Source organism: Chelonia mydas, unplaced genomic scaffold, assembly GCF_015237465.2.
Source record: "Chelonia mydas isolate rCheMyd1 unplaced genomic scaffold, rCheMyd1.pri.v2 scaffold_83_arrow_ctg1, whole genome shotgun sequence".
Lineage (NCBI taxonomy): Eukaryota > Metazoa > Chordata > Testudines > Cheloniidae > Chelonia > Chelonia mydas.
Window position 1 is genome coordinate 1 of NW_025111285.1, and position 67,239 is coordinate 67,239.

General features: G+C 65.0%; 3 protein-coding genes across 7 annotated transcripts in view; all 3 read left to right on the top strand.

Moving 5' to 3' along the window:
- The first annotated feature begins 342 nt into the window (after positions 1-342).
- On the top strand, positions 343-12,078 carry LOC119565044 (liprin-alpha-3). Of its 4 annotated transcripts, XM_037888864.2 has the most exons (19): positions 343-446; positions 665-744; positions 3,364-3,490; positions 3,860-4,059; positions 4,607-4,829; positions 5,226-5,389; positions 5,632-5,777; positions 6,075-6,168; positions 6,261-6,342; positions 6,973-7,173; positions 7,664-7,726; positions 7,869-7,895; positions 9,607-9,782; positions 10,112-10,209; positions 10,414-10,589; positions 10,887-10,955; positions 11,201-11,363; positions 11,821-11,885; positions 11,982-12,078. In XM_037888864.2, exons 1-18 carry the CDS (start codon positions 411-413, stop codon positions 11,877-11,879), a joined length of 2,184 nt encoding a protein of 727 aa, XP_037744792.1. In that variant the 5' UTR covers positions 343-410; the 3' UTR covers positions 11,880-11,885; positions 11,982-12,078. The 4 variants fall into 4 exon arrangements, with proteins under 4 accessions (XP_037744792.1, XP_037744793.1, XP_037744794.1 ...); XM_037888865.2 differs by lacking the exon at positions 7,869-7,895; XM_037888866.2 differs by lacking the exons at positions 11,821-11,885; positions 11,982-12,078 and having other exon boundaries at positions 6,973-7,234; positions 11,201-11,342.
- Positions 12,079-27,386: 15,308 nt separating this feature from the next.
- On the top strand, positions 27,387-52,483 carry TRPM4 (transient receptor potential cation channel subfamily M member 4). Its single transcript, XM_037888869.2, has 25 exons — positions 27,387-27,760; positions 28,065-28,132; positions 28,552-28,729; positions 28,853-29,033; positions 30,111-30,277; positions 30,534-30,711; positions 31,450-31,514; positions 31,709-31,891; positions 33,155-33,254; positions 33,762-33,877; positions 34,192-34,521; positions 34,956-35,084; positions 35,339-35,468; positions 39,807-39,952; positions 40,333-40,445; positions 40,789-40,881; positions 43,211-43,570; positions 47,192-47,324; positions 48,035-48,209; positions 48,885-49,041; positions 49,653-49,831; positions 50,086-50,218; positions 50,473-50,545; positions 50,870-50,966; positions 51,419-52,483. The coding sequence occupies exons 1-25, from the start codon at positions 27,734-27,736 to the stop codon at positions 51,421-51,423; spliced, it is 3,516 nt and encodes a 1,171-aa protein (XP_037744797.1). The 5' UTR covers positions 27,387-27,733; the 3' UTR covers positions 51,424-52,483.
- An 8,365-nt stretch (positions 52,484-60,848) lies between these two features.
- The window catches only part of LOC119565045 (polynucleotide kinase 3'-phosphatase), a gene marked incomplete at its 3' end in the record, with an annotated part of 7,072 nt that continues 681 nt past the window's right edge, over positions 60,849-67,239 (top strand). The window contains 9 exon segments of one of the 2 annotated variants that reach the window (XM_043537673.1): positions 60,849-60,953; positions 63,799-63,936; positions 64,108-64,154; positions 64,414-64,860; positions 65,182-65,261; positions 65,961-66,018; positions 66,107-66,214; positions 66,485-66,556; positions 67,177-67,225. In XM_043537673.1, the coding sequence (XP_043393608.1) occupies positions 63,810-63,936; positions 64,108-64,154; positions 64,414-64,860; positions 65,182-65,261; positions 65,961-66,018; positions 66,107-66,214; positions 66,485-66,556; positions 67,177-67,225 (988 nt within the window). 2 annotated transcript variants of the gene reach the window in all.

Below are 67,239 nucleotides of genomic sequence, written 5' to 3' on the forward strand. Positions count from 1 at the left end.
GGGCTGCGGGTCGGGAGTGAGGGGCACCAGCGGAGCTGAGGGGGGGGTCAGGGCTGGGCTGGCAGGGGGCTGCGGGTCGGGAGTGGGGGGCTGCGGGGCGGGAGTGAGGGGCACCGCAGGGCTGTGGGGGGTCAGAGCTGGGCTGGCAGGGGGCTGCGGGTCGGGAGTGAGGGGCGCCGGCGGGGCTGTGGGGGGTCAGGGCTGGGCTGGCAGGGGGCTGCGGGCCGGGAGTGAGGGGCACCGGCGGAGCTGAGGGGGGGGTCAGGGCTGGGCTGGCAGGTGGCTGCGGGTCGGGAATGAGGGGCACCGGCAGGGCGGGGGGGTCTGGGACCTGCGGGGGGGGTTGTGTAGGGGTCCGTGGTCTCACCCCGTCTGCCCCCCAGAACACGCTGAGCGAGGAAATCGCGGACATGAAGAAGCTGCAGGACGAGCTGCTCTCGAACAAGGTATGGGGGGGGGGGCGTGCTGCCTGGGGGTGCAGCTCGGGGGGGGGGCGCGTGCTGCCTGTGGGTGGAGCTCGGGGTGGGGGCTGGGCACAGCGGGCTGTGCTGGGGGGGCAGGGGGGTGCTTGGGGTGTAGGCAGAGCGGGGATCCCAGGCTGGGGGGTTCAGGGGATGGGGATCTCTGCTGCTCTGACCGTGTCCCCGCCCCCACAATCCCCTAGGATCAGCTGCTGGCCGAGATGGAACGGATGCAGATGGAAATCGACCAGCTGCGGGGCCGACCCGTCTCCTCCTACTCCAGGTAACGGACTGATACCGTGTCGGCCCCCCGGCTCCCTGGCAGACCCGGGGCGGGGGGTTACTGGGTGGGTTAAAGTGGAGGAGGGGGCATCTGAGGGCGATGGGAGGGAAGAGAGGGGCTCTTGGGGGGCGTCTCCCCAGGGGGGTTTGGTTTCCTGAGTGGGGGAGGGCGAGGTGGAGAAAAACGGATGATTTAGAAAAGAAACCAAATCCAGGTTCATCGTTGTAAAAACCAGTTCTGGTTGGAACGATAGAAACGAACGAAAACCGCAGAGCGGGACGTTCGCGGCCGAGTTTGGCCGGAAGCCGGAGCGGAGTTTGGAGAGGGGTTAAAGCCGGCTGGGGGCGAAAATTCCCCTCGGTTCAGTTTTTTTGGCTAGGTCCCGTCAACGCCCAGCTCAGCCAAGGTTCAGAAACCGATGGGGGTTTGGAAAAGGAGAGTTGGTTTTCCTCTTCCCATCTCTGCCTGGAAACCCAGAGAGGGAATGAGATCCGCTCACTCCAAACACGGGACAGGCACTGGGACTGCAAACACCCGGTTCAATTCACCCGTCGCGGCTTACTAATTAATAAATGTTCAACTCAGCCCGTTTCACAAGCAAAATGGGTCTCGCGCGCAGTTTTATTTAGCTAATTTAAAAAAAAATAAAAATGCTGGTTTGGTGCATTTTTAATTGAATTTTAATTTCAAATCTAGCTTGACACAAATCTCAAGGTTTAAAAAAAAATCTGGTAAAGAGGGAACACGTCGTTCACCGTTTTCTAAGGTCGGACGAGATGGAAAAACGACGAATCTAACTATATCTGTGTAATTGCTTAAAACCCTGCCTAGCTACAGCCTGGGACATTTTGTGTAAAAATTTTCAGGAAATTGATTTGTGTTTGCTACAAAAATTAAAAATGCAGGGTGCAAATCAGTTTTCAGAGTAAGTATCAGGGAGCTGCTCTTGGGGGAATTCTGTGCCAAAAAATTAAAAGTTCTGTGCACAATAGTTTCAAATTCTGCAAATTTTGTCAAAATAACACAATATAATCACAGCAGTTTCAATTATTCTTGGTCATTTATTTTAGAATCTCTGTCAGCAAGTACGTCTGTAACAATACAGACAACAAAAAAGATTCAGAAAATGTTTTTTGATAAATAGATTTCTTACTAGGCATATTAATACTGAACTCGGAGCAGCAATAATTCATTTAAACTACAAGACAGAACCATATTTCCCGCACCACCGAGAAGCCGTGCCAAGACTGGGGGAGTCAGGGGTAATGGAGAAGCTGAGGGAGAGGGAAGTAATTTCTGGGAAGGAGCCTGGGTGTGAACAGTATGGAACAGGTTATTTTGGGGGGTGGGGAGGGATTGTTCGGGAGCTTCCCCCATGCAGACCCTGGCTGACCCCTAGCCTCTCCCATTCAGTCAGGCAATGTGTCCCTCCACCTCCACTCAGGCACCCACTCCCCACATCCCTATGTAGCCCTGCAACCCACCCCCATCTGGCCCTGTACCTCCCTCCCCACTGTGGCCCTGTGCCTCCACTCCCATTCATCCCCTGCCCCAGTCTGTCCTAGCCCTTATGAGCCCCTGTCTGACCTCGCAACAGCCCACACTGTCTGTCTCCCCATAGCCCCTGTCTCCTGACCTGGCCCGACAGGCTCTACGAAGAAGGCTCTGCAGGCTCTTTCTCTTCCCTAGCTTGCTGGGAGCTGCTGCTTTGTTCTATTACCACAGTGCCCTCCGGTGGGCAAAAGGTGGAACTGCAGCAACTTTCAGCCGAAGCTTTTTTGAGCAAAAAAACTAAAACTATGCGCAGCTCATTCGTTCTGCGCACGCAGGAGTGAAGAGAAAAGTGAAAGCTGCGAAAAGCAGTTTTACGCTGTACGTTAGCTGTACGCGCACATCGACGCATCTGTGTCTTCCACTCCAGCACCGTATGCTAACAGAGAGTCTCGCAGTTACCAACCTTACTGTTCACGGGCTTTTCCTAACAGAATCAGTATTGTCCCACGCACTCAAGCGGTTGAAAATTCAGGGGAAAATCCATTAAAATCGCCCTTGAATAATAGCTCTTGAGAAAGCGCCGGGATTTTTCCTTAACCCCTGAAGAGACAGGGCCTCGGCCGTCACTGGGCTTGGCGGGGTCGGGTTTTTAATTTGTTTTTAAATGTGGAATTCACGGTGAACCGAGACGGAAATTCACCGCGCAGCGACAGAAGGGGAGGTCGGGTGGCCAACGTGTTGCTTGGGCTGGAGGATTTTTCCCCGACGTGCGATGGGGGACAACTGGCGTCCGAAACGGTTTTAATTGTCTCCTGTTCGTTGCCTGACTTTCCCGCCCCTTAACCACCCATCTTTTCCCGTAGCTGTGAAAATGGGAATCGATCCAGATTGGGGAAAAAAATGCTTCAAACCTATCACCCCATCCCCACCCCCCCCCAAATTTTGCGCAACTGAGAAAATAGGGTGATGAAAATTGGGGTGTTACCCGTTGCAGCAAACTCCTCCCACGTCTGCTCCCCAGCCCCCATTGTGTCCCCTGCCTCAACCCCTGGCCAGGCGGCTCATGCAGCAGGTGGGGAAACTGAGGCAACAGCCACTGTCCTGAACACAGTACTGTTCCCCCAGGTCGCTGCCGGGCAGTGCCCTGGAGCTGCGCTATTCCCAGGCCCCCGCCCTGCCCGCGGACCCCTACGCCGGCGCCCCCCGCAGGCACAAGAAGGGGCGCTGGGCCGTCAAGGATGAAGCCACTAAGGTGATGGGGCGGTGGGGTTAGGGGGCGGGGGACTGGCTGGGTGGGGGCAGGTTTCTGGCTGCTACTAACTGTGTCCTTTATCTCCCCCGCCCCGGATCTGCCCCCACCCCCGGTGAGTACTTCGCCATCTCCTGCTATCGGGATGGAGGGCAGGGCTGGAGGGGTGCTGGGGGGCAGGGTTGAGATCACTTCCCACCCCTGGTGGCCCCCAGGAATTGGGGGTGGGGCCCTGTGCTGCGGGGCGGGGTGCTTTGGGGGTGGGCGGGGGCCTGTGCTTCAGGGGTGGGGAGGGACTGTTGTGGGGTGGGGCCTGTGCTGCAGGGCAGTTGTGGGGTCTCCCCCCATCTCCTCCTCCCCATCTCCTCGCAGGCCGCCCAGGAGTGGGAGCGGGCACAGCAGGCGGGGGGGCTGGCCCAGCCTTTCGAGGGGGGGCTGGATGGGTCGGACGAGGAGGAGCGCGACCCCCTCTTCGGCTCAGCCGACCTGCTCTCGCCCAGCGGGCAGACGGACGTGCAGACACTGGCCATAATGCTGCAGGAGCAGCTCGAGGCCATCAACAAGGAGATCAAGTGAGACCCCAGCCCCACCCCCCCAAACCCCTGGGACCCACCTACCGCTCTCGGGACCCCCCCGCTGTGCGGGGACCCCATCTGAACCTCTATGGGACTGCTGCCCCCAGGGACCCCCCTGAGTGCCCCCATGAACCTCCCGGGGACCCCCTCTGAACCTCTATGGGACCGCCACCCCCTAGGACCCACTTATCGCCCCTGGGGCTCCCTGAGTGCCCCCCCCCGAACCCGCACCCCCTGGGAACCCCACATCGCCTCAGGGACCCCATCTGAGCCCCCAGGGACCCACCTACCATCCTGAGGAAACCCCTTTGAAACTCCCAGGACCCACCTAATGCCCCGGGGATGCCCTCTGAACCTCCTTGGGACCCCCACATTGCCCTGGGAACCCCACTCCCTGGGACTCACCTGCCATCCTCGGGGACCTGCTCACATCATCCCTGGGGACCCCTTCAGTGGCTTCTCCACCCCCCATAACCACCCCACAGCCAAGGGATCCCCCTGGGGCCCCTGCGGCTGGCCCCCCCGTCACGGCTGTGCCCCCCAGGCTGATCCAGGAGGAGAAGGAGTGCACGGAGCTGCGGGCCGAGGAGATCGAGAGCCGGGTCAGCGGCTCAGCGCTGGACGGGTCCCTGGGCCGGTACCGGGCTGGCGCCTCCATCCCCCCGTCCGTCACCAGCTCCACCCTGGCCAGCCCCTCGCCCCCCAGCAGCGGGCACTCCACCCCCCGCCTGACGCCCCACAGCCCTGCCCGCGAGGGGGACAGGATGGTGAGTATCAGTCCCCCCCCCCAGGCACTGCCAGCTCCCCCACAGTGGGGTGTCCTCCTCCCACCCCCCAGGCAGATCCCCATCCCGCCCCACCCCCGGCGGCTGCGAGCTCCCCCCCGCCAGCAGGGTGTGTCCCTCCTCGGGCAGCTCCCCCTCCCCAGCAGGGTGTCTCCCCCCTGGGCACTGCCAGCTCTCCCCCCAGCAGGGTGTTGTCCCCCCCCGCAGCGGGGTGTCGTTGTCCCCCACCACCAGCGGGTTTCCTTCCCACAGAGCAGGGTGTGTCCCCCCCACCAGCACCGTGAACTTCCCTACAGCAGGCCCATCCCCGCCACGGACAGGACCCCGGTGCTGCGTGCTTCCCTAAGGCAGTGCCCTGTGCTTTCCCCCCCCTCACAGAACCACGTGCCCAAAGAGGAGGGGCGTGGGGCGGAGGAGAAGGCCCTGGTGCCCTGTGAGGCGCTGCCCCCCGCCACCCCCCGCACGGCCCGGCTGGAGCGGGTGAGCCAGGCCCTGGCGCTGCAGGCCGGAGCCCTGGAGGACGGCCGGGACCTGAGGGCAGGGTGAGCCGGGGAGTTCTGGGATGGGGAAGTTGGGGAGAAGTGACCCGGAGGGGAGGGGGGGTTCTGGGATGGGGAAGTTGGGGGGCAGAGACCCGGCGGGGGGGGGCAGGTTTGGGGGTGGATCAGGGGGGTTCTGTCATTCACCCGGGGCAGGGACCCAGGGTGGGGCTGGGGGTTGTCAGGGGGGTGAATTATTGGGGAGCAGGGACACGGTTAGCCTGTATTGTCCCCCCCCACCCCAGGCTGCTTCCCGATGGGGCCAACAGCAGCCAGGACTCACTGCACAAATCCACCAAGAAGAAAAGCATCAAGTCGTCCATCGGGCGCCTCTTTGGGAAGAAGGAGAAGGGGCGGCTGGGCCCCCCAGGCCGCGACTCACCCTCCCTGCGTAGGTGTCCGTCCGTCTCCCGCCCCTCGCGGGACCCAGGTGTCCGGTCCCCGGGATCCCCTCCCCCAACACACACACCCTGCTGCGACCCACTCGCCCCTCCCAGAGCTGGGGGGAGAACCCAGGAGTCCTGACTCCCAGCCCCCCCTGCTCTAACCCACCCAAACGCCGCTCCCCTCCCAGAGCCGGGGAGAGAACCCAGGCATCCAGGCTCCCTGGCTGGGTGCGGGGGGGTTGGGCTGGCCAGCAGTTGGGGTGCGGAGGGAGACGCTCACTTTTTCTCTCCCCTGCAACAAGCCGGGACCCCGTCGGACGAGACGTCCCCTGCGGACCCCCTGGGTCTCTCCAAGCTGGCTGGGCCGGTGGACAAGGACCGACGGAATAAGAAGAAGTGAGTGGGGGGAGGGGCAGGGGGCTATGGGCAGGGGATGGAGGGCGGGGGGGGGTCCCCTCAGTCTCACCCCCCCACTCCTGCCCCCTTAGGCACGAGCTGCTGGAGGAGGCCTGTCGCCAGGGCCTTCCCTTCGCCGCCTGGGACGGACCCACCGTCGTGTCCTGGCTGGAGGTGATGGTGGCACGAGGGGGCTGGGGGAGGGGCAGCGCGCTGGGACCCAGGCATCCGGGGGAGAAGTGAGGTGGGGGACGCGAGGCTGGGACCCAGGCGTCCGGGGAAGAAGTGTTGGGCGGGGGGGGCAGCAGGCTGGGACCCAGGCGTCCGGGGAAGAAGTGTCGGGGGGGGGGCAGCGGGCTGGAACCCAGGCGTCCGGGGGAGAAGTGATGGGGGGGGCGCGAGGCTGGAACCCAGGCGTCCGGGGGAGACGTGATGGGGGGGGCGCGAGGCTGGAACCCAGGCGTCCGGGGGAGACGTGATGGGGGGGGTGCGAGGCTGGAACCCAGGCGTCCGGGGGAGAAGTGATGGGGGGGCGCGAGGCTGGAACCCAGGCATCCGGGGGAGACATGATGGGGGGGGGGCGCGAGGCTGGAACCCAGGCGTCCGGGGGAGACGTGATGGGGGGGGGCGCGAGGCTGGAACCCAGGCGTCCGGGGGAGAAGTGATGTGGGGGGGCGCGAGGCTGGAACTCAGGCGTCCGGGGAAGGGGGGAACAAGGTTGGAACCCAGGCGTCCGGGGGGAGTGAGTGGGGGGGCTCCGGGCACCCCCAGGCGCTCTAACCCCCCCCCCCCCCGCCCCGGCAGCTGTGGGTGGGGATGCCGGCCTGGTACGTGGCCGCCTGCCGGGCCAATGTGAAGAGCGGGGCCATCATGGCCAACCTGTCGGACACGGAGATCCAGCGGGAGATCGGCATCAGCAACCCGCTGCACCGGCTCAAGCTACGCCTGGCCATCCAGGAGATGGTGTCACTCACCAGCCCCTCGGCGCCCGCCAGCACCCGCACGGTATGGCCCCCCCGAGAGCCCCCGGCGCCCTCCTCAGCTTCCATCTGCCAGCATCTGCACGGTACAGCCCCCCCCAGCACCCCGCTTGCCCCCCTTCCACCCGCCAGCACCTGCAGGGTATGGCACCCCCCAGCACCCTGGTCCCATCAGCTTCCACCCGCCAGCACCCACACAGTACGCCCCCCCCCCGAGGGTCCCCAGACCGGTTCCCCCCAGCGCCCCGCTCCCATCAGCTTCCACCTGCCAGCTCCAGGCCCCCCTCGGGTCCCCACAGTGCCCACCCCACTTGGCTCCTGCCTGGTGCAGCCCCCCATGGCCCCACCGCCATGGTGCCCACTGGCTCCTGCTTGGTGCAGGCCTGCGGGTGCTCCTGCCCCACTCCCCACAGCGCCTGGAAGGCTGGGACTGTCCCCTCCTAAAGCGATTTAATGGTGAAATCTCTCTCTCGCCCACCCCGTGTCCTGCGCCCTCGTGACCCGACCCCCCCCAGTCCACGAGCAACGTGTGGATGACGCACGAGGAGGTGGAGTCGCTCACGGCCACAACGAAGCTGGTGAGTGAGAGTTGTGCACAAGGGGACACGGAGGCGAGGGAGGGGCGTTGCTGACCCTCGGGGGCTGGAGGCGCCCAGCTCTGGGGTGCGCGGCCGGGCACTAACCGCTCTCTCCACCTTCCTTCCCACTGCGCCCGCCCAGGAGAGCAAGGAGATCAGCTGGGAGCAGGTAGGGGGACGGGGCCGCTGGGCAGGAATATGGACTGTGAGGGCGTGGCCTAGGCTGGGGTGGGCGTGGCCATAGGTTTACCACATTTCAAATCTGCCCTGGGTTTCCTGTAGCCAGTTGTCCCGGAGCGGGCCGGTTCTGACGCGAACGTTTGGCCTTTGCGGGGGAACGGGGGGTATTGCGATTGCTCGCCCCGTCGCCCTGACCTCCCGTTCTTTTATATACGCCTCGCACGTCTCCTCGCTCTCGTGCGATGACGCCCCCCCCCCCCCCCCCCGCACGCACGTGGCGTGCACACATGGGGTGGGCGGACAGCTGCTGTATTTCCGACCCTTGTGAGCTGCGTATGCGGGAACGTGGCTGGGGGCGGGGCCTAGGCAGGGCAGGGGCGGGGCCAGGGGCGGGGCGTGGATATGTGAGGATGTAGCCCAGCGCTAGGCGTGGCCTACCCAGTGTGTGGGCGGAGGCTGGGCGGGGCCTAGGCAGGATGTGGGCGTGGCTGGGAGCTGGGCAGGGCCGCACGTGTGTTCTATGTCACTCATGTTTCTAGGTCAGTCCTTGGTTTTCCTACCCAGCCAATCGCAGCTCTCTGAGCCATGGGGCATCCCACTGTCCCTGTGTCATGGGGGGAGAAAGGAGGGATGGACTGTCCCATTGTCCCTGTTTTGAGGGGGAGGGATGGACTGTTCCACTGTCCTTGTTGGCGAGAGGGGGGGAAAGAGGGATGGACTGTCCCATTGTCCCTGATTTTGGGGGGGAGGGATGGACTGTTCCACTGTCCCTGTTGGCGGGAGGGGGAAGGAAAGAGGAATGGACTGTCCCATTGCCCCAGTTTCGGGGAGGAGGGATAGACTGTTCCACTGTCCCTGTTGGCGGGAGGGGGGAGGAAAGAGGGATGGACTGTCCCATTGTCCCTGTTTTGGGGGGGGAGGGATGGACTGTTCCACTGTCCCTGTTGGCGGGAGGGGGGAGGAAAGAGGGATGGACTGTCCCATTGCCCCAGTTTCGGGGACGAGGACAGGGCGGGGGGGGAGGAGGGCTACATTGTCCCACTGTCAGGGGGGTGGTCTTTTTGGCAGTACCCTGCACATTAGCCCTCCCTGCAATCTGTGTTGGTATCTGTGATGTTGGCAGTGAATTGTGGGTTTTGGCTTAGTCCCCCTGCGGTGGGGGGGGTTGGGAGGACACAGGGGTCAGAGGGTGTACAGCAGGGTCATGGGGCAGGGACGGCTGTGGGTTGCTGGGCAGCAGGCTCAGAGGTCAGGGATGTTCGGAGGTTGGGGGAGTGGTGGGGAAAGGTCCTGGGTCCCAGAGCAGGGAGAGGTCAGGGGTCAAAGGGTGAAGAGGTCGGGGGCTAGGAGGCCATGAGGGATGTTAGGGCAGGGTGAGAGGTCATAGGGCAGGTCGCAGTCTCAATAAGGGGTTGCAGGTCATAGGATGTGGAGGTCATGGGGTGGGCAAAAGGTCAGGGGTCGCAGGGCAGGTAAGAGGTCAAAAGGATGGGGTCAAAGGGCAGGGAGGGCACAGAGTGGGTGAGAGATGGGGCAGGGAGGTCATAGTGCAGGTCAGGGGTCAAAGGGCAGGGAGGTCACCATGTGGGGTCAGGGGTCAAAGGGCAGTGGGGTCGCGGGGTCACCTCCGGGGTCAAAGGGCAGGGGGCGAGCGAGAAGTCAGGCGCTGACGTGTCCGCCCCCCCCCCCCCCCCCGGCAGATCCTGGCCTACGGCGACATGAACCACGAGTGGGTGGGGAACGACTGGCTGCCCAGCCTGGGCCTGCCCCAGTATCGCAGCTACTTCATGGAGTCGCTGGTGGACGCCCGCATGCTCGACCACCTCAACAAGAAGGAGCTGCGGGGCCAGCTCAAGATGGTCGACAGCTTCCACCGGTGAGAGACGGGGGCTTCCCCCGGGCCCCCGCTGCCCCTCCCCCCCCCACTGTCCCCACGCTGCCCCTCCCCCCGCTTCTCCTTCTGACCCTCCGCCAGTGAGAGACGGGGCCCTTGTTCTTCCCCCCACATGCTGAACTCAGCTCCAGCCCCCTAAACGGCTGATCTACACCCCACTTCCCCAGGGCCTCCCCAATCTCTGAACCCGTGGGGGTGGGGCTGTCAGTAGCTGCCGGCAGCCCCATGGGATTGCAGGGAAGGTGGGGGGCTCCCTACCTCTAACTTCCCTTTCCTGTCCCCCCCCATCCCTCCCCCCGCCCCACCCCCAGGGTGAGTCTCCACTACGGCATCATGTGCTTGAAACGTCTCAACTACGACCGCAAGGAGCTGGAGCAGCGACGGGAGGAAAGTCAGAACCAGCTCAAAGGTATCGCGCCCCCCACCCCCACGGACAGCAGGGGGCTGTGGGTCGGGAGCGAGGGGCACTGGCAAGGCTGCGGGGAGCCCAGGGATGGGCTAGCAGGGGGCTGTGGGTCGGGAGCGAGGGGCACCGGCAGGGCTGGGGGGAAGGCAGCGGGCTGCGGGTCCGGACTGAGGGGCCCCATGTGACCCTGCCCCCCCTGCCCCCCAGACGTGATGGTCTGGTCCAACGAGCGGGTGATGTGCTGGGTCCAGCTGATTGGGCTGAAGGAATTCGCCAACAACCTGGCGGAGAGCGGGGTGCACGGGGCGCTGCTGGCCCTGGACGACGCCTTCGACTGCAGCGACCTGGCCCTGCTCCTGCAGATCCCCACGCAGAACACCCAGGTCAGTCCTGGGGGGGCAGAGGAGCAGAGCTGGGGTGGGGCAGGAAGTGGGGGGGAGGGATAGGGGGAGGGGAAGGGGGCCGGGGAGCAGAGGGGCGCGGGAGCTGGGTGGGAAGGGAGGGGGGAGCTGGGGGCAGGGCAGGAAGAGGGTCTGGGGGGTGCCTGTTTTCAAGGGGAGCCCAGGCTTTGATCTGGGGGTTCAGAGGGGGTGCAAGGCCTGATGGGGTATTGGGGGGAGGGGGCCCCAATGGCACCTGATCCTCTGTCTCCCCCCGCCCCCCTTCTCTCTGGGCTCCAGGCGCGGCAAATCCTGGAGAAGGAATTTGGGAATCTCATCGCTATGGGAACGGACCGGCGGCTGGATGAGGTCAGAACTCCCCCCCCCCCCCCCACCTATGCCTCCCCCCTTGAAACCTCCTCCCCGGGTGCTGGCTCCCTCCCCGACTCTGTCATCCCTGACTCCACAGAACAGGCCCTCCACACAATGCCCCCACCGGGCCATGGGCCCCCCAGGAATCATCCCCTCCCCCCGCCCAGTCCACGTTGTGTTTCAGGGCTGGGAGAGGGGTGCCCAGGCCCCGCCCAGCTCTGTGATCTCTGACCCCCCCCCAGGACAGTGCCAAGACCTTCAGCCGCTCCCCATCATGGCGGAAGATGTTCCGAGAGAAGGACCTGCGGGGGGTGAGCCCCGACTCAGCCGAGATGCTGCCCCCCACCTTCCGCGCCACCACCATGGCACCCCCCAGCGTGCAGCTCCGCAAGGTGCAGCCCGAAGGTACGGGCACGGCACTGCCCTGGGGGTGTTCGCAGCCTCCGGGTGTGGGAGAGGGCCCTGGCGGGGGACGCTGCTGTGGGGAAGCTCGCAGCGCTGTGTGGGAGGGGGGCGTGTCCTGGCTGGGGGCGGGGGGGGGTTGCCCTAGCTGGGGGCATGGCTGTGGAGAAGCTCACAGTGCTGGGGGGGGAGGGGGTGTGTCCTGGCTGGGGGCACTGCTGTGGAGAAGCTCGCAGCACTGGGGGGGAGGGGGGTGTGGCCTGGCTGGGGACACTGCTGTGGAGAAGCTCGCAGCACTGGGGGGGAGGGGGCATGTCCTGGCTGGGGGCACTGCTGTGGGGAAGCTCGCAGCACTGGCTTAGTTCTACCCTAGGATTTCCGGTGCCTTTACCCTGACGATCCCAGCTGGGGGGGGGGGCTGTTGTGTGATCTCTGACCCCTCCTTGTCCCCCTCCCCCAGGAAATTCCCTGGCCAGCCAGCGGGGAGACGGTGTCTCGGTGCGAACCTATTCCTGCTAGCACCGGGTGAGTGCGGCCGGGGGAGGGGGGGGAGATACCCTGTCCCAGGGGCTGCTGGGGGCGGGGGGGAATCCAGTCTCATTCTCTACTTTCCCCCCACAGGTGCCAGGGACCCACAGACGGATGCTGCTGCTGGAGGGGGGGGTTCCGCCCCCCCTCCCAACAACGAGGGGAGGGGCCTACATCTGTTCCCTCCCCCCAAAAACCACTCCTGCCCCAGCCTGCAGGGAGCGTTGCTGCTGCTGTGGGTGGGGGACACCCCCGGACCTGTGGACACTGAGGAGGGACCGGGGGGCCGAGCCCCCCCCGGGAAGGGGGAATCCGGGGCATGACCCCCCCCACCTGTCTGTTTGGAGTTTATTTGTTATTGTTCTGTCAAGGGGGGGGAAGAATGTGAATGGGGTTAAAGGCCCCCCCAGCCTTGTAGCCCCCCCTCCATGCCTGGCCTAGAGCCCCCCAGCCTGAGCCCTCCCCCTCATGAATCCCCCCCCTCTGGATTTGTAGCCCCCAAGTCTGGTATCTCCCCACCCCCCATGGTGGCATCCTGTATCCCCTCCTCACCCCAGGCCCTCAAAGGGTTAACTCTGTGCTGCTAAAAGTGGGGGGGCCCCCATTGGCCCCCCTGAACCCCATCCCCCTGTGGGCTGCTTCCTGCCCCCCTATGCTGGGCCACCCCCTGCTTTCCCTGGGTGGGGGCTTGCCCTCCACTCCCGAAAGGCCAAACAACCCCCCCCCCTACAGTGGGGGGGGGGAACATCACCCCTTGGGGGGCAGCAGCCTGAAACAAAGGCTACTCTGTTGGGGGGGGGGGATCCTCATCCCCCCCCCAGACTGCCACAGAGGGGGCTGGGCTCGGGGGGGGGGAGGGAGAGTCAAACCCTGGAGAGAGGGGGGCACTGCGGGTGCTAGCCTGGGGGGCCGGGCCCGGGGGGCTCTGGCCTGGCGGGGGGCCGGCCTGGGGGGGTTCCTGGCCCTGGGGGGCCGGCCCGGGCGCTGTACCATAAGAGTTGTATTTTCTGTGCATATCTGTGGCGTGGCTGCTGGTGGAAATGACTTTTGCTGCCGTTTAACGAACCTTCGTTTAAGGCCCCCCCCCCAGTTAATTTAAGTTTATTTTTGGGGCCCTGTTTTTATTTGGGGGGGGTCAGGGGGGGTTTTGCATGAGGGGAAAAAACGGAGGAAAAACTTTACAAAAAAAATGCTGTTGCGGGGGGGGGGGCCGTGACAGCCGGTCCCCCCCGCCGGGGGCCGGAAAACATTTAAAAAAGAAAAATGTTTATGAAAAAAACCTGCTTCATTTGTCCAGCGCCGGGCGGGGGGGCCCCAAAACCCAGCGCTGCCCCCCCACCCCCGGTGTCCATGTCCCAGTGCCGGGTGGGGGGGGGCAGGAACACCCAACCTCCCCCCAACGGGTGCTGCGGGTCCGCCCTTGCAAGGGATCCATATACCCAGCCCCGTGCCCCACCCCAGAGCTACCCGGCTGGGGGGGGGTGCTATAACTCCCCCCCCAAAAAAATCTCAGGTGGGGGGAAGGGGGCCAGTTTTATTCACAGGGAACCAATCACCAAAGAACAAAACGTACAACTTGGGGGGGGGGGCGGCACTGGGGGGGAGCAGGGCAGTGTCGGGGGGGATGAGATGGGGGCATCAAAGAAGGTAAGTGGGGGAGCAAAGTAGCACAGTGCCTGGCCGGGGGGGGTGCTATAGGTCTGGCTCCCCCCCCCACTGCCCTTTGAGCAGGGCTGTGACCCCCCCCCCCCCGGGCCTTGTTGGCACTGGGGGGGGGGGTGACATGGGGCAGCGCAGTGAGCGGTGCGGGGCTCGTGTACCCCACTCACACACCACCCCCTCCCCTGGCAGGGCCACCTGCTCCTTAGCCCCCTTTAACCCCTAAGAGTCAGAGGTCAGCCAGCTCCCCCCCCCCCCCCAATATTCTCCCCACGAGCCTTTCACTGATCCTGATGTTCGAAGATGGACGAGAGCGACCTGGGGAGGAGAGGAAAGGGTTAAACTCCTGGTGGACCCTCCCCAGCCCCCTGGAACTGGGATCCTGGCGCCCACAAAGGCTTAAACTCCTGGTGACCCCCCTGGAACTAGGGTCCTGCCCCCCCAAAGGGTTAAACTGGTGACCCCCCCTGGAACTGGGGTCCTGCCCCCCCCAAAGGGATAAACTGGTGATCCCCCTCCCCCTGGAACTAGGGTCTTGCCCCCCCCCAAGGGATAAACTGGTGACTCCACCAGAAGTGGGGGGGGTCACGTCCCTCACCCCCCAGCCCAGGCCTCTTCCCAAGCTGAACCCCAGCAGCTTGTGCCCACCCTCCAGCAGGGGGCGCCCTGGCCTCTGAGGGGTAGGGGTCTCACTTACTGGACCAAGGCCCCAGAGAGCTGGTCCATGATGCCCCCTGCAAAACAGAAGCACAGAGGGGTCAGGCGAGCGCCCCTCCCCAGGACCTCCTCCCCCAGGGGCCGGGCACGGGGGGCACTCACCTGGCTGGCAGCCCACCTCACAGAGGAGGGGGCACAGGGAGCAGAACTGGCAGTACTGGCAGTGGAGGGGAAGGAGAGAGAGAAGTTAATTACTACCAGGGCACTGCTGGGGGGAAGCTCGCAGCGCTGGGGTCACTGCTATGGGGAAACTCCCAGTGCTGGAATCCCCAACCAGGGCACTGCTGTGGGGAAGCTCGTAGCGCTGGGTTCTCCAGCTGGGGGGCACTGCTGCGGGGAAGCTTGTAGCGCTGGGTTCTCCAGCTGGGGGCACTGCTGCGGGGAAGCTCACAGCGCTGGGTTCTCCAGCTGGGGGCACTGCTGTGGGGAAGCTCACAGCACTGGGTTCTCCAGCTGGGGGCACTGCTGTGGTGAAGCTCACAGCACTGGGTTCTCCAGCCAGGAACACTGCGGCGGGGAAGCTCACAGCGCTGGTGTCCCTGCCCGGGGGCACTACTGGGGGGAAGCTCACAGCCCCTACCTGGCAGGCCTTGCAGTGCTCACTGGTGTCGCCCTCCTTGCATGGGCACTTCTCACATTCCCCGCAGTGCTAGAACGAATCACCAGGGGGGAGCATGTCAGGGCTGGGACCACAACCCACCCACCCACGAGCCAGGGATAGAACCCAGGAGTCCTGGCTCCCAGCCCGCCCCCCCCCCAACCACTAGCCCCCACTCCCTGCCCAAAGTTAAGGAGAGAACCCAGGAGTCCTGGCTCCCAGCCCCCCTGCTCTAACCACTAGACACCACTGTGACAGAGTAGGGAGTATTAACCTGGTAATGTTCCATGGGAATTTTACTAGTTTACTATCCTCTGCTAACACGGGATCTGCCTCAGTTTCCCTGGGGTGCTGCACCAACACTAGCTGGGGATGGGAAACAAGGGGGTGACTTCACTGAGGGATGATACCTGACGCCCAGCACAAAGGGTGGTGGTTTCCCTGCGTAACCTGAGCCTAGGAGGGGGATGGGGCCAGGTGACACCTGCCCGGGAAACTGGACAAAGGCTGGAGGGGGTTTCAGTTTAGAGCTGGCTGGGGAGGCGCGGCGGGGGAGCCCAGAACCTGGGTCTGGGCTCCCCACCCCCAAAGAGGGACCTGACTGAGGGGTCCTGTTCTTTGTACCTACAAGCTCTGTTTTGAGCTGTGTTCCTGTCGGCTAATAAACCTTCTGTGTTACTGGCTGGCTGAGAGTCCCGGGGAATCGCAGGAAGAGGGGGGTGCAGGGCCCTGACTCTCCCACGCTCCATGACAACTGGTGTCAGCGGTGGGATTTACTGCACCCCGGGGACGGCGCTTCCTGCAGTGAGTGACTGGGGAGCAGTAAAATGAAGGGGGATTGATGAGGACCAGGTGTGTTGAAGGCTCAGAGAGGCGGTTTCGGGGGGGCGGAGAAGCTACGTTTAACCCTTGGGAGGGTGTGACCAGTGAGAAGGACTGTTGCAGGAACTGGGGTCCCCCTGGTGAGCAGTTCCAGGGGTGGAGGAGTCTGCCGCTTGACCCTGGGAGGGAGGTAGTGACCTGAAGAAACGCTGGCACGGTCGGGGTTCTTCCTGGAAGCTGTGGGGAGCTGAGAGCACCCAGGCCTGCGAGTCCACGACAACTTGGGACCAGCGGGGAGATGTATAACCATCGCCTTAAGAGGGAGCTGGAGAGGAGGATCGCTCGGATGAACCGATCCCTGTCCCTGAGGGGAGCAGCCCGGCAACGCGGGCACCGGCTTCTGTCCCGGCTGGGAGGGGTCAGACTGATGCCAAGGGCACTCCAAGGCCCCTCCAGTCTATGGCTAGGGGAGGGGCTGGAAGGAGCCAGGCGAACCCCGGGGACACCGTGACCCCCGCGGCCAGCAGGGGATCCTCATGACCAAGCTCTGCAGCGCTGGAGCTGAGGCGGCTGGAATGGGAGAGGGAGATAAAACCGAAAGAGCAGGAGCTGAGGCGGCATGAACTGGAGGATGGGGAGAAACAGCGGCAGCATGAACTGGAGCTGGCCAGACTGAGGAGCAGAGAGCCCCCGCTGTGGCGAGTGAGGGGGGGACCCAGGCCTGCCCGGAGCTTTGATCAGCGTATCCTGGCCCAGTGGAAGGAAGGGGAGGACATAGATGAATTCCTGACGGCCTTTGAGGCGGCCTGCAGGCTTCACTGGTTGACTCTGCCAACAGGCTCCGGTTCCTCACCCCCTTACTGGACCCCAGAGCTGTGGGGCTGTGATGAAGTGGGACTGTTCTTAACGTTTCCTCTGAATAGTGTGGGGGTGCCTCAGTTTCCGCTATGCAGGTCTTAAGTATCTAGGGAGTGGGATAAGGTGTATGATCCTTGCAGAGCCCTAGAGGGCAGGTGTGTGCAGGGGTCTGGACACAGAGAAGGGCCGACACCCTGTTTCCTGGCACCTGATGGCCTGGTCCCTTCCCCCCTGCCAGGTGAGAGCTAAAGGGTTGGAGAACAAAGGAATCAGGTGCCCTCCTGGCCCAGGGAAAGGAACAAAGCCCAGAGGAGGGGGGGGGCTGGAGCGGGTTTCAGTTTGGGCGTGGCTGGGACATGGAGTGAAGTGCAGACGTGGTTGTCTGGCTCACTGCCCCCCAAAATGGACCCAGCTGAGGGGTCCGGTTCTCTGTACCTACAAGCTCTGTGTTAGACCATGTTCCTGTCGTCTAATAAACCTCTGTTTTACTGGCTGGCTGAGAGTCCCGTCTGACTGCGGAGTTGGGGGGCAGGACCCTCTGGCCCCCCCAGGACCCCGCCTGGGTGGACTCACTGTGGGAAGCGCACGGAGGGGCAGAGGATGCTGAATGCTCTGAGGTCAGACCCAGGAAGGTGGAAGCCGTGTGAGCTGTGTGTCCTGCAGACAGGCTGCTCACAGAAAGGAGACTTCCCCAGAGTCCTGACTGGCTTCGTAGGGAGCAGTTCCAGAGCATCACCCAGGGACTCCGTGACAACTGGTGGCAGCGGTGGGATGTACTGCACCCCACGGACGGCGCTTCCTGCAGTAAGTGACTGGGGAGCAGTAAAACGAGGGGGGACTGACGAGGACCAGGCGTGCTGAAGGCTCAGAGAGGAGCGGTTTCGGGGGGCGGTTAACCCCTGGGAGTGTGTGACCAGCGAGAAGGACTGTGCAGTAATGGGGTCTCCCATGGGACTGCGGTGAGCAGTCTCAGGGGCGGAGGAGCCTGCGGCTTGGCCCTGGGAGAGAGAAGGACTTTTGCAGTAACAGGGTCCCCTGGGGATTGCAGCGAGCGGTCCCAAGGGCAGGGGAGTCTGCAGCTCGACCCTGGCAAAGAGGTGGTGACCTCGAGAAGGGCTAGCACACGAGGGGTTCTCCCTGGAGACCATGGGGAGCTGAGAGCACACAGGCCTGTGAGTCCACAGCAACTTGGGAAGAGCAGAGTGGTGGCCTGTCACCGTCTCCTTAAGAAGGACATTGTAACCCTGTGCAGAAAGAGAGGGTCGCGCATTGGAAAGTTCACCAAGGCACAGTTAATCGTGCAGCTGGAGGAGGATGACCGTGCTAAGGGACAGATTCCTGACCCCAAATGGGGCTATAGCAGGATCTGGGAGCAGCTGGAGTGGTAGCCAGGCATCCCCAAGACTCCTGTCCCCGACCAGACGAGGGTCTTCACGATCGGGTTCCCCATCAGGGGATCGGAGACGGATGGGATTGGAGCTGAGTCCGAGAGAGCAAGAGGACTGTGAGAGACAGCGAGAGCCCGAGAAAGAGCTGCAGAAGCAGCAGCAGCATGAACTGGTCGTGGGGGGGCGGAGAGGCCTAGGGGACCTCCCCGGGGTGAGCGGGGATAGACCCCGGGGGGCCAGTTCCGCAGGGAACCTTGAGACTAAATTGCTGCCCCTGGTTAAGGAGGGTGGGGAAGTGGATGCCACCTCACTGCCTTTGAGCAGGCTGGAGATTTGAAGCAGGGGGACCCTGCGGAAAAGCCCCGGTGTCTAGCTCTCTTGCTGGGTCCCAAGGCCATAGACTCCGTCAGCCAGATGGGTGGGGAGGTGGACAGGCTCCCACTCCTGACCCCAACCTATATGTCTGTGTGGAGTTTCCTGGGGTCGGGCCCCTCGGACCTTCAGTGGGAGCGGAAGGTGATGGTCAATAGGGAGACATTTCTCGGGTGGCAAGATCCTGGGACAGAGAGAACTGTGGTCAGGCCCTGGGTGGTGCAGCCTCAGATGCTGAGGGGCTGGGTGAGGGTCCCAGGGATGAAGCCCCTCACCCTGCCTATGGCCCAGATCCCTGTGCAGACCCAGGAGGGGTGGGGCTGGCTGGCCATTGGGGTTCTCCAAGATATCGGCTGTGAGACACTGTTGGGGGGTGACTGTGTCTCTTTGGGACAGGATCCAGGCCCTGCTCCTGTAACTGCCAAGGTTTGAATTTGAATCCAGGGAACCAATCGGTGGTGAGGGAAATGGTCAGTGAAAATGCAAAAAGAAAAGGAGGACTTGTGGCACCTTAGAGACTAACCAATTTATTTGAGCATGAGCTTTCGTGAGCTACAGCTCACTTCATCGGATGCATACTGTGGAAACTGCAGAAGACATTATATACACAGAGACCATGAAACAATACCTCCTCCCCCCCCCCCTCCTGCTGGTAATAGCCTATCCAAAGTGACCACTCTCCTTACAACGTGCATGAAAATCAAATACGGCCCACCTTGATTTTCATGCACGTTGTAAGGAGAGTGGTCACTTTGGATAGGCTATTACCAGCAGGAGAGTGAGTTTGTGTGTGTGGTTTTTGGAGGGGGGTGAAGGGGTGAGAGAACCTGGATTTGTGCAGGAAATGGCCCACCTTGATTATCATACACATTGTGAAGAGAGTGGTCACTTTGGATGGGCTATTACCAGCAGGAGAGTGAGTTTGTGGGGGGGGGCAGAGGGTGAGAAAACCTGGATTTGTGCTGGAAATGGCCCAACTTGATGATCACTTTAGATAAGCTATTACTAGCAGGAGAGTGGGGTGGGAGGAGGTATTGTTTCATGGTGTCTGTGTGTATATAATGTCTTCTGCAGTTTCCACAGTATGCATCCGATGAAGTGAGCTGTAGCTCACGAAAGCTCATGCTCAAATAAATTGGTTAGTCTCTAAGGTGCCACAAGTACTCCTTTTCTTTTTGCGAATACAGACTAACAGGGCTGTTACTCTGAAACCAGTGAAAATGCAGATGACCTGGCTGGCAGCTGGGAGGAGCTGCTAGGCTCAGGCTACCTGCCAGCCTGTAACCAGACCCCTGGGGCTCCCCACCCCCTTGCACACCGGAGAGGGGGCTCACGCTGGCTCTGATGCAGTGAGGAAAGCAGCGAGCTCGCTGCCTACCCCACTGGGACAGCAAGGGCAGCGCTGAGCACAGTGGGAGCTGAGACCCCAGCTGAGGGGGGGAGACACAGGCAGGGCAGGGGATCTGTGGGGAGTGGCAAGGTGCTTGGTAAGGAAAGTCTGGATGAGCCTAGGCAGCCTTGCGAGCTGATGGCTGTGTCTAGTCAGCAGGGTGGGAAGGCGAGGAGAGTGGAAGATGAGTGTCCCTGGACCTTACCGGTTAGCTGGGTGGAGAATTGGGACAGCGAAGGAAACGTGCCTGTGTCTGTCGGGGTATTGACTTGCCTGTGGAGGGAGCTACCCTGGTCTCCAAGCAGTTGTCTGTGACCAGCCCTGTGTGCTGGGACAAGGGGAATGAGATCCCAAGCTGGGTGTCTGGGAAAGGAGAAAGTGTGTCCGGCTCTTCTTTGTCTGTGGAGCAGACAGAAGGGGCCTTGCAGCCTGTGATGGTTGAGGGTCGTGCAGTTGTCTCAGAGTTGGTTCTGGATTCAGCTAAAGCCCAGGAAGGGAAGGGTCCGAAGTTTGGGTCTGCTCGGGAGAATGGCCCTGTAACTAGGTCGCATCCAGTTAGTGTCTATGTAAAATCCCAGAGACCAGACAATTCTGGTGCTTGTATTTTGCCTGTTGCTCGTGTGTTGTTGGGAAAGGGTGGAGCAACTCTGTCTAATCAGGGTGAGATCCTAGCCAGGGCACAAGGAGAGCATGAAGGTGATTTGATCCTGTTACCTACCAAGGGTGTGGAAACCTGTAGCAAGAAGGAAAAGATTTTCCTGAACTTGTGTGTGGCAAAGGGAAGGAGAAGGCTTCTAGCCTTTTATCTAGGAAGTCTGTCAGTTTGCCTGAAAGGGGATTGTGTAGGAATCCGCCGGATGGGCCAGAGGTAATTCTGGATGTAAGGGAGACCCGGAAAGAGTCTGTTGTTGCTCAGGAAAGTGTTCCTTGAGAGCAAGCCCTAGGTAAAGAGGGTAAGAGCAGAATTTCTGTGAGGGGTGAATTGTTGCATAGAAAAGCCCTAGGGAAAGGAATCCTCATGGAGTCTTTGCAAGCAGTTTACTGCAACTGAAGGGTGTGAAAGTGATTTAATCAAGAAAGTTTCAGTTCCTAACAGCCAGAAATTTTCTGTTGTGAATGAAGCCACTGACTTCCCTGTTGAAAGATCCAGTGTGGAGAGCTTTGAGAAGGTCTCAGAGGGAGTGAAAGCTGTTAAGAAAGTTAAACAGTCCCACTTCGTCACGGGGGCTGTACAGCCGAATGGAAGGGGCGGAGGCAGAGGACTACGAACTGCTCAAAAGCCCTGCTCCGTGGGTTCGGGCTGACGCCCGAGGTGTACCGGGAAAGGCTCTGGAGTCAGCGTAAAGCCCTTGAGGACACATATCTGGGACTGAACAAACTACAGGCGGCCTGGGAAGGCCCTACGGGCGCACTGTGCCGTCATACCAGACCTTCTGTTAATATGACGAAGCCATATTACAACGGGGGGAATGTGGTGTGAGATGTGTGTGGACATTGGGAGGAGCAGGGAGATGACCCTTTAGTAGACCTATTCCCAGAGACAGGAGCTGGTTCCCCCCTGGAAACAATCGTCCTCTCTGATCGGCTCGCTCCTGCCCAGCGAGCTGAGCTCAGAGGGGTGCTGCATCTGTATGGAGAGCTGTTTTCCAAACAGCTTGGATGCACTAATCTGACTGTCCACCGGGTGCAGAAGGGTCACATCCCCCTATAAGATGCTCCCCTTTCCGAGTCACAGGGAAAACTGCTCAGGACCTGGACAGAGAGGTCAGGGACATGCTGGCTCTGCGGGTGATCCAGCCGTCTGCCAGCCCTGGGGCCTCGCCGATGGGGTGCTGGTCCCCAAAACAGGCAGGTCAATCCAGTTCTGTGTGGACTATTGGAAGCTCAATGCCATCACTGTGTTTGATGCCTACCCCATGCCCAGGCCTGACGAGCTCCCAGACAAGCTGGGGGGAGCTTGGTAGCTTACTACCGTGGATCTTACAAAGGGCTGCTGGCAAGTGCCGCTGGGTGCAGATGCCTGGCTGAAATCGGCCTTTATCACCCCCTGGGGCTCTATGAGTTCCTGACCCTGCCTTTCGGCCTCAAGGGAGCGCCAGCCACCTTCCAGCGCCTGGTGGATCAGCTCCTGAGGCGGGTGGAGGGTTTGGCCGTGGCATGTACATTGCGTACACCTGTGTCCTTAGCCAGACCCGGGAGCACCACGTGTCCCAGGTTAGACAAGTGCTGGACCGACTCCAGGGGGCTGGGCTGACCATCAAAGCGAAGAAGTGCAAGGAGGGGAAAGCGGAAGTGTCCTACCTTGGCCACTGGGTGGGGAGCGGCCGCCTAAAGCCGGAACCAGCCAAGGTGGAGGGGATCAGAGACTGGCCCTCTCCCCAGACCAAAAAGCAGGTCCAGGCCTTTGTTGGGATGGCGGAGTACTATCGAAGATTCGTGCCCCACTTTAGCACCATAGCCGCCCCCAATGCTGAGCTGTGCAAGGAGGGGAAGCCAGACGAGGTGGTCTGGACCGAGCAGTGCCAGGAGGCTTTCCGGGCCCTGAAGGAGGCTCTGGTCAGTGGCCCAGTCCTGGCAAACCCAGACTTTGACAAGCCCTTTACAGTGTTCACCGACATGGCAGACGTGGGGCTGAGGGCGGCGTTAAGGCAGGATGGTGAAAAGGGGGAGAGACACCCCATCGGGTACTTGACCAAGAAGGTGTTACCCCGGGAGCAGAACTCGGCGGCCATCGAGAAGGAGTGCCTGGCCGTGGTGCGGGCCCTTAAGAAACTCCAGCCCTATCTCTTTGAGCAACACTTCACTGTGTACACTGACCGCTCCCCTGACTGCGCTGCACCAGATGAAAGGAGCCACGGCCAAGCTCCTGAGGTGGAGCCGGCTCCTGCAGCATTATGACAGGGACGTAGTCCATGTGACAGGGAGTGCCAACATGATAGCGGACGTGTTGTCCTGGAGAGGGGGGCCCGAACTTCCCCAGGTCACTGGTTCAAGTGAGCCCGTGTGACGAAGCAGAAATGTTCTTAATGTTTTCTCTTAATACTGTGTGGGTGCCTCAGTTTCCCCTAGGCATTTCTTAAGTATCTAGGTGGGGGGATAAGGGGGTGTGATCGTTGCAGAGCCCTAGGGGACCAGTGTGATGGGGTCTGCACACAGAATGGCCGACACCCTGTCTCCTGGCAGCTGATGGCCTGGCCTCCCCCCCCGGTCCCCCGCAAGGTGCCAACTGAGGGGGCTGGAGAACAAAGAGATCAGGTGGCCTCCTGGTGCAGGAAAGAGACAAAGGCCAGAGGAGGGCTGGAGAGTCTCAGTTTGGAGCTGGCTGGGGAAATGGAGGGAGGCCCAGATGGGGCTCTGGGCTTCCTGCCCCCCAGGACGGACCTGACTGAGGGGTCCTGGTCTCTGTACCTACAAGCTCTGGTTTAGACCATGTTCCTGTCGGCTAATAAACCTTCTGTTTTACTGGCTGGCTGAGAGTCGCGTCTGACTGCGGAGTTGGGGGGCAGGACCTTCTGGCTACCCCAGGACACCGCCCCCACCCCCACCCTGTGCGGACTTGCTGCGGGAAGCACAGGGTGGGGCAGGGGAGGCTGGAGGCTCCGAGGTCAGACCCAGGAAGGTGGAAGCTGGGGCAGCGTCTTGCCCCGGGAACAGTCTTCTCCGAGAGAGGAGGGTCCCCCAGAGTCCTGGCTGGCTCCGCATGGAGTAGATCCAGAGCATCGCCCGGGGACGCCGTGACACCCTGCTCAGTTCAGTCTCGAAGGGGGGAGAGATGTGACGGAGTAAGGAATGGGGAGCTTTCACCTGGGAATGGTGCAGGGGAGTTTTACTAGTTTTCCGTCTTCTGCTAACACGGGGTGTGCCTCAGTTTCCCTGGGGTGCTCCACCAATACTAGATGGAGATGATGAGTGATGATACTGGGCCCAGGTGACAGCTTCTGCCCAGGAAACTGGACAAAGGCTGGAGGAGGGGCCAGGGGGTGGCTGGGGAAGGCAGCTGGAGGGAGTTTCAGTTTGGGGCTGGCTGGGGAGAAGGGGAGAGGCCAGAACCGGGGTCTGGGCTCCCCACCCCGCAAGAGGGACCTGACTGAGGGGTCCTGTTGTCTGTACCTACAAGCTCTGTTTTGGGCCATGTTCCTGTCGGCTAATAAACATTTTGTGTTACTGGCTGTCGGAGAGTCACGGTGAATTGCAGGAAGTGCAGGGTGCAGGGCCCCGACTCCCCCACACTCCACTCCCAGAGCCAGGGATCGAACCCAGGCGTCCTGGCTCCCAGCCCCCAGGCCCCCCCGTGCACACAGACTCTAACCACTCGACCGGTGAGGAGGGGCCTGGGAGGATATATGGGGGTTACCTTGCAGAAGGCACAGTATTGACACACGGAGCCTGGCTGGTAGCTGTCCTCTTCTTCCTCATCCTCCTCTTCATCTTCCTCCCCCTCTGCAAGGACAGACACAGCTACTGCCCGGACACCTGGGTTCCATCCCCAGCCCGGGTTGGGGGGAGTGAGGTCTGGTGGCTTAGAGCCCGGCGGGGGGGCTGGGAGCCAGGACTCCTGGGTTCTCTCCCCCTCTCTTTCGCCCCACAGCACAGCAGCTCTGAGGGGGGGGGCCCTGACCCTGCTAGCCTCCCCCCCCCACACACACACATACACTCCTGGCCAGCCGTGGAGCTGTCACATTGGCCCTGGCAGGCAGGTCCTGACCCCGACCCCCTCACCCTAGACAAACAATGCCCCCACCCGGCAGGCCCACGGCCTTGGGATGATGAACTGCCTGAGCCCCCTACCATGCTCCCCCCACCCCCACGTGCCCCCTTGCCCTCCCAATGCCCTCCTGAGCTGCCCCTGGATGATCCCTGCCCCCCACTGTGCCCCAGCCCCCCTCCCCCCAGGTTCAGGGGCTGCTCTCACCATCATCTTCTTCCCCCTGGCGAGCCCTGCCCCCTCTCTTCTCCTCCTCCCCAAGGGGCTTCCTCAGGACCCTCTCCTCGGACTCGTCCCCCTCCTCCTCGGACTCATCCGACTCGTCGCTGTGCCCGCGATGGCCATCCTCGCCTTCCTCCTCCTCCTCCTCGGGCTGGGGGTGCCCATGGGCCTCGTCCTCATCCTCCTCAGCGTCATGGTGACGGCGCCCATGGGCATCCACTTCCTGATCATCGTGGCGACGGTGCCCAGGGGCATCTTCTTCCTCATCGTCGTGGCGACGCGGCCCGGGGGTATCTGCCGCCTCATGGGGCGGCTGCTCCTCATCGCCGTGGTGATGGTGGCGGTCACCGTGGGGATGGGGCTGCCCCTGGGGTTCTACGTCGCCGTGGTGACGGTGGTGGCCAGGGCGAGGGGCCTCGTGGGGAGGCGGCTGCCCCTCAGCCTGCTGGGGGAGCGCCACGTCGCCGTGGCGACCATGGGGCTGCTCCTCCTCGCCGTGGTGATTGCCGTGGTGATGTAGCTGCTCCTGGGGCCCCCTGTCACCGGGGCCAGGGTTGTCAGGACGCCGCGGCTGCCCCTGGGCCTGCTGGGGGGGTTCCACGTCGCCGTGGCAATGGTGGCCAGGGCTAGGGTCGTCATGGCAATGCGGCTGCCCCTGGGCCTGCTGGGGGGGTTCCACGTCGCCGTGGTGATGGTTGCCGTGGGCCGCGGGGGGCTGCAGGGTGCAGAGCAGGCCCAGCAGGAGCCAGGCTGTGGGGGGGGCCATGGGGGCGCAGGACGGCGCTGAGCAGCATGGAGCCACGGATGCCCCGGGGTCCTCTGAGCGACGGCTGCAGCTGTCCAGCTTCCCCCCCCCGCCAATGGTGGCCTGGCCCGGCCCCCACAGGCCCCTCGTTGCCCTTATTCGAGATGTCCCCCTCCCCCTGAATGCCAGGGCAGGTTATAAATAGCAGCCCCCGCCCCGGCAGCTGGGTCACCCAGCTCGGGGTATGGGTCCTGTAGTGGGGGCAGGGCTGGGAGCCAGGACGCCTGGGTTCTCTCCTTGGCTCTCGGTGACCTGGGGCGTGGAGGGGGAGGGGAAAGAAATTGGTGGCTCGGTTTTAGCTCGACCCCCCCCGTTCCCCCCCCAATAGGGGGCAGCGGCATTCGGGGCAGGAATGTGCTGATGGGACCCGAGGAGGGCAGCGATGGGGGGGCGGGGGGGCTATAAATACCTGGCTGCCCGCAGCCCGGACGCTCACTGCTGGGCAAGGGGCCAAGTCGGGTGTCCCATTCCCAGCCATGGGCATCCATCCAGGGCGCTGGGCCAGCCGGGCACCGAACGCCCCACACACGACCCGTAGGGGACGGACCCCCCCTTCTTTCCCAGACCCCTCCCCCTCTAACCACTGGACCCCACTCTCCTCCCAGAGCCAGGGAGAGAACCCAGGAGTCTGGGCTCCCAGCCCCTCTGTTATGAAGCTCCTATGCAGGAGACAGCTGCTGGGGTGGGGGGACTTTAGGGGCCCCCACAGGCAGCCCCCCCACATAAATGCAATGTCCTGGGGGGGGGGGTGAGCCCGGCTTTGAGGGGACACACTAATGCAAACCACCCTCATGCTGCGGGGGAGGCAAACAGGGGTTTGGTGCCTGAGAGAGTGTGAGGCGGGGGCTTCCGTATCCCGGGGAGGGGGGGGGAAGGGCTTGGCTCAAAGGCATGTCCCCCCCCGGGATCGGTTCCCTCCCCACCCCTTCCGGGCTGGATAGAGGGTGCGGTACGGATACACCTGATGATTGCTCAGGGCGTCCTGGCTGTGAACTCTGCCCCAGGGTAGGGCCCCCTACCAAGGAGGCCTGAGCTGGCCCTGCCCCAGTGCAGGGGAGCGGGGGGAGGCCTCCAGATTGAACAATCCATCCACCGCCCCCATCCCCGTGATGAAGCGGGACTGTTCTTAATGTTTCCTCTGAATATAGTGGGGGTGCCTCAGTTTCCCCTATGCAGTTCTTAAGTATCTAGGTGGTGGGATAAGGGTGTATGATCGTTGCAGTTGTCATGGGGTCCCTGGGCGATGCTCTGGATCTGCTCCCCACGAAGCCAGGCAGGACTCTGGGGGAGTCTCCTCTCCGGGAGCAGCCTGTCTGCAGGACACACAGCTCCTCCAGCTCCACCTTCCTGGGGCCTGCCCGGAGCCTCCAGCCTCCCCTGCCCCTCCGGGCACTTTCCCCAGTGAGTCCACCAGGTGGGCTCCTGGGGGGGCCAGAGGGTCCTGCCCCCCAACTCCGCAGTCAGACGTGACTCTCAGCCAGCCAGTAACACAGAGGTTTATTAGACAACAGGAACATGGTCTAACGCAGAGCTTGTAGGTGCAGAGAACAGGACCCCTCAGCCGGGTCCATTTTGGGGGGCAGGGAGCCAGACAACCACATCTGCCCTTCACTCCATGTCCCCAGCCAGCCCCAAACTGACACTCCCTCCAGCCCCCACCCCCACCCCACCCCCACCCCCGGCCCAGGCTTTGTCCCTTTCACGGGCCAGGAGGGCACCGGATTCCTTTGTTCTCCAACCCTTTAGCTCTCACCTTGCACGGGGGGGGGGGAAGGGCCCAGGCCATCAGCTGCCAGGAAACAGGGTGTCGGCCATTCTCTGCGTCCAGACCCCTGCACACACCTGCCCTCTAGGGCTCTGCAAAGATCATACATCCTTATCCCACCCCCTAGAGACTTAAGAACTGCCTAGGGGAAACTGAGGCACCCCCACAATATTCAGAGGAAACATTAAGAACAGTCCCGCTTCATCACACACACACCCAACCCCCGGAGCTGAGATCAGAATCCAGTCCTGACTGCATTGCAAACAGGAGTGCCTCCGGACTGACCCTGGGCGCTGAGAACAGAACCTGACCCCGCTGCAGTCAGTGGTGACTCCAGATTGACTGGCAGCAGGGTGTTTCCTGCCTCCCCCTCCACACACACACGAGCGCGTGGGTGTCTCGATCTGGTCAGGCTGGTTTCTGGCTGGGTGGGGCCACAGCACCGGAGAGAGTTGGACTCACCTTTGCCAGGTGAGACGCTGGGTTCCCTGGGCTCCAGACGCTGCGGGCTCCGGATCTGACTGCCCCAGCCTAGCCTGGCACCATGGGCAGGGACAAACAGCGAGATCAGGTATGGGGCCCCTTGCCCCAGGGCTGTGACGGGCAGCATGGGGCATCCAGACACCGAGCTTCCTGGGCATAGGGTGCACCTGGGGGGCAGGAGACAGCGCCCCCTCTCTCCAGGGTGGGGGGGCTGTGAGGGGATTGGGGGGCTCTGAGGGTCCCCTCTCCAGGACTGGGGGGGCTCTGGGGATTGGGGGGCTCTGAGGGTCCCCTCTCCACGATTGGGAGGGCTCTGGGGATTGGGGCATTGGGGGGGTTCCTCTTTCTCAGACCCTGACCTGGCTCCTCCACACACCCCCCCCCCACTCCAGGCCTGGATCCCCAAACGCTTCAAGAAGAAAACCTGCACAACCTACATTGAGGATCCACAGGACACGGGGTGAGTGGGGTCCCCCCCATTGGGGATGCCCTGAGGCTGCTCCCCCAGTGCCCGGGGATCCGCCAGTGCCCTCCCTCCCGCACTGCAGGTATTATTGTCAAGTGCACGCCGGGGTGTCTCATCACATGCAGCAGCCCCCTGTTGACCCCTCTGCCCCCCAGTGACCCCTTCCTGCCCCCCAGTGTCCCAGTGATCCTGTCCCTGCCCCCCAACACCCCTGGTTCTCCTCTCAGTGCCCCCCAGGCTCCCCATGACCCCATCTCCTCCCCACCTCTACCAGTGTAGGCCCCTGTGACCCCCCTTCCCCACAGTGACCCCCTGCTCCCTCCCGTGTCCCAGTGACCCTGTCCCTGCCCCCCTGCACCATGCTTTCCCAGTGCCACCCCTCAGCCCCCCCATGACCCCCGTCTCGTCCCCAGCACCCCCCCTCGGTGCCAGTGCGGGAGCCCCCGGGCCGAGCACGTCTCTGTGGCCGTGGAAGACGCCTTCGGCACGGCCATCGTCAGCAAATGGGACTCCGCCCAGCACACCACGGAGGGGCCCACGGACGCCTTTGGGGAGCTGGAGTTCATGGGGGCCGGTGGCAAATCCAGCAAGGTGAGGGGCTGCGGGGCGGGAGTGAGGGGCACCGGCAGTGCTGGAGGGGGAGGGGGGGAACCTGGGGCTGCGGGGCGAGAGTGAGGGGCACCGCCTGATCAGTTCCTCACTGCCCCCGGCCAGTTCATTCGCCTGTCGGACTCCTCGGACCCTGCGCTCGCCTACAACCTGGTGACCGAACACTGGAAAACCTCCCCTCCCAACCTCGTGGTGTCAGTTGTCGGGGGTGACGGGGAGGCCCCCGTCCGGGCCTGGCTCCGGGACCTGCTGCGTAAGGGGCTGGTGAAGGCGGCACAAAGCACAGGTGGGCCCCCCCGCCCTCTCTCGGGCCAAGCAGCGGTGGAAAGCTGGGCGTGCAACGCACTCGTGCGTGCAAATGCTGGCGCGCTCTGTGCAAACGCCAGTGTGCTCCGTGCAAACACTGCCATGTGCGTGCAAATGCTGGCACGCTTTGTGCAAATGCCAGTGTGCGCGGTGCAAACTGCCATGTGCGTGCAAATGCTGGCACGCTCTGTGCAAACGCCAGTGTGCTCCGTGCAAACACTGCCATGTGCGTGCAAATGCCGGTGCGCTCTGTGCAAACGCCAGTGTGCTCCGTGCAAACACTGCCATGTGCGTGCAAATGCTGGCACGCTTTGTGCAAACGCCAGTGTGCGCGGTGCAAACTGCCATGTGCGTGCAAATGCTGGCACGCTCTGTGCAAACGCCAGTGTGCTCCGTGCAAACACTGCCACGTGCGTGCAAATGCCGGTGCGCTCTGTGCAAACGCCAGTGTGCTCCGTGCAAACACTGCCATGTGCGTGCAAATGCCGGTGCGCTCTGTGCAAACGCCAATGTGCTCCGTGCAAACACTGCCATGCTCCGTGCAAATGCTGGTGCGCTCTGTGCAAACGCCAGTGTGCTCCGTGCAAACACTGCCACGTGCGTGTAAATGCTGGCACGCTCTGTGCAAACGCCAGTGTGCTCCGTGCAAACACTGCCATGCTCTGTGCAAATGCCGGTGCGCTCTGTGCTCTCACACGTGTGGGTGCAAAAGGGCACGCCCTGTCCCACTGGCGGGGAAGCCCTGCCACATGCTCCGAGGCTGCTGCACCGCTGAATGTGTGGACTCTGCGTGCCCAGCGAGACCCCCCGCGCACACGCGCTGCCCTGCACTGACACCCACACACAGATCCATGCTCGGCAGCCGGGTGCGACGTTGCGCCCCCAGGTGCACACACCCCCAGGCCTGAGGGATGGGTCAAGTCTGTGCCTGTGTCCCATTCAGGCTCTGGGTGTGACACAGCGGGGAGGGGAGATGGGGGTATGTGGGAGTGGGGGGGCACTGGGAGGGGTGTGTTACACTCTCAGCCAGTGCCACGCTCCCTGCCCACCCCCCCAGGTGCATGGATCATGACCGGGGGCCTGCAGGCCGGCATTGGGCGACATGTCGGGGAGGCCGTCCGGGACCATGCAACAGGCAGCACCAGCCCCTGCACCCGAGTGGTGGCCATGGGCATCGCGCCCTGGGGCGTCGTTGCTAACCGCAAGGCCCTCGTCAATCCCAAGGTACGGGTGGGGGGATCCTGGCAGCGGGGGGGGGGAGGGCGTGGGCCACTGGGGGCTCTCTGGGGGGGGCCTGGGGGAGCTCCAGTCTGGGTACCAGGGAGAGGTCTCTGTGGGGGATGGACTGGAGGCTGGCGGGGGGAAGGATCGAGCTGGGTGCTGGAGGGTCTTTGCGGGGGGGTCGGGTTGGGTGCTGGGGTGTCTCTCGGGGGGGTCCGGCCTGTCACCAAGCCCCCCCTCCCCCGCTCTCCCCCACCAGGGCTCGTTCCCCGCCCGCTACTGGTGGGTCCCCCCCGCGGGCACCGCCTGCCCCCTGGACAGTAACCACTCGCTCTTCTTCCTGGTGGACGACGGTTCCCGGGGGCGCCCCGGGGGCGAGAGCCGCTTCCGCGCCCACCTGGAGAAACACATCGCCCAGCAGAGGGTGGGCGCCAGGGGTGAGTACCCCCGCCCGGTTACCCTGGTTACCCCCGGCCCGGTTACCTCGCTTGCACCCAGCTTGGTTACCCTTGGCCTGGTTACCAGGGGGCCCGGTTACCACAGTCGCACCCCCCCGGCCCGGTTACCACGGTTACCCCGGGCCTGGTTACCACGGTCACATTCCCCTGGTCCGGTTACAACAGTTACCCCCAGCCCGATTACCATGGTCACAGCCCCCTGGTTACTCCCTGGCCAGGTTACCATGGTTACTCCCCCTCGCCAGGGTTAGCACGATTGTACACACACACTCACCCGGCGCCATGGCTACCACAGCTACACACGCACCACAGCCATGGTTACCAGGGTTAGTCGCCTTTCCTGAGCCCTTAACCACATCTGCCCTCCACCCCCCGTTACTCGCCCCCTAAGTTCTGAGTGCCCCGCCCCAGGCTGCCCCCCTTCCCTCCCCTGGGCGAGATCCCCTGAGCGGGTCGTGGTCTCCCCCACCCAGAGAGAACCCAGGCGTCCTGGTCCCAGGGGTGGGGAGAGAACCCAGGCGTCCTGGTCCCCGGGGGTGGGGAGAGAACCCAGGCGTCCTGGTCCCAGGGGTGGGGAGAGAACCCACAAGACCAGCCTGTGCCGACACACTAGTTTTTGGCTATTCCCTGGGGCCGGATCTGTCACCCGCCCCCTCCTGCCGCCCGCCCCCCCCCCCCCCCGGCACTGACAATCTCCCCCCGATCGCCGTCTTGCAGGAACTGGCAGCATCGAGATCCCCGTGCTGGTAATGGTCATCGGGGGCAACGCTTCCATGGTCACGGTAAGGGGAGGACTGGGGGGGGGGAATGGACACAGCCCCGGGGGACTGGGGGAGGGGAGGGGAATGGGGGGATGGAGGGGGAACAAGGGGAATGGGGGGGCAGGGTGTGGGAGAGGGACACGGGGGGGTGTTGATGGCTGTGGAGTGGGAGGGGGACACCCTGCCCCTCCGCTGACCCCCCTTCCCCCCTCCAGCGCGTGCGGGAGGCCGCTGAGGCGGACATCCCCTGCCTCCTGGTGGGGGGCTCCGGGGGTGCGGCCGACTGTCTGGCCCAGATCCTGCAGGACGTGCAGCCGGGCCAGGAGAGCCGGGTGCTGATCCAGGAGAAGCTGCAGGGACGCTTCCCGCCCGCCGACGTGCCAGGCCTGGCCGAGCAGGTACCACAGCCCCCCCGGGGACCCAGGCATCCGGGGGGGGGGGGGACTCAAGGGACTGACCCCTCAGCCCCGCCCTCAACGGGACCCAAGCACTCAGGGTGGAGCGGAGCCTGGCACTGCGGGGAGCGGGGGTTCATGGGGTGTCGGACCTTGTGACGAAGTGAAGATTTTCCCTTGATACGTTGTATGTGAGTCTCACTGTTTTGTGTGAATGCTGTGTGTGCCTCAGTTTCCCTGTGTATTGCGCCAGTGCCTGGGTGGTGGGAATAAGCAGGTGTGACTTACCTGGGGGCAGCTCCAGCTGCCTGCAGGGATGCTCTGGCTGCCCCTTTGTAAACGGAGACCCCGGAGGAGGATGCGACCAGGGGACTCTGGCCCGGGAAGTAAGACAGAGGCTGCAGGAGGAGCAACGGGCAGGGCAGAGGCCAGGCAGCTGGAAGCGAGTGAGTCTCGGCTGGCTGGATGGGCATGGGGAGGACCAGGAACACAGCGTAGGGCAGAGCTCTGCCCTCCCTCTGGTCTCCCTCTCCTTCCTGGTAGGGTGACCAGTTGTCCCCATTTTATAGGGACAGTCCTGATTATTGGGTCTTTTTCTTACATAGGCTCCCATTACCCCCCACCCCTGTCCTGATTTTTCACATTTGCTGTCTGGTCACCCTACTTCCAGGGCACAGAGTCACCTGGTCGCATCCCCTTCCGGGGTCTCCGGTTAGGAAGGGGACGGCCATAGCATCCCTGCAGGCAGCTGGAGCAGCCCCCGCAAAAGTCACACATGCTTATTCCCGCTACCCAGACACTGGTGTAATACACAGGGAAACTGAGGCACACATAGCATTCATGCAAAACAGACTCACATACAACGTAATGAGGGAAAATCTTCACTTCTTACAGACCTCCCCCCCCAGTGGAGTGGATCCTGGCGCTGTAGGGTGACGGGGTGTTGGACCTGCCCCCCCCTTCCCCGTGGAGCAGATCCTGACAATGTGGGGAGGGGCTGTGGGGGGGGGTCATGGGGTGTCAGACCTGCCCCTCAGGTGGAGCGGAGTCTGGCACTGTGGGGAAAGGGGTGCAGGGGTGCAGCGGGGTTATGGGGTGTCCAACCTGCCCCCCAAGGCAGAGCGGATCCTGGCGTTGTGGGGAGCGGGATGCAGGGGGGTCACGGGGAGTCAGACCTGCCCTCCAGGTGGAGTGGATCCTGATGCTGTGGGGAGAGGGGTGCAGGAGTTTGGGGGTGTCATGGGGTGTCGGACCTGCCCCCCCCAGGTGGAGGAGATCCTGGCGCGGCGGGACCTGGTCACTGTCTATTCGGACGAGGAGGGGCTGGAGGAGTTTGAGACGGTGCTGCTCAAAGCTCTGGTCAGAGGTGAGCCCCCCCCCAGCCCCCCACAGAGTCCCCCCCATGCTGCTCTTCCCCCTGGGATCTCCCCACCCACTAATTGGGGATTGGTCCTGCTTTGAGCAGGGGGTTGGACTAGATGACCTCCTGAGGTCCCTTCCAACCCTGATATTCTATGATTCTATGATTCCCCAGGGTATCCCGCACTTCCCCCGCTGCCACCTTCCCGCCCTCCCCACCTCTCGGAGTATTCATGGTTATGGGGCTGGCTGCACCCCACAGCAGCTGGGCCCAGCGACTGTCCTCCTGGTCTGGGGGAGGGGGAGCCCCCCAGATTGGCCCACCACAGCAGAGACCCCTGCCCGGATTCAGCGCGGCTCCGTGGCTCCCCACTGAGTCCCGTGTGGACACATTCAAGCTGCATTGACGCGGCTTGCCTTTGGGCTGAGCCCTCCCCATCCCCGCCAGGCTGCCAGGGTGGGGAAACTGAGTCACACAGCTACCACAGTCGTCCCGCCCCCTGCCCCTCCACAGGCGGCCACCTGACCGGTGAGGCCACCCAGTACCTGGACGAGCTGCGCCTGGCTGTGGCCTGGAACCGCGTGGACATCGCCCGCTCTGAGCTCTTCCGTGGAGACATCCAGTGGGAGGTGAGGGGGGGCGGGGCAATGGACCCTGAGGGAGGAGCTGGGAGGACCCTGGAGGAGGGGGATCCCAGAAGGGGGAGCTGGGGGCCCTCAGGGGAGCAGGGGGAGGGTTGACTCCGGGGGAGGAGCTGAGGGGGAGCTCTGGGGGGTAGGGGGAGGAGGGACCCCCATGGGGAGCTGAGAGGGGAGCTGGGGAGCCGGCACAGAGGTGGGGGGGACACTCTGGGGGGGGTGTCCAGGGTCCTTGGGGGCTCTTGGGGGGGGCTGGTGCTCACAGGGCAGGTGCTAACCTGGGTTCTCTCCCCCCCACCCCACAGCCCCCCCTGCTGGAGGAGCCCATGCGGGACGCGCTGCTGGGGGACCGCCCGGCCCTGGTGCGTCTGTTCGTGGAGAACGGGCTGGACCTGGGCAAGTTCCTGACCTGGGGGCGCCTGGAGGAGCTGTACCGGGGGGTCCCCGAGGCCTCACTGCTGCACCAGCTGCTGGCGCGGCGCCATGGGGGGCCCGAGCCCCCCCACTACCAGCTTGTGGAGCGCCCCCCCGACTGCCCCCTGACCCAGGTGGCCCGCCTGCTCCGCGAGCTGCTGGGCGACGTCTGCGCCCCCTTCTATGCCAGGCTGCACCCCCTGGACTCCAAGGGAGCTGGGGTATGTGAGGGGCCAAGGGGGGCAGGGACGTGGGAGGTGGGGAGCTTGGGGGGCCTGGGGTACATGGCCAAGGACATGGGAGGAGGGGGTGCACTGGGGGGCTGGCCGGGGGGGGCAAAGGGGGCAGGGATGCGAGAGGAGGGGGTGTACAGGGGGCCTGGTGTACCTGCAGGGACAAGAGGGCCGGGTTACTTGATGGGGGCAGGGTGGGGACCCAAGGAGGCTGAGGTATGCTGGGGGGCTGGGGTATGTGGGTGCAATAAGATGGGGGTCACAATGGGGCAGGGGTATGTCGGGGGGGCATAGGGAGCAGGAGGCTGGGGTGGGACCCTGAGGGTTGCAGGGGGAGGTGGGGGAAGATGGGGGGGCTGCCAGCAGGGGTCTCCTCATCCACGTGGCTCTGACCCTTCCCCCTTTTCTCCCCGCCCCCCCAGAAGAAGGGTCCCCTGCTGGATGGGGACCCCCTGTACCGTGACCAGTGCACCCGGAACCCCTGGACTGACCTCTTCATCTGGGCCGTGCTGCTCAATCGGGGCGAGATGGCCACGTACTGCTGGGAGATGGTGAGGGGGGCCCAGGGGGCGGGGAGCTGGGGGGTGGGGGGAGACCCCCGGGGGAAGGGGAGCTGGGGGGAGACCCGAGGGGATGCTGGGGGCAGTGGGAGACCCTCGGGGGAGTGGGAGTACCATGGGGGGGGTGCTGGGGGGAGTGGGAGACCCTCTGGGGGAGGTGGGAGTACCATGGGGGGGGCGCTGGCAGGGACGCAGATCCGGGGGTCGCCGGGGGGTGTCTCTCTCTGTAACCCTCTCCCCCGCAGGCCCCGGACGCGGTGGGGGGGGCGCTGGTGGGGACGCGGATCCTGCGGGAACTCTCCCACCTCGAATCGGATGCGCAGGAGGCCGTGGACATGAAGGAGCTGGCCATGAAATTCCAGACCCTGGCCATCGGTGAAGGCGGAGGAGACGGGGAGCAGGGCAGTGTGGGGGGTATGGGGGGGGGTGCAGGGGGCAGTATGGGCGGATGGGGGTGCAGGGGGCAGTATGGAGGTGATGGGGGGATGGGCGTGCAGGGGGCGGTATGGGGCATGCAGGGGCAGTACAGGGGTGCAGGGGGGGTGCAGGGGGCAGTATGGGCGGATGGGGGTGCAGGGGGCGGTATGGAGGTGATGGGGAGATGGGCGTGCAGGGGGCGGTATGGGGCATGCAGGGGCAGTACAGGGGTGCAGGGGGCAGTATGGGGGGTCCAGGGGGTGGTACAGGGGTGCAGAGGGCAGTACAGGGGTTCAGGGGGCAGTGCAGGGGGGTGCAGGGGGTGATGCAGGGGGCAGTATGGGCGGATGGGGGTGCAGGGGGCTGTATGGAGGTGATGGGGGGCTGGGCGTGCAGGGGGCGGTATGGGGCGTGCAGGGGCAGTACAGGGGTGCAGGGGGCAGTATGGGGGGGTCCAGAGGTGGTACAGGGGTTCAGGGGGCGGTATGCGGGGTGAAGGGGGATGGGCGTGCAGGGGGCAGTACGGGGATTCAGGGGGCAGTACAGGGGGGTGCAGGGGGTGGTACAGGGGTGCAGGGGGAGGTATGGGGGGCGAAGGGGGGATGGGCAGGCAGGGGGTGGTACAGGGGTGCAGGGGGCAGTATACGGGGTGAAGGGGGGATGGGCATGCAGGGGGCAGTACGGGGGTTCAGGGGCAGTACGGGGGGTGCAGGGGGTGGTACAGGGGTGCAGGGGGCGGTATGGGGGGTGAAGGGGGGATGGGCAGGCAGGAGGCAGTACGGGGGTTCAGGGGCAGTACGGGGGTGCAGGGGGTGGTACGGGGTGCAGGGGGAGGTATGGGGGGCGAAGGGGGGATGGGCAGGCAGGGGGTGATATGGGGGTGCAGGGGCCAGTACAGAGGGGTGCAGGGGGTGGTACAGGGGTGCAGGGGGAGGTATGGGGGGTGAAGGGGGGATGGGCAGGCAGGGGGTGATATGGGGGTTCAGGGGCAGTACGGGGGGTGCAGGGGGTGGTACAGGGGTGCAGGGGGCGGTATACGGGGTGAAGGGGGGATGGGCGTGCAGGGGGCAGTACGGGGGTTCAGGGGCAGTACGGGGGTGCAGGGGGTGGTACGGGGTGCAGGGGGAGGTATGCGGGGTGAAGGGGGATGGGCAGGCAGGGGGTGATATGGGGGTGCAGGGGGCAGTACAGAGGGGTTCAGGGGCAGTACTGGGGTGTAGGGGTGGTACAGGGGTGCAGGGGGAGGTATGGGGGGCGAAGGGGGGATGGGCAGGCAGGGGGTGATATGGGGGTGCAGGGGGCAGTACAGAGGGGTTCAGGGGGTGGTACAGGGGTGCAGGGGGCAGTATAGGGGGTGAAGGGGGGATGGGCGTGCAGGGGGCAGTACGGGGGTTCAGGGGCAGTACGGGGGTGCAGGGGTGGTACGGGGTGCAGGGGGAGGTATGGGGGGTGAAGGGGGGATGGGCAGGCAGGGGGTGATATGGGGGTGCAGGGGGCAGTACAGAGGGGTTCAGGGGGTGGTACAGGGGTGCAGGGGGCAGTATAGGGGGTGAAGGGGGGATGGGCGTGCAGGGGGCAGTACGGGGGTTCAGGGGCAGTACGGGGGTGCAGGGGGTGGTACGGGGTGCAGGGGGAGGTATGCGGGGTGAAGGGGGATGGGCGTGCAGGGGGCAGTACGGGGGTTCAGGGGCAGTACGGGGGGTGTAGGGGGTGGTACGGGGTGCAGGGGGAGGTATGGGGGGCGAAGGGGGGATGGGCAGGCAGGGGGTGATATGGGGGTGCAGGGGGCAGTACGGGGGGTGCAGGGGGTGGTACGGGGTGCAGGGGGAGGTATGCGGGGTGAAGGGGGATGGGCATGCAGAGGGTAGTATGGGGGTTCAGGGGCAGTACAGGGGTGCAGGGGGTGGTACGGGGTGCAGGGGGAGGTATGGGGGGCGAAGGGGGAATGGGCAGGCAGGGGGTGATATGGGGGTGCAGGGGGCAGTACAGGGGGTTCAGGGGTGATACAGGAGTGCAGGGGGAGGTATGGGGGGCGAAGGGGGGATGGGCAGGCAGGGGGTGATATGGGGGTTCAGGGGCAGTACGGGGGGTGCAGGGGGTGGTACAGGGGTGCAGGGGGAGGTATGGGGGGCGAAGGGGGGATGGGCAGGCAGGGGGTGATATGGGGGTGCAGGGGCCAGTACAGGGGGTTCAGGGGTGATACAGGAGTGCAGGGGGCGGTATGCGGGGTGAAGGGGGATGGGCGTGCAGGGGGCAGTACGGGGGTTCAGGGGCAGTACTGGGGTGTAGGGGTGGTACAGGGGTGCAGGGGGAGGTATGGGGGGCGAAGGGGGGATGGGCAGGCAGGGGGTGATATGGGGGTGCAGGGGGCAGTACAGAGGGGTTCAGGGGGTGGTACAGGGGTGCAGGGGGCGGTATACGGGGTGAAGGGGGGATGGGCGTGCAGGAGGCAGTACGGGGGTTCAGGGGCAGTACGGGGGGTGCAGGGGGTGGTACGGGGTGCAGGGGGAGGTATGGGGGGCGAAGGGGGGATGGGCAGGCAGGGGGTGATATGGGGGTGCAGGGGGCAGTACAGAGGGGTTCAGGGGGTGGTACAGGGGTGCAGGGGGCAGTATAGGGGGTGAAGGGGGGATGGGCGTGCAGGGGGCAGTACGGGGGTTCAGGGGCAGTACGGGGGGTGCAGGGGGTGGTACGGGGTGCAGGGGGAGGTATGGGGGGTGAAGGGGGGATGGGCAGGCAGGGGGTGATATGGGGGTGCAGGGGGCAGTACAGGGGGTTCAGGGGTGATACAGGAGTGCAGGGGGCGGTATGCGGGGTGAAGGGGGATGGGCGTGCAGGGGCAGTACGGGGGTTCAGGGGCAGTACGGGGTGCAGGGGGAGGTATGGGGGGTGAAGGGGGGATGGGCAGACAGGAGGCAGTACGGGGGTTCAGGGGCAGTACGGGGGTGCAGGGGGAGGTATGGGGGGCGAAGGGGGAATGGGCAGGCAGGGGGTGATATGGGGGTGCAGGGGGCAGTACAGGGGGTTCAGGGGTGATACAGGAGTGCAGGGGGCGGTATGCGGGGTGAAGGGGGATGGGCGTGCAGGGGGCAGTACGGGGGTTCAGGGGCAGTACGGGGGGTGCAGGGGGCAGTACGGGGGTGCAGGGGGAGGTATGGGGGGCGAAGGGGGGATGGGCAGGCAGGGGGTGATATGGGGGTGCAGGGGGCAGTACAGAGGGGTTCAGGGGTGATACAGGAGTGCAGGGGGCGGTATGCGGGGTGAAGGGGGATGGGCGTGCAGGGGGCAGTACGGGGGTTCAGGGGCAGTACGGGGGGTGTAGGGGGTGGTACAGGGGTGCAGGGGGAGGTATGGGGGGCGAAGGGGGGATGGGCAGGCAGGGGGTGATATGGTGGTGCAGGGGGCAGTACGGGGGTTCAGGGGCAGTACAGGGGGGTGCAGGGGGTGGTACAGGGGTGCAGGGGGCGGTATGCGGGGTGAAGGGGGGATGGGCGTGCAAGGGGCAGTACGGGGGTTCAGGGGCAGTACAGGGGGGTGCAGGGGGTGGTACAGGGGTGCAGGGGGAGGTATGGGGGGCGAAGGGGGGATGGGCAGGCAGGGGGTGATATGGGGGTGCAGGGGGCAGTACAGGGGGTTCAGGGGTGATACAGGAGTGCAGGGGGCGGTATGCGGGGTGAAGGGGGATGGGCGTGCAGGGGGCAGTACGGGGGTTCAGGGGCAGTACGGGGTGCAGGGGGAGGTATGGGGGGTGAAGGGGGGATGGGCAGGCAGGGGGTGATATGGGGGTGCAGGGGGCAGTACAGGGGGTTCAGGGGTGATACAGGAGTGCAGGGGGCGGTATGCGGGGTGAAGGGGGATGGGCATGCAGAGGGTAGTATGGGGGTTCAGGGGCAGTACGGGGGGTGCAGGGGGTGGTACAGGGGTGCAGGGGGAGGTATGGGGGGCGAAGGGGGGATGGGCAGGCAGGGGGCAGTACGGGGGTTCAGGGGCAGTACGGGGGGTGCAGGGGGTGGTACAGGGGTGCAGGGGGCGGTATAGGGGGTGAAGGGGGGATGGGTATGCAGGGGGCAGTACGGGGGTTCAGGGGCAGTACGGGGGGTGTAGGGGGTGGTACAGGGGTGCAGGGGGAGGTATGGGGGGCGAAGGGGGGATGGGCAGGCAGGGGGTGATATGGGGGTGCAGGGAGCAGTACAGGGGGTTCAGGGGGTGATACAGGAGTGCAGGGGGTGATACGGGGGTGCGAGGGGGGCTGGGAGGTCCCGGGGGTGTCACCATTGACCCCCCCCCATCCCCCAGGCGTGTTCGGCGAGTGCTATGGGAACAGCGAGTCTCGGGCCTCTCAGCTCCTCGTGCGTCGCTCCCACCTCTGGGGCGGCGCCACCTGCCTGCAGCTCGCCTGGCTGGCCGAGGCCCGGTGCTTCTTTGCCCACGACGGGGTGCAGGTACGGGGGGGCGGGTACAGGGACGGGGTGGGTATGGGAGGGCGGGTACAAGGCGGGTATAGGGGGTGGGTACAGGCGGGTGGGTACAAGGCAGGTGCAGGTACGGGGGGGCAGGTATGGGGGCGGGGCAGGTATGGGAGGGCAGGTACGAGGCAGGTATAGGGGGTGGGTACGGGGGGGTGGGTACAAGGCAGGTGCAGGTACGGGGGGGCTGGTATGGGGGCGGGGCAGGTATGGGAGGGCAGGTACAAGGCAGGTGTGGGTACGGGGGGTGCAGGTACAGGGGGAGGGGGAAGATTTGGAGAGGGGACCTGGAGGGTGGGTGGGTAAGAAGTGACCCCCACCCAGCGCTAACCTCCCCTCCCTCCTGCTGCCCGTAGGCGCTGCTGACCCAGAACTGGTGGGGCGAGATGGAAAGGTCCACGCCCGTCTGGAAACTCCTCCTCACCTTCTTCTGCCCCCCCCTCATCTTCACCAACCTCATCACCTTCAGGTGGGTGCTGGGGGGGCCCCGGGGAGGGGGTCAGCTACATAAGGGGGCACCATTGTGGGGAAGCTTGCAGCGCCGGGGTCCCTGGCTGGGGCATTGCTGTGGGGAAGCTTGCAGCGCCAGGGTCCCCGGCTAGGGGCACTGCTGTGGGGAAGCTTGCAGCGCCGGGGTCCCTGGCTGGGGCATTGCTGTGGGGAAGCTTGCAGCGCCAGGGTCCCCGGCTAGGGGCACTGCTGTGGGGAAGCTTGCAGCGCCGGGGTCCCCAGCTGGGGGCACTGCTGGGAGGAAGCTCGCAGCGCCGAGGACCCAAACTCAGTCTATCTCTCTCCCCACCCCCACCCCCCAGGGCGATGGAGGAGGATCTGCAGCAGGAGAAGCCCCACACCCTGGAGAACCTGGATGCCGACGGGAAATGCCCCGTGGAGGAGATCCTCACGGGGTAAGGGGGGCAGCCCGGGGGGGAGGGGGCTGGGGTGCCTCATACATTGGATCCCATGGTGCTGAGGGGTCCTGCCCTTGTCCCCTCCCAGATCAGAGCAGACCCGCTCCTGGTCTTACACTTCCACCAGCACACACCCAGGTCGGGACACACCCAGCTGCGGCTACACACACAGATGCTGCGATCAGGCTCAAAGTCCCCTCCCAGTTCCTGAGGCACCCCCCCGCCCCCTGGAGTGTAAACCCAAAGTGATCCCGTCTTGCACTGCACAGCGTAAGCTCCTGATATTCGCCCCCTCGCTTAATGTGGAGAGAGATATGGACAGCTTCCTGCCCCCTGTGATCATTTCCACACACTGGGTTTAGACAGAACAAAAACCGGTTTATTAACTACAAAAGATTCTAAGGGATAGGAAACAGATCAGAGCAGATTACGTAGCAAATAAACAAAACCGCAAACTGAGCTTAACACGCTAGATAGACAGGAGATGAATGAACAAATTCTCCCCTGGAGCGATAAACGGGCTGGCAGATTCTGATGGCACAAGCTGCCTTGGTTTCCCCAGGTTTTCATACACAGGCTAGAAATCCCTCTAGCCTGGGACCTGCACTTCCCCCAGTTCAGTCCTTGCCCCTCAGGTGTTTCCAGGTGTTGCAGGAAAAGTGAGGTCCCCCCGTGATGTCATTGTCCCCCTTTGATACCTTCTCCCCCCTTGCTGGAAAACTCTCTTGCTGTCAGCCGGGTCAAACAGTTCCCATTGTGTCGGAGAGGTTTCTAGCGTACCCAGTTCCTGGAGTGACCCTTGTGCGTGTGGCTTTTTCCTCAACGAGCCATTAGCATTGGTTGGCCTTTTTACCGGCATACCAGAAAGGAGGCTTGTGGGTGTCCCCAACCTCGCGACATGTTCCAGTAACACAGACACTTACTGTCACGGAGTGTGGGCGAGTCGGGGCCCTGCACCCCGCACTTCCTGCGATTCACCGTCACTCTCAGCCGGCCAGTAACACAGAAGGTTTATAAGCCGACAGGAACACAGCCCAAACCAGAGCTTGTAGGTGCAGAAAACAGGACCCCTCAGTCAGGTCCCAGCCAGCTCCAAACTGAAACTCCCTCCAGCCCCTCCTCGGGCCTTTGTCTCTCCCCGGGGCCAGGAGGCCACGGGATCTCTTTGTTCTCCAACACCTTCAGTTGGCACCTTACGGGGGCGGGGGCGGGGGCGGGCCAGGCCATGAGTTGCCAGGAGACAGGGTGTCGGCCATTCTTTGTGCAGATGGCATCACACCTGCCCTCTAGGGCTCTGCAATAATCACACACCCCTATCCCACCACCTAGATATGTAAGAACTGCATAGGGGAAACTGAGGCACCCACGCAGTATTCAGAGAAAACATTAAGAACATTCCCACTTCGCAAACTTCATAACTTCTCATGCGACAGCTGCACACACCACACAGCGATATTAGTGTCCAGCAGATCGAGACTTTTCGAATGATACCTTACAAGGCAGATTTGGCACAAAACACATCCTCATTCCATGGCTGTGGCGGATTTTGGGGTGCCAGGGTGTGACGGAGCAGGGAGTGGGGCCGATTGACCTGGGAATGTTGTGGGGGAGTTTTACTGGGGATAGCAGGGGGAGCTTCACTGGAGGGATGATACCTGAGCATGTAACCTGAGCCAGGAGTGGGGGTTGGGGCCAGGTGACACCTTTTGCCCGGGAAGCAACTGGTCCTGCTTTGAGCAGGGGGTTGGACTAGATACCTCCTGAGGTCCCTTCCAACCCTGATCTTCCATGATTCTATGAAAGGCTGGAGGAGGAGCCGGGGGGAGGCTGGGGGAGTTGGCTGGAGGGGGTCTTGAGTTGGGAGTGGACAGGGGAAACGGAGGGAACCCCAAGGCTGGGGTCTAAGCTCCCTGCCCCCTAGAAGGACCTATCTGAGGGGTCCCGGTTGTACCAACAAGCTCTGTTTGGGACCGTGTTCCTGTCGTCCAATAAACCTTCCAGTTTACTGGCTGGCTGAGAGTCACGGTGAATCGCAGGAAGAGGGGGGGTGCAGGGCCCTGACTCCCCCACACTTCGTGACACAGGGTGTCACCCCCCCATGCTGAGATCTGACCCCCCCCCACCCTGCAGCTCAGAGACCTCCCCATGGCTGAATCCCCGATGCTGAGATCTAACCACCCCTGCAAGCCAGAGCCCCCCCCATGGCCATGGCCCCCCCATGCTGAGATCTGACCCCCCCCCACAAGGCAGAGCCCCGCCATGCTCAGATCTGACCCCCCACAAGCCAGAGCCCCGCCATGCTGAGATCTGACCCCGCTCCCGGCAGGTCGGCGTCCTCGCTGAGCTCCCCCCGGCGGCCGGGCTGGGCCTGGCTCTGGTGCTGGCGCCGGTTCTGGGGGGCGCCGGTGACAGCCTTCCTGGGCAACGTGGTGATGTACCTGCTGTTCCTGCTGCTCTTCTCCTACGTGCTGCTGCTGGACTTCCCGCGCCCCCCGCCCGAAGGCCCCCACGCCGCCGAGGTCCTGCTCTACGCCTGGGTCTTCACCCTGCTGTGCGAGGAGCTGCGCCAGGGCTGCTTCACCGGGAGCCGGCCGCTGGCCCAGCGCGCCCGCGCCTACCTGCAGGACCCCTGGAACCAGTTCGACCTCACCGCCCTGGGGCTCTTCCTGCTGGGGGCCGTCTGCCGGTGAGACCCCAGCGGGCCTGGGCGAAGCCCCCAGCCACCCGTCCCCCGTCCCCCCATGCCCCCTGCCTGGGCACGGTGCCCCCAGCCCTTGGCAACCCCAGCCTCCCATCTCCCCATCCCCCTGCCTGGGCATGGTGCCTCCAGCCCCTGGCACCCGCAGCCTCCCATCTCCCCATGCCCCTGCCTGGGCACGGTGCCCCCAGCCCCTGGCACCTGCAGCCTCCCGTCCCCTCCTCGCTCAGCACCCCCATGGCCCTGGCACCCGCAGCCTCCCATCTCCCCATCCCCCTGCCTGGGCATGTGCCCCCAGCCCCTGGCACCCGCAGCCTCCCATCTCCCCATGCCCCTGCCTGGGCACGGTGCCCCCAGCCCTTGGCAACCCCAGCCTCCCATCTCCCCATCCCCCTGCCTGGGCATGGTGCCTCCAGCCCCTGGCACCCGCAGCCTCGCATCTCCCCATGCCCCTGCCTGGGCATGATGCCCCCAGCCCCTAGCACCTGCAGCCTCCCGTCCCCTCCTCGCTCAGCACCCCCATGGCCCTGGCACCCGCAGCCTCCCATCTCCCCATCCCCCTGCCTGGGCATGTGCCCCCAGCCCTTGGCACCCGCAGCCTCCCATCTCCCCATCCCCCTGCTTGGGCATGGTGCCCCCAGCCCTTGGCACCCGCAGTCTCCCATCTCCCCATCCCCCTGCCTGGGGACGGTGCTCCCAGCCCTTGGCACCCGCAGCCTCCCATCTCCCCATCCCCCTGCCTGGGCATGGTGCCCCCAGCCCCTGGCACCTGCAGCCTCCCGTCCCCTCCTCGCTCAGCACCCCCATGGCCCTGGCACCCGCAGCCTCCCATCTCCCCATCCCCCTGCCTGGGCATGTGCCCCCAGCCCTTGGCACCTGCAGCCTCCCATCTCCCCATCCCCCTGCCTGGGCATGTGCCCCCAGCCCTTGGCACCCGCAGCCTCCCATCTCCCCATCCCCCTGCCTGGGCATGGTGCCCCCAGCCCCTGGCACCCACAGCCTCCCATCTCCCCATGCCCCTGCCTGGGCATGTGCCCCCAGCCCTTGGCACCCGCAGCCTCCCATCTCCCCATCCCCCTGCTTGGGCATGGTGCCCCCAGCCCTTGGCACCCGCAGTCTCCCTTCTCCCCATCCCCCTGCCTGGGGACGGTGCTCCCAGCCCTTGGCACCCACAGCCTCCCATCTCCCCATCCCCCTGCCTGGGCATGGTGCCCCCAGCCCCTGGCACCCGCAGCCTCCCTGCCCCCCCTCGCTCAGCACCCCCATGGGCCTGGCACCTGCAGCCTCCCATCCCCCCATCGCTCAGCACCCCCACCCTCAGCCTCCCATCTCCTCATCCCCCTGCCTGGGCATGGTGCCCCCTACCCCTGGCACCCGCAGTCTCCCATCTCCCCATCCCCCTTCCTGGGTATGGTGCCCCCTACCCCTGGCACCTGCAGTCTCCCATCTCCCCATCCCCCTGCCTGGGCATGATGCCCCCTACCCTGGCACCCACAGCCTCCCATCTCCCCATCCCCCTGCCTGGGCATGGTGCCCCCTACCCCTGGCACCCGCAGTCTCCCATATCCCCATCCCCCTGCCTGGGCACGGTGCCTCCAGCCCCTGGCACCCGCAGCCTCCCATCTCCCCATCCCCCTGCCTGGGCACGGTGCCTCCAGCCCTTGGCACCCGCAGCCTCCCATCTCCCCATCGCTCAGCACCCCCACCCTCAGCCTCCCATCTCCTCATCCCCCTGCCTGGGCATGGTGCCCCCTACCCCTGGCACCCACAGTCTCCCATCTCCCCATCCCCCTGCCTGGGCATGATGCCCCCTACCCTGGCACCCACAGCCTCCCATCTCCCCATCCCCCTGTCTGGGCATGGTGCCCCCTACCCCTGGCACCCGCAGTCTTCCATATCCCCATCCCCCTGCCTGGGCACGGTGCCTCCAGCCCCTGGCACCCGCAGCCTCCCATCTCCCCATCGCTCAGCACCCCCACCCTCAGCCTCCCATCTCCTCATCCCCCTGCCTGGGCATGGTGCCCCCTACCCCTGGCACCCGCAGTCTTCCATATCCCCATCCCCCTGCCTGGGCACGGTGCCTCCAGCCCCTGGCACCCGCAGCCTCCCATCTCCCCATCGCTCAGCACCCCCACCCTCAGCCTCCCATCTCCCCATCCCCCTGCCTGGGCATGGTGCCCCCAGCCCTTGGCACCCGCAGCCTCCCGTCTCCCCATCCCCCTGCCTGGGCACGGTGCCTCCAGCCCTTGGCACCCGCAGCCTCCCATCTCCCCATCGCTCAGCACCCCCACCCTCAGCCTCCCATCTCCTCATCCCCCTGCCTGGGCATGGTGCCCCCTACCCCTGGCACCCGCAGTCTCCCGTCTCCCCATCCCCCTGCCTGGGCATGATGCCCCCTACCCTGGCACCCACAGCCTCCCATCTCCCCATCCCCCTGCCTGGGCATGTTGCCCCCTACCCCTGGCACCCGCAGTCTCCCATATCCCCATCCCCCTGCATGGGCATGTGCCCCCAGCCCTTGGCACCCGCAGCCTCCCATCTCCCCATCCCCCTGCCTGGGCACGGTGCCCCCAGCCCTTGGCACCCGCAGTCTCCCATATCCCCATCCCCCTGCATGGGCACGGTGCCCCCAGCCCTTGGCACCCGCAGCCTCCCATCTCCCCATCCCCCTGCCTGGGCATGGAGCCCCCAGCCCCTGGCACCCGCAGCCTCCCGGCCCCCCCTCGCTCAGCATCCCCATGGGCCTAGCACCCGCAGCCTCCCATCCCCCCATCGCTCAGCACCCCCACCCTCAGCCTCCCATCTCCTCATCCCCCTGCCTGGGCATGGTGCCCCCTACCCCTGGCACCCGCAGTCTCCCATCTCCCCATCCCCCTTCCTGGGCATGGTGCCCCCTACCCCTGGCACCCGCAGTCTCCCATCTCCCCATCCCCCTGCCTGGGCATGATGCCCCCTACCCTGGCACCCACAGCCTCCCATCTCCCCATCCCCATGCCTGGGCATGGTGCCCCCTACCCCTGGCACCCGCAGTCTCCCATCTCCCCATCCCCCTGCCTGGGCACGGTGCCTCCAGCCCCTGGCACCCGCAACCTCCCATCTCCCCATCCCCCTGCCTGGGCATGGTGCCCCCAGCCCTTGGCACCCGCAGCCTCCCGTCTCCCCATCCCCCTGCCTGGGCACGGAGCCTCCAGCCCCTGGCACCCGCAGTCTCCCTTCTCCCCATCCCCCTGCCTGGGCATGGTGCCCCCAGCCCTTGGCACCCGCAGCCTCCCGTCTCCCCATCCCCCTGCCTGGGCACGGTGCCTCCAGCCCCTGGCACCCGCAGTCTCCCATCCCTGCCCAGGCATGGTGCCGCCCCCCCACCCCTGTTGCCCCCATCCCACCAGCCATGGCTCCGTACCTGCCCCCCCGGCACAGAGTCACACCGCACGGCCCCAGCTGTGAGCGGGGAGGGTGTTGGGGTCCCCCTGACCCATCCCCCACCTCAGCCCAGAATCACCCCCCGACTGAGCTGGGGTCCCTGGCTGTGGTTTGGGGAGGGGATTGGGGGCAGCTCCCCGCTGTGCTGGGGAGGTTGGGCCCCGGCTCACCCCCCTTCCCCCGCCACAGGATGTTTCAAGGCACCTACCCGTTGGGGCGCACCGTGCTCTGCCTGGACTTCATGGTCTTCACCCTACGTCTCATCCACATCTTCGCCGTCAACAAACAGCTGGGCCCCAAGATGATCATCGCGGGCAAGATGGTGAGCGGGGGATCGAAGGGGCTGAGGGATGGACGGAAAAGGGGGGGCAGGGTAGGAAGGGGCGTGGAGGTGGGGTTTGGGGGGATTCTTGTGTTGAGGGGGGCAGTGGAGGGCTCTGGCCAGGAAGGGGATATGGGGGGGGCTCATGGGGGTTATGGGGGCAGTGGAGGGGCTCTGGCCAGGAGGGGGATGTGGGGGCCCCAGGGTGGGTTGTGGGGGGGCAGTGCAGGGGCTCTGACCAGGAGGGGGATGTGGGGGCCCCAGGGAGGGTTGTGGGGGGCAGTGCAGGGGCTCTGACCAGGAGGGGGATGTGGGGGGCAGTGGGGGTCTGACCAGGAGGGGGATGTGGGGGCCCCATGGGGGTTATGGGGGCAGTAACAGAGCTGACCAGGAGGGGGTTGTGGGGGGCAGTGCAGGGGCTCTGACCAGGAGGGGGATGTGGGGGGCAGTGGGGGTCTGACCAGGAGGGGGAGGTGGGGGCCTCGTGGGGGTTATGGAGAGCAGTGAGGGATCTGACCAGGAGGGGGATGTGGGGGCCCCATGGGGATTATGGGGGCAGTGAGGGATCTGACCAGGAGGGGGATGTGGGGGGCAGTGGGGGGGTCTGACCAGGAAGGGGATGTGGGAGTTGTGGGGGGGTCTGACCAGGTGGGGGCCAGTGGAGGGTTGGGGGGGGACCCATCCCAGGTGCTCATGCTCCCCCCCAACAGATGAAGGACGTCTTCCTCTTCCTCTTCTTCCTGGCCGTCTGGCTGGTGGCCTACGGGGTGACGACCGAGGGGCTGCTGCACCCCAGTGACAAGCGCCTGGCCTGGATCTTCCGCCGTGTCTTCTACCGGCCTTACCTGCAGATCTTCGGCCAGATCCCGCTCAACGAGATCGATGGTGCGGGGCACGGCTGCCCCCAGCCCCAGGGCGGGGACTGGCTGGCTCAGGGGGGGCGGGGAATGGGGCGCGGGGCCTGTTCCCTCTGGGGGGCGCCGGCTCCCATCTGGTCCCGGGGCGGGGACTGGCTGGCTCAGGGGCGGCGAATGGGGTGAGCAGCCTGTCCCCTCTAGGGGGCGCCGGCTCCCCCCAGCCCCAGGGCGGGGACTGGCTGGCTCAGGGGGCGGGGAGTGGGGCCCGGGGCCTTTCCCCTCTAGGGGGCGCCGGCTCCCATCTGGTCCAGGGGCAGGGACTGGCTGGCTCAGGGGGGCGGGGAATGGGGCCCGGGGCCTGTCCCCTCTGGGGGGCGCCGGCTCCCCCCAGCCCCAGGGCAGGGACTGGCTGGCTCAGGGAGGCGGGGAATGGGGCCCGGGGCCTGTCCCCTCTAGGGGGCGCCATCTCCCATCTGGTCCCGGGGCGGGGACTGGCTGGCTCAGGGGGCGGGGAGTGGGGCCCGGGGCCTGTCCCCTCTAGGGGGCGCCATCTCCCATCTGGTCCCGGGGCGGGGACTGGCTGCCTCAGGGGGCGGGGAGTGGGGCCCGGGGCCTGTCCCCTCTAGGGGGCGCCGGCTCCCCTCTGGTCCCGGGGCGGGGGATGGGCTGGCTCACAGATCTCAACCCCCCCCACCCCCTGCAGCGCAGATCGCGGCGTCGAACTGCACGGACGACTCGGGGGCGAAGGAGGGCACGCCCTGCATGAACACTTACGCCAACTGGCTGGTGCTGGTTCTCCTCGTCATCTTCCTCCTCGTCGCCAACATCCTGCTCCTCAACCTGCTCATCGCCATGTTCAGGTACCACCCGGGGGTGCGCAGTGAGTTGGGGAGTGTCCGAGGGGCAGGGTGCAGTGGGGCACGTGTGTGCAAGGGGTCAAGCGAATGAGTGCGTGTGGCGAGCATGGAGGGTGCCGGGCACTAGTGCAAGGAGAATGCGTGAATAGTGAGTTGACATGCCAGTGCACTAGAATGTGTGGATGGAGAGTTGAGGAGTGTGCAAGGCCCCAGGGCACAAGTGAGGGTGGAGGGTGAGCTGACAAGCATGCAAGGCCTGGTGCACGAGCATGTGCAGAAAGTGAGCTGACAATTGTGCAAGGCCCCCGTGCACTGGTGTGGGTGGACGGTGAGCTGCCGCGTGTGCCAGGCCCTGGAGCACCGGCACGGACAAAGGGTGAGCTGATGAGCGTGCAAGCCCTGGTGCACTAGCATGTGCATAGGACACACTGACAATTGTGCGAGGTGCCAATGCACACGCATGTGCAGAGGCAGAGCTGACCAGCGCGAGGCCCCAGTGCACTAGCAGATGCAGAGGGCGAGTTGATGAGCGTGCGAGGGCCTGGTGGGGGCAGCCTAGTGTCCCTTTGCCCCTCCCCCCGCCCGTCTGACATCCCCCTCCCCCCACCCCCCAGTTACACCTTTGCCAAGGTGCAGGGCAACAGCGACACCTACTGGAAGTCGCAGCGTTACAGCCTGATCCTGGAGTATCACAACCGGCCGGCCCTGGCCCCCCCCTTCATCATCATCAGCCACCTGCGCCAGCTGCTGCGCCACCGGGCCCGGGGGGGCTCTGCCAAGAGCCGCCACTTCGGTGAGTGGCTGGGGGGGGGGGCTCCTAGCAGGGGTGGGGCAGGACCAGGGGCAGTGCTCTGGGGGCAGGGACAAGGGTTTGGAGGGAGGGGGCAGTGCTGGGAGGGGTGGGGGGGGCAGATCTGAGGGTCGCTCTGCCGGTCTTTCGGGGGGCTGGGGTCACCAAGTTGATGTGGGGCTGGAGCTGGCCCCCGCCTGCTTTTCATGTGTCTGCCTCCCCCTCCCCCCATCCCGCCCGGACGCCTGGGTCCCCAGCGCGGGACCTGTCCCCGGAGCAGGACGCCCAGCTGCTCACCTGGGAGGCCGTGCAGAAGGAGAATTACCTGGTAGCCCTGGGCCGCCAGAAACGGGACAGCGACACCGAGCGGCTCCGGCGGACGTCTCAGAAGTGAGGGGGGCCGGGGGGGGGCCTGGAGATGAGGGGTGTATGGGGGTGCAGGGAGGAAGGGGCAGGGTGAGTATGGGGGGTCAGGGGTGCATTGAGCAGCTGGGGTGTGTGCGGTTGGGGGTTCAGGGAGGGAACGGTGAATCTGGGGCTGGGGTGAGTATGGGGGGGAGAGCATTGGAGGTGGGGGTCACCTGGAGATCCGGGGGAGAATCGGAGGGCCCCCCAAGTGACCCCCCGTCTCCTCCCCCATGCAGGGTCGACCAGGCCTTGAAGCAATTGGCTGAGGTCCGGGAGCAGGAGCGACGGCTCAAGACCCTGGAGACCCAGGTACGGGGTTGGGGGACACGTGGGGTACAAAGACAGGGGGATCTTCGGGGGGATAACTGAGATGGGGTGGGGGAATAAGGAGAGGTCGTGTGGGGGGTCAGGAGGGGCAAAGGGGGTGGCAGAGGGGGCCAGAGTGGTCTGGAGGAAGAGGGGGGACGGCTGAGGTGGGGGAGTCAGGAGGGGTCATGTGGGGGGTCAGGAGGGGCAATGGGGGCAGCAGAGGGGGGCTGAGGGGTCCGGGGGAAGGGGGGGACAGCTGAGGTGGGGGGGATCCTGGGGTGAGGGGCTGCAGGGTCCTCAGCACCTGCCCCACTCCTCCCCCAGATGGAGAAGTGCACCAGCGCCCTCTACTGGATGGTGGACACCCTGGCTCAGAGCGACCTGGGGAAGAACCGCCCTGCCCCCCCCACACTCAAAACAGGTGAGTGACCCCCCCCATCCACACCCCTGCCCTTCTATCCCACCCAGTGCCCCCTGCCCCCCAGCACTAACCACCCCCCATTGCCCTGAGCTCCACCTATAGGGTGCCCCCTCCCTCCCCCCTGCACTGCCCCCACTCTCCCCATGGGAACCCCCTTCCCTTGATCCCCAGTTGCTCCTCCCGCCCCCAATAGTCCCTATGGGACCCCTCCCCCGATGCTGGAGCATGGCCCCACAGCTGTCCTCCCCCCTGCATGGAGTTCCCGGATCCCACCCCCTCCGCCCCCAAGAAACAGGCCAGAGCCAACTAGGGAGGGTGGAGTAATGAAGGAGTTTATTCCCCACCACACACAGTGGGGCTGGCTGGTGGCTGTGGGGGGGCTGCACGCCCCCCCCGCCCCGGCTTGCCCTGGTATTACAGCTGCCTGTCCTGAATCTGTCTGTTTCCCCCAGACTGACCCCCCGACCCCAGCGAGTGAGGACATCAGCTGCGGAGAATGGACACCCAGCTGCGACCCCAGGTGTCCGGGCACCATGGACTCCCCTCCTCCCCCCCGCCACTGTGAACCCAGGCAGCTGGGCACCACGGACTGTTCTGGGGGGCTGGAGTTCAGGAGACCCCTGCTGTGAACCCAGGTGTCCGGATGCCACAGACTCTTGGGGGGAGGTGGGGAAGGAAGAGAAATCTCAGGGCACCCCCCAGCGGGTCCCCCTGTGACAAAGCGGGGTTTTATTCATCTTGTTATGTTGCATGTGAGTTTTAGTGTCCTACACTAATATTGTGTGTGCCTCAGTTTCCCTGTGTGCTGCACCAGTGGATCGGTGGTGGGAATAGGGGTGTGGGACTTTGGCTGAGACCCTCGGGGGCAGGTGAGGTGGCTCCGGTGCCCTTCATAACCTGAGACCCAGGAGGGGACTGCGACCAGGTGACTCTTTGCCTGGGAAGCGAGACAAGGACAAGGAGGAAGAGCAACGGGGGCGGGGGTGTCGGAGGTCAGGTCACTGGAAGCCTGCTTGGGGGTGGGGGGGCTGTGTAGCAGGGCGGGGCGCTGTGACGAAGTGGGACTGTTCTTAATGGTTCCTCTGAATAGTGTGGGGGTGCCTCAGTTTCCCCTAAACAGTTCTTAAGTCTCTAGGTGGTGGGGTAAGGGTGTATGATTGTTGCAGAGCCCTAAGGGGTGTGCAGGGGTCTGGACACAGAGAAGGGCCGACACCCTGTTTCCTGGCAACTGATGGCCTGGGCCCTTCCCCCCTGCAAGGTGAGAGCTAAAGGGTTGGAGAACAAAGGAATCCGGTGACCTCCTGGCCCGGGAAAGGGACAAAGCCCAGGGGAGGGGGTTGGGGGGCTGAAGGGAGTTTCAGTTTGGGGCTGGCTGGACACATGGAGTGAAGTGCAGACGTGGTTGTCTGGCTCACTGCTCCCCAAAATGGACCCAGCTGAGGGGTCCGGTTCTCTGCACCTGCAAGCTCTGTGTTAGACCATGTCCCTGTCGTCTAATAAACCATCTGTTTTACTGGCTGGCTGAGAGTCACGTCTGACTGTAGAGTTGGGGGGCAGGACCCCCTGGCCCCCCCCAGAACCCTGCCTGGGCGGACTCGCTGTGGGAAGCTCACGGAGGGGCAGAGGAGGCTGAATGCTCCGAGGTCAGACCCAGGAAGGTGGAGCCGGGGGAGCTGTGTGTCCTGCAGGCAGGCTGCTCCCAGAGAGGAGACTCCCCAGAGTCCTGACTGGCTGCATAGGGAGCAGTACCAGAGCATCGCCCAGGGACTCCGTGACAACTGGTGGCAGCAGTGGGATCTACTGCACCCCACGGATGGCGCTTCCTGCAGTAAGTGACTGGGGAGCAGTAAAACGAAGGGGGATTGACGAGGACCAGGCGTGCTGAAGGCTCAGAGAGGAGCGGTTTCGGGGGGCGGTTAACCCCTGGGAGTGTGTGACCAGAGAGAAGGACTTTTGCAGTAACAGGGTCCCCTGGGGATTGCAGCGAGCGGTCCCAAGGGCAGAGGAGTCTGCGGCTCGACCCTGGGAGAGAGGTGGTGACCTTGAGAAGGGCTGGCACACTAGGGGTTCTCCCTGGAAACCGTGGGGAGCTGAGAGTACACAGGCCTGTGAGTCCACAACAACTTGGGAAGAGCAGAGTGATGGCCTGTCACTGTCTCCTTAAGAAGGACGTTGTAACCCTGTGCAGAAAGAGAGGGCTGAGCATTGGAAAGTTCACCAAGGCACAGTTCATCGTGCAGCTGGAGGAGGATGACCGCGCTAAGGAACAGATGCCTGACCCCAAATGGGGCTATAGCAGGATCTGGGAGCAGCTGGAGTGGGAGCCAGGCATCGCCAAGACTCCTGTCCCCGACCAGACGAGGGTCTTCACGATCGGGTTCCCCATCGGGGGATCGGAGACGGACGGGATTGGAGCTGAGTCCGAGAGAGCAAGAGGACTGTGAGAGACAGCGAGAGCCCGGGAAAGAGCTGCAGAAGCAGCATGAACTGGCAGTGGGGGAGCGGAGAGGCCTAGGGGACCTCCCCGGGGTGAATGGGGATAGACCCCGGGGTGCCAGTTCCGCAGGGAACCTCGAGACTAAATTGCTGCCCCTGGTTAAGGAGGGGGGGATGTGGATGCCACCTCACTGCCTTTGAGCAGGCTGGAGATTTGAAGCAGGGGGACCCTGCGGAAAAGCCCCGGTGTCTAGCTCCCTTGCTGGGTCCCAAGGCCGTAGACTCCGTCAGCCAGATGGGTGGGGAGGTGGACAGGATCCCACTCCTGACCCCAACCTATGTGTCTGTGTGGAGTTTCCTGGGGTCAGGCCCCTCGGACCCCCAGTGGGAGCGGAAGGTGATGGTCAATGGGGAGACATTCCTGGGGTGGCGAGATCCTAGGACCGAGAGAACGGTTGTCAGGCCCTGGGTGGTGCAGCCTCAGATGCTGAGGGGCTGGGTGAGCTGGGTGAGGGTCCCAGGGATGAAGCCCCTCGCCCTGCCTATGGCCCAGATCCCTGTGCAGACCCAGGAGGGGTCGGGCTGGCTGGTTGTTGGGGTGCCCCAGGATACCAGCTGCGAGACCCTGTTGGGGGGTGACTGTCTCTTTGGGACAGGATCCAGGTCCTGCTCCTGTAACTGCCAAGGGTTTGCATTTGAATCCAGGGAACCAATTGGTGGAGAGGGAAATGGTCAGTGAAAATGCAGATGACCTCGCTGGCAGGGGGGAGCTGCTAGGCTCAGGCTACCTGCCTGCCTGTAACCAGACCCCTGGGGCTGGATGGGACAGAGAGATGCTCCCTGCCCCCTTGCACACCAGAGCAGGGGGCTCACGCTGGCTCTGATGCAGTGAGGAAAGCAGCGAGCTCGCTGCCTATCCCCACTGGGACAGCAAGGGCAGCGCTGAGCACAGCGGGAGCTGAGACCCCAGCTGAGTGGGGGGAGACACAGGCAGGGCAGGGGATCTGTGGGGAGTGGCAAGGTGCTTGGTAAGGAAAGTCTGGATGAGCCTAGGCAGCCTTGTGAGCTGATGTCTGTGTCTAGTCAGCAGGGTGGGAAGGCAGGAGAGTGGAAGATGAGTGTCCCTGGACCTTACCTGTTAGCTGGGTGGAGAATTGGGACAGTGAAGGAAACGTGCCTGTGTCTGTCAGGGGTATTGATTTGTCTATGGAGGGAGCTACCCTGATCTCCAAGCAGTTGTCTGTGACCAGCCCTGTGTGCTGGGACAAGGGGAATGAGATCCCAAGCTGGGTGTCTGGGAAAGGAGAAAGTGTGTCCGGCTCTTCTTTGTCTGAGGAGCAGACAGAAGGGGCCTTGCAGCCTGTGATGGTTGAGGGTCGTGCAGTTGTCTCAGAGTTTGTTCTGGATTCAGCTAAAGCCCAGGAAGGGAAGGGTCCTAAGTTTGTGTCTGCTCGGGAGAATGGCCCTGTAACTAGGTCGCATCCAGTTAGTGTCTATGTAAATCCCAGAGACCAGACAATTCTGGTGCTTGTATTTTGCCCGTTGCTAGTGTGTGGCTGGGAAAGGGTGGAGCAACTCTGTCTAGTCAGGGTGAGATCCTAGCCAGGGCACAAGGAGAGCATGAAGGTGATTTGATCCTGTTACCTACTGAGGGTGTGGAAACCTGTAGCAAGAAGGAAAAGATTCCTGAACTTGTGTGTGGCAAAGGGAAGGAGAAAGCTTCTGACCTTTTATCTAGGAAGTCTGTCAGTTTGCCTGAAAGGGGATTGTGTAGGAATCCGCCGGATGGGCCAGAGGTGATTCTGGATGTAAGGGAGACCCGGAAAGAGTCTGTTGTTGCTCAGGAAAGTGTTCCTCGAGAGCAAGCCCCAGGTGAAGAGGGTAAGAGCAGAATTTCTGGGAGGGGTGAATTGTTGCATAGAAAAGCCCTCGGGAAAGGAATCCTCAGGGAGTCTTTGCAAGCAGTTTACTGCAACTGAAGGGTGTGAAAGTGATTTAATCAAGAAAGTTTCAGTTCCTAACAGCCAGAAATTTTCTGTTGTGAATGGATCCACTGACTTTCCTGTTGAAAGACCCAGTGTGGAGAGCTTTGAGAAGGTCTCAGATGAAGTGAAAACTGTTAAGAAAGTTAAACAGTCCTATAACCCAGTGACTGTGTTTGGCCAGCTTGTTGGGGAGAAGACCCAATCCCAGTTTGACCCCCTGGGGTTTTGTGGTGGCCAAAGGGCACAGGCCACATAAACCTTCCCACGTGCGGCCTGCGAGTGCTATCGACCACCCCGGACCTAAGGGAGGGCGTGAAACTGGAAGGGCTTGGTGTAAGTCCCACCAAGGAATGGGAGAGATGCTGGGGCATCCATGGGAACGTTGGTAACTTCGAACTTCCCCAGGTCGCCCCACTAAAGTGACCTTGCTCAGTTCGATCTCGAAGGGGGGAGAGATGTGACGAAGTGGGACTTTTCTTAATGGTTCCTCTGAATAGTGTGGGGGTGCCTCAGTTTCCCCTAGGCAGTTCTTAAGTCTCTAGGGAGTGGGGTAAGGTGTATGATCCTTGCAGAGCCCTAGAGGGCAGGTGTGTGCAGGGGTCTGGACACAGAGAATGGCCAACACCCTGTTTCCTGGCAACTGATGGCCTGGGCCCTTCCCCCCTGCAAGGTGAGAACTAAAGGGTTGGAGAACAAAGAAGTCAGGTGAAAGGATCCTGAGGACAGGACCCTGACTCCCCCACCCTTCATAACAACACCCCGCCATCCCAATAAAAGCTTATCTCATGAAGTCCCTGGGCGATGCTCTGGAACTGCTGCCCATGAAGCCAGGCAGGACTCTGGGGAGTCTCCTCTCTGGGAGCAGCCTGTCTGCAGGACACACAGCTCCCCCGGCTCCACCTTCCTGGGGCTGACCTCGGAGCATTCAGCCTCCCCTGCCTCTCCGTGCGCTTCCCACAGCGAGTCCACCCAGGCGGGGTCCTGGGGAAGCCAGAGGGTCCTGCCCCCCGACTCCGCAGTCAGACGGGACTCTCAGCCAGCCAGTAACACAGAAGTTTTATTAGACGACAGGAACATGGTCTAACACAGAGCTTGTAGGTACAGAGACCAGGACCCCTCAGCTGGGTCCATTCTGGGGGGCAGTGAGCCAGACAACCCCGTCTGCACTTCACTCCATGTCCCAGCCAGCCCCAAACTGAAACTCCCTCCAGCCCCCTAACCCCCTCCTCTGGGCTTTGTCCCTTTCCCGGGCCAGGAGGTCACCGGATTCCTTTGTTCTCCAACCCTTTAGCTCTCACCTTGCAGGGGGGAAGGGCCCAGGCCATTGGTTGCCAGGAAACAGGGTGTCGGCCATTCTCTGTGTCCAGACCCCTGCACACACCTGCCCTCTAGGGCTCTGCAAGGATCATACACCCTTACCCCACCACCTAGAGACTTAAGAACTGCATAGGGGAAACTGAGGCACCCCCACACTATTCAGAGGAAACATTAACAACAGTCCCACTTCGTCACAGCTTGGACCTGGTTTTGGTGTGGGGAGCAGGCCAGTCTCTGATCCCCTCCACCTTGGCTGGTTCCGGCTTTAGGCGGCCGCTCCCCATCCGGTGGCCCAGGTAGGACACTTTCGCTTTCCCCTCCTTGCACTTCTCCACTTTGATGGTCAGCCCAGCCCTTGGAGTCGGTCCAGCACTTGTCTAACCTGGGACACATGGTGCTCCCGGGTCTGGCTAAGGACACAGATGTCAGCAATGTACATGCCACGGCCAAACCCTGCACCCGCCTCAGGAGCTGGTCCACCAGGCGCTGGAAGGTGGCCGGCGCCCCCTTGAGGCCGAAAGGCAGGGCCAGGAACTCATAGAGCCCCAGTGGGTGATAAAGGCCGATTTGAGCCGGGCATCTGCACCCAGCGGCACTTGCCAGCAGCCCTTTGTAAGATCCACGGTGGTGAGGTACCGAGCTCCCCCCAGCTTGTCTGGGAGCTCGTCAGGCCTGGGCATGGGGTAGGCATCAGACACAGTGATGGCATCGAGCTTCCGATAGTCCACACAGAACCGAATCGACCTGTCTGTTTTGGGGACCAGCACCCCACCGGCGAGGCCCCAAGGCTGGCAGACGGCTGGATCACCCGCAAAGCCAGCATGTCCCTGACCTCTCTGTCCAGGTCCTGAGCAGTTTTCCCTGTGACTCGGAAGGGGGAGCATCCTGGGTGAGATCCTGTCCGCACCCGGCAGACAATCAGATTAGTGCATCCTGGCTGGTTGGAAAACAGCTGTCGGTATGGATGCCGCACCCCCCTGACCTCAGCTTGCTGGGCAGGGGTGAGCCGATCAGAGAGGGGGATTGTTTCCAGGGAGGAGCCAGCTGCTGTCTCAGGGAATAGATCTACGCAAGGGTCGTCTCCCTGCTCCTCCCAATGTCCACACACGGCCAACACCACATTCCCCCTGTCGTAATATGGCTTCATCATATTCATATGGTACACCTGGCGGTGGTGCACCCGGTTCGACAGCTCCAGCTGCCTCCTGGTCCCACAGGACTCCACTTCCCTTGTGGGAGCCCATTCTCGTTAGAGGAACCCCTTTTCCCACAGGAACCTCTCCTGGCAGCCTCTCCCCATGGTCTGTACCACCCTGAGGTCGGCCAGGTCCCTGAGCTTCCGCAAGGAGGGATCTTTCCTCAACTCGGCCTGGAACTCAGCGGCTGGGGACAGGATAAGCACCTGCTCCCTCTCGCCGGCTGGGTCTGGAGCCGCAGCCCCTCTGAGCCTTGTCCCTGGGCCGGGATAGGGTCCTGTGCCTCCAGTGAGGTACCCTCCCCGAGGTCAGGGTGTAGTGCCATTCGCTGGCTCTGGCTATCGGTCATGACTAGGGCGTTCTGGGGGTTGCCTGGCCAATCCTCTAGGTCACCCCCCATCAACACCTCAGTGGGCAAATGGTGGTGCACCCCCACGTCCTTGGGGCCATCCTTAGCCCCCCCATTTCAGATGTACCCTTGCCACAGGCACCTTGAATGGGGTCCACCCCACACCCATCAGGGTCAGGTAAGTATCGGGCACATTTGATCTGGGGCCACCACCTCGGGCTGGGCCAGGGTCACCTCAGCGCCCATGTCCCAGTATCCATTGACCTTCCTCCCATCCACCTCCCGGGGAACAAGGCACTTGCTCCGCAGGGCCAGCCCCACGGCCACCCTGTACCCAGGGAACCTTGAGTCCGGAGCAGCCAGTCCCCGAGGGGAGCTGGTCTGGGACACTCCTCCCTCCTGAGCATGGGTAGGCTGCCAGCCGCTCCTCCGGCTGGGTCCCTGCCCAGTTAACCCTGTGCAGGTTCGGGCTGCTCAGTCTGTCCCTGAGCCTGGGGCACTAGGTCCATATGTGGCCTCTCTGCCCACAGTAATAACAAGTCACGTCCCGTTGGTCCCCTCGAGCCAGGCGGTTGGTCCTGAGGCTGGTTGTTCCCTTTGGGGGGCCCCAGGGTGACTCTCTCTGCATCGGGGCGGGTCTGTTCCTTTGGGACTCCTCCCTGCCAGCCCCTGACAGGCTCTTCACGAGCTCCTCAGCCAGCCGCCCTGCGTGTCGCGGGTTCTCTGGCGTTTTGTCCCCCAACCGCCGCCTCGGGTCGGGTGGGCACTGTTCATACAGTTGCTCCAGTACCATCAGTTGAACCACGTCCTCCTTCATCTGGGCCCCATCTGCCCGCTTGTGAATATATCCCCCATTTGACGGATCAGTCCCAGATAAGTGACCTCAGGGGCTTTACGCTGACTCTGGAACCTTTCCCGGTACACCTCGGGCATCAGCCCAAACGCCCCGGAGCAGGGCCTTTTTGAACAGTTCATAGTCCCCTGCCTCCGCCCCTTCCATTCGGCCGGACAGCCCCACGGCTCTGGGATCCAGTAAGGGGGTGAGGAACCGGAGCCTGTCGGCAGGATCAAGCCTGTGCAGCTCGCAGGAGTTCTCAAAGGCCGTCAGGAATTCATCTATGTCCTCCCCTTCCTTCCACTGGGCCAGGATACACTGATCAAAGCTCCGGGCAGTCCTGGGTCCCCCCTCACTCGCCACAGCGGGGGGCTCTCTGCTCCTCAGCCTGGCCAGCTCCAGTTCATGCTGCCGCTGTTTCTCCCCATCCTCCAGTTCATGCCGCCTCAGCTCCTGCTCTTTCGGTTTTATCTCCCTCTCCCATTCCAGCCGCCTCAGCTCCAGCGCTGGGGAGCTTGGTCATGAGGATCCCCTGCTGGTCGTGGGGGTCACGGTGTCCCTGGGGTTCACCTGGCTCCTTCCAGCCCCTCCCCTAGCCATAGACTGGAGGGGCCTCGGAGTGCCCTTGGCATCAGTCTGACCCCTCCCAGCCGGGACAGACACTGGTGCCCGCGTTGCTGGGCTGCTCCCCTCAGAGACGGGGATCGGATCCTCCTCCTCCAGATGGGCAATCAGCTGTGCTTTGGTGAGCTTCCCAATGTGCAGCCCCCCTCTGCTTGCACAGCTCGACCAGCTCCCTCTTAAGGCAACGGTTATACATCTCCCCGCGGGTCCCAAGTTGTTGTGGACTCGCAGGCCTGGGTGCTCTCAGCTCCCCACGGTTTCCCGGACGAACCCCAACTGTGCAGCCCTTCTCCAGGTCACTACCTCCCTCCCAGGGTCAAGCGGCAGACTCCTCTGCCCCTGGAACTGCTCACCAGGGGGACCCCAGTTCCTGCAACAGTCCTTCTCACTGGTCACACCCTCCCAGGGGTTAAACGTAGCTTCTCCGCCCCCCGAAACCGCCTCTCTGAGCCTTCAGCACGCCTGGTCCTCGTCAATCCCCCTTCGTTTTACTGCTCCCCAGTCACTCACTGCAGGAAGCGCCGTCCCCGGGGTGCAGTACATCCCACCGCTGACACCAGTTGTCATGGAGCGTGGGAGAGTCAGGGCCCTGCACCCCCCACTTCCTGCGATTCCCCGGGACTCTCAGCCGGCCAGTAACACAGAAGGTTTATTAGCCGACAGGAACACAGCCCAAAACAGAGCTTGTAGGCACAGAAAACAGGAGCCCTCAGTCAGGTCCATCTTGAGAGACAGGGAGTCTAGACCTCGGCCTCGGGTCTCCCTCCACTTCCCCAGCCAGACCCAAGCTGAAACCCCCTCCAGCCTTCTCCCCCCTCCAGCCTTTGTCCAGTGTCCCGGGCAGCAGTTGTCACCTGGCCCCAGCCCCCGGGCTCAGGTCACCTGCTCCGGTATCGTCCCCCCAGTGACGCCCCCCGCCCCCCCCGACATCCCATCCCCCACGCCGACAATCCCAATAAAACTCCCCCGCAGCAGCCCCAGCTCAATCCGCCCCCCTGCTCCCTCACACCTGTACCCCTAAAACCTGCCCCCAGGACTCCCACCCTCCAGGGGGCCCAGGCCCCTTTTGGGGGCGGGGCACGTAGGGCGTTGGGGGAGGCTCCGCCCCCGTCTGAGGAGCCCCAGCCCGCTCCCCGGCCTAGGAAACAAAATGCCCCGGAACCCGCAGAGCGGGGTCGCGCGCGGCGCCCGGCGGAAGTGGCGGTTGCGCCCGCCGGAAGTGTCGCTCCGCCGGAAGTTCCCGAGGTCTTTGAGACGGTCCCTGGCTGGGGATCCCTACGGCCCCTCCCCCCCGTGGTTCCCTTGGAAATAGGGCCCCCCCCGGGTGCGGTTAGGGGCCACTTCCGGGGGTGACGGCTGGGGGGCTGTTTCGGGGGCGCAGCCCGGGGGGGGGGCTGGGGGAGGGGCCGATGGGGGGCGCAGTCCGGGGGCTGGGGGAGGGGGCGATGGGGGGGCGCAGTCCGAGGAGGGGGCGATGGGGGCGCAGTCCGGGGGCTGGGGGAGGGGGCGATGGGGACAGGGGGCGCAGTCCGGGGAGGGGGCGATGGGGGGCGCAGTCTGGGGAGGGGGCGATGGGGACGGGGGGGGGCAGTCTGGGGAGGGGGCGATGGGGGGGGCACAGTCCGAGGAGGGGGCGATGGGGGGCGCAGTCCGGGGGCTGGCTGAGGGGACGATGGGGGGGCGCAGTCCGGGGAGGGGGCGATGGGGACAGGGGGCGCAGTCTGGGGAGGGGGCGATGGGGATGGGGGGTGCAGTCTGGGGGCCTGGGGGAGGGGGGTGATGGGGGGGGCGCAGTCTGGGGAGGGGGCGATGGGGATGGGGGGCGCAGTCCGGGGGCTGGGGGAGGGGGCGATGGGGGGCGCAGTCTGGGGAGGGGGCGATGGGGACAGGGGGCGCAGTCCGGGGAGGGGGCGATGGGGTGCGCAGTCTGGGGAGGGGGCGATGGGGACAGGGGGCGCAGTCCGGGGGCTGGGGGAGGGGGCGATGGGGGGCGCAGTCCGGGGAGGGGGCGATGGGGATGGGGGGCGCAGTCCGGGGGCTGGCTGAGGGGACGATGGGGGGGCGCAGTCCGGGGAGGGGGCGATGGGGACAGGGGGCGCAGTCTGGGGAGGGAGCGATGGGGGGGCGCAGTCCGGGGGCTGGGGGAGGGGGCGATGGGGGGGCGCAGTCCGGGGCCTGGGGGAGGGGGCGATGGGGGGCGCAGTCCGGGGAGGGGGCGATGGGGACGGGGGGCGCAGTCCGGGGGCTGGCGGAGGGGGCGATGGGGGGGCGCAGTCCGGGGAGGGGGCGATGGGGGGGCGCAGTCCGGGGGCCGGCGGAGGGGGCGATGGGGGGGCGCAGTCTGGGGAGGGGGCGATGGGGGGTCGCAGCCCGGGGGCTGGGGGAGGGGGCGATGGGGGGGCGCAGTCCGGGGAGGGGGCGATGGGGATGGGGGGCGCAGTCCGGGGGCTGGGGGAGGGGGCGATGGGGGGCGCAGTCTGGGGAGGGGACGATGGGGATGGGGGGCGCAGTCCGGGGGCTGGGGGAGGGGATGATGGGGATGGGGGGCGCAGTCCGGGGAGGGGGCGATGGGGACAGGGGGTGCAGTCTGGGGGCCTGGGGGAGGGGGTGATGGGGGGGCGCAGGCTGGGGAGGGGGCGATGGGGATGGGGGGCGCAGTCCGGGGGCTGGGGGAGGGGGCGATGGGGGGGCGCAGTCCGGGGAGGGGGCGATGGGGTGCGCAGTCTGGGGAGGGGGCGATGGGGACGGGGGGCGCAGTCCGGGGAGGGGGCGATGGGGGGCGCAGTCTGGGGAGGGGGCGATGGGGACAGGGGGCGCAGTCTGGGGAGGGGGCGATGGGGGGCGCAGTCCGGGGGCTGGGGGAGGGGGCGAGGGGGGGCGCAGTCCGGGGAGGGGGCGATGGGGACAGGGGGCGCAGTCTGGGGAGGGGGCGATGGGGATGGGGGGGCGCAGTCCGGGGGCTGGGGGAGGGGGCGATGGGGGGGGCGCAGTCCGGGGAGGGGGCGATGGGGACAGGGGGCGCAGTCCGGGGGCTGGGGGAGGGGGCGATGGGGGGGCGCAGTCCGGGGAGGGGGCGAGGGGGAGGGGGGGCGCAGTCCGGGGGCTGGGGGAGGGGGCGATGGGGGGGGCGCAGTCTGGGGAGGGGGCGATGGGGACGGGGGGCGCAGTCTGGGGAGGGGGCGATGGGGGGGCGCAGTCCGAGGAGGGGGCGATGGGGGGCGCAGTCCGGGGGCTGGCTGAGGGGACGATGGGGGGGGCGCAGTCCGGGGAGGGGGGCGATGGGGACAGGGGGCGCAGTCTGGGGAGGGAGCGATGGGGGGGCGCAGTCCGGGGGCTGGGGGAGGGGGCGATGGGGGGCGCAGTCCGGGGGCTGGGGGAGGGGGCAATGGGGGGGCGCAGTCTGGGGAGGGGGCGATGGGGATGGGGGGGCGCAGTCCGGGGAGGGGGCGATGGGGACAGGGGGTGCAGTCTGGGGGCCTGGGGGAGGGGGTGATGGGGGGGCGCAGTCTGGGGAGGGGGCGATGGGGATGGGGGGCGCAGTCCGGGGGCTGGGGGAGGGGGCGATGGGGGGTGCAGTCCGGGGAGGGGACGATGGGGACAGGGGGCGCAGTCTGGGGAGGGGGCGATGGGGACAGGGGGCGCAGTCCGGGGAGGGGGCGATGGGGTGCGCAGTCTGGGGAGGGGGCGATGGGGACAGGGGGCGCAGTCCGGGGGCTGGGGGAGGGGGCGATGGGGGGCGCAGTCCGGGGAGGGGGCGATGGGGTGCGCAGTCTGGGGAGGGGGCGATGGGGACAGGGGGCGCAGTCTGGGGAGGGGGCGATGGGGGGCGCAGTCCGGGGAGGGGGCGATGGGGACAGGGGGTGCAGTCTGGGGGCCTGGGGGAGGGGGTGATGGGGGGGCGCAGTCTGGGGAGGGGGCGATGGGGATGGGGGGCGCAGTCCGGGGGCTGGGGGAGGGGGCGATGGGGGGTGCAGTCCGGGGAGGGGACGATGGGGATGGGGGACGCAGTCCGGGGGCTGGCGGAGGGGCGATGGGGGGGCGCAGTCTGGGGGGGCAGCTGACCCTGACTCCCCCTGTGTCCCGTGCCCAGGCGCTGGCGCCATGGAGTGCTCGCTGGTGAGCCGGGACGGGCAGCACGAGCCCCTGGCCCTGCCCGACGGGGTCCCCGTGGTGCTGGGCAGGGGGCCCCGCACCCGCGTGGCGGATAAGAAGTGCTCCCGGACGCAAGGTGGGAACCGGTGGGGCCCTGCCCCCAACCAGCCACCCCCAGGGGCTCTGCGCTCGGGGCTCTTTGCCAGGATGGGGCCCTGCCTGCGTCACTGGGCCGGGGGGGGGGCAAAGGGGGGCTTCAGTTTCCCCTTCACCCATCTCTTCCCCCCCCCCCCCTCGTTTCTTGCAGTGGAGTTACTGGCTGACTACAAACACCGGGCTGTGAGAGTCACCCAGGTGAGGGGGAAGCTGTGTGGGGGTCGGGTATACGGGGACCCCTCGCCCAGTGCTGAGATGTGGCCCCTCTGGGGTTGGGCGCAGGGGGCTGGTTCTCCAGGGACCCCTTGTCTGGCACTGGGACGCGGCCCCTCTGGGGTGGGGCCTGGGGATCTGGGGTCCCCTCGCTGGGCGCCGAGATGCAGCCCCCCCCCCGGGTGGGGTGCTGGGGTGGTTCTTGGGGGACCCCTCTCCTGCGCTCAGCCCCCCCGTTTTGCAGCGGGGCGTGAACCCTACGTCGGTGGAGGAGCTGCAGCTGCAGCCAGGTGACAGCAGCACGCTGCAGGAGGGGCAGACGCTGTGGCTGGTGAACGGGCGTTACCCCTACACCCTGCGCTTCCTGCCCGCCCCCCGCTCCCCCCACCGGAGCCTGCTGGACTTCTTCAGCCCCAAGCGCCACCCGCCGGCCGAGGGCGAGGAGGGGCGGCCCCCCAAGAGGCCGAAGGCCCCCAGCCCCGAGGAGGAGGAGGAGGAGGATGACGCTGCCGTGGCCGCGAAGCTGCGCCAGCTGCAGGAGACAGCAGCCAGCGCTGAGCAGGCAAAGGCTGGGGCATCCCGCCTGCCCCAGGGGGGGTCCTCGGGGCTGCCCCCCCACCCCAGGGACTCCTGGGAGGAGCATGGCAAGCTGCTGGTCTTCACCAAGGAGGGTGTGATGCCCAGTGCCAAGGTACCTGGCTGGCGGGAGTTAGCCTGGGGAACTACCCACCACTGTCTGGGGCAGCCGGGCCCAGAGCAGGAGGGTCCGTTGCTCTGATGGGGGGGTGGATGGGTCCATTGCTGTAACGGGGGGTTAGCAAATGGGTCTGTTGTTGGGGGTGGTGGCGGCAAGGCATTGGGAGGGTCCATTGCTCTGATGTGGGGGGGCGCGCGAATGGATCCATTGATGTAACGGGGAGGTGGCAGGTGGGTCCATTGCCGTGATGGGGGGATGGATGGGTCCATTGCTCTGACGGGGGGGGGCGGGGCGGGCGCCTCGCTGTCTCTGCAGGTCGCTGGGTTTGACCTGGATGGAACCGTCATCACGACGAAGTCTGGGAAGGTTTTTCCCACCAGCCCCGATGACTGGAGGTGAGTGCAGGGGCTGCGGGTCGGGAGTGAGGGGCACCAACAGGGCTGGGGGGTCCCAGGGCCGGGCGAGCAGGGGGCTGCGGGTCGGGAGTGAGGGGCACCGGCAGGGCTGGGGGGGGGACAGGGCTGGGCTGGCAGGGGGCTGCGGGTCGGGAGTGAGGGGCACCGGCAGGACTCGGGGGGGGGACAGGGCCGGGCTGGCAGGGGGCTGCGGATCGGGAGTGAGGGGCACCGGCAGGGCGGGAGGGGTCCCAGGGCTGGGCGAGCAGGGGGCTGTGGGTCGGGAGTGAGGGGCACCGGCAGGGCTGTGGGGAGGGCAGGGCTGGCTAGCAGGGGGCTGCGGGTCGGGAGTGAGGGGCACCGGCAGGGCTGGGGGGGGGACAGGGCCGGGCTGGCAGGGGGCTGCGGATCGGGAGTGCGGGGCACCGGCAGGGCTGTGGGGGGACAGGGCCGGGCTGGCAGGGGGCTGCGGGTCGGGAGTGAGGGGCACCGGCAGGGCTGGAGGGGTCCCAGGGCTGGGCGAGCAGGGGGCTGTGGGTCGGGAGTGAGGGGCACCAACAGGGCTGGGGGGGTCCCAGGGCTGGGCGAGCGGGGGCTGTGGGTCGGGAGTGAGGGGCACCAACAGGGCTGGGGGAAGGCATGGGGGGTGCAGCTGGGGAATTGGGGGTGTTTTGGGGTAACCCCTGTGTCTCTCCCCAGGATTTTGTACCCCGAGGTTCCCCGGAAGCTGAAGCAGCTGCAGAACGAGGGGTACAAGGTTTGTTCACCCCCCTTCCCCAGGAAACCCCCACTCTGACCAGTCCCCTGACCTCCCATGTGTCGTGTCTCTCCCCCCACCCCCCCAGATCGTGGTCTTCACCAACCAGCTGGGGATCAGCCGGGGGCGCGTGCGCCCCGAGGTCTTCAAGGCGAAGGCGGAGGCCGTGGTGGAGCGACTGGGAGTTCCCGTGCAGGTAGGGGGGCTGCGGGCACCGAATCCTGGGGCCCCTCCTGGTGTCGAGGGGAGCTGGGGGTGAGGGTAAATCTCTAAGCAGGGCTGGGGACCTCCCCCACCTGCCCCCTCCCATGCCCTGAGTGACACCCCCCCCATGGGGAAGGGTGACAGGTGGGGGCTCCATTCCCATCTCAGGAGGTGTCCCCCCGAGTCGGGATGGGGGAGCGGTGGTGGGGTGTCCATGCCTGTCCCAGGACGTGACCCCCCCCGCCTCATTCTGCCCCTCCAGGTGTTCGTGGCGACTGGAACCGGGATCTACCGTAAACCCCTGCTGGGCATGTGGGAGTATCTGTGTGAGAAGGTATGGGGGGAGTGTGGGGGGGGCGGGGGGAGCAATGGGGGAGGGGCAGGCCCGCCGATGGGGGTGGGCAAAGGGGGTAATTGCCCAGGGGCCTGGGCAATTTCAAAGGGCCCGGGGGCCCCTCGCAGCACAGCAGAGCTAATGCTCCCGGATGCGGCTGAAACGGGCCCATGGCCCCTGGTGCCCCCTCCCTGAGGGCCGACTCCACGGCTCCCATTGGCCGGGAACCGCGGCCAATGGGAGCTGCGGGGTGGTGCCTGCAGCCCCCTGCCTAGGAGCTGTTGCCAGAGCGGGGTGTGCCGGTCGCTTTCGGGAGCCGCCCAAGGTAAGCACCGTCGCCCTGACCCCCGCACCCTCTCCTGCCCCCTAACCCCCAGCCCCAGCCTGGGGAAAGTGAGTGAGGGTGGGGGAGAGCGAGCAGGGGCGTGGTCTCTGGGAAGGGGGCGGGGCCAGGGCGTTCGGGTTTTGGGGATCAGACGGTGGGCAGCCTGCCCGGCCCGAGTCTCAGGTGGGCGTGGCTGGGGGTGCAAGGACCTGCAATTACTGTCGGTGGGCAGGGGGTGGGGCCTCGGCCAGCCCCCCCTTTCGCCCCACATGTCTTTAACCCCCCACCCCCCCAGGCAAACGGCGCCGTGTCTGTGGCCCTGCCGCGCAGTCTCTACGTGGGAGGTGAGTGAGGGTCT

Coding starts and splice junctions, on each gene's coding strand:
- TRPM4 (XM_037888869.2), top strand. CDS start 27,734: ATGGGCAGGGACAAACAGCGAGATCAG. Junction 28,730..28,852: donor CCGGTGGCAAATCCAGCAAG/GTGAGGGGCTGC, acceptor GCCCCCGGCCAG/TTCATTCGCCTGTCGGACTC. Junction 40,446..40,788: donor ACCAACCTCATCACCTTCAG/GTGGGTGCTGGG, acceptor CCCACCCCCCAG/GGCGATGGAGGAGGATCTGC.
- LOC119565044 (XM_037888864.2), top strand. CDS start 411: ATGAAGAAGCTGCAGGACGAGCTGCTCTCGAACAAG. Junction 7,174..7,663: donor CGCCCGCCAGCACCCGCACG/GTATGGCCCCCC, acceptor GACCCCCCCCAG/TCCACGAGCAACGTGTGGAT. Junction 7,727..7,868: donor TCACGGCCACAACGAAGCTG/GTGAGTGAGAGT, acceptor GCGCCCGCCCAG/GAGAGCAAGGAGATCAGCTG.